Source organism: Panthera leo, chromosome D2 (genome assembly GCF_018350215.1).
Source record: "Panthera leo isolate Ple1 chromosome D2, P.leo_Ple1_pat1.1, whole genome shotgun sequence".
NCBI classification, from domain to species: Eukaryota; Metazoa; Chordata; class Mammalia; order Carnivora; family Felidae; genus Panthera; species Panthera leo.
This window is the reverse complement of record NC_056689.1, coordinates 71,232,762-71,304,850: the sequence shown is the minus strand read 5'-3', so window position 1 is coordinate 71,304,850 and position 72,089 is coordinate 71,232,762. Positions and strand designations below refer to the sequence as shown.

Here is a 72,089-nt window from a genome sequence, read left to right as displayed (position 1 = left end):
TCTCTCTTCCCCCTCTCTCTTCCCCCTCTCTCTTCCCCCTCTCTCTTCCCCCTCTCTCTTCCCCCTCTCTCTCTTCCCCCTCTCTCTTCCCCCTCTCTCTTCCCCCTCTCTCTTCCCCCTCTCTCTTCCCCTCTCTCTTCCCCCTCTCTCTTCCCCCTCTCTCTTCCCCCTCTCTCTTCCCCCTCTCTCTTCCCCCTCTCTCTTCCCCCTCTCTCTTCCCCCTCTCTCTTCCCCCTCTCTCTTCCCCCTCTCTCTTCCCCCTCTCTCTTCCCCCTCTCTCTTCCCCCTCTCTCTTCCCCCTCTCTCTTCCCCCTCTCTCTTCCCCCTCTCTCTTCCCCCTCTCTCTTCCCCCTCTCTCTTCCCCCTCTCTCTTCCCCCTCTCTCTTCCCCCTCTCTCTCTCCTTCCCCCCTCTCTCTCTTCCCCCTCTCTCTTCCCCCTCTCTCTTCCCCCTCTCTCTTCCCCCTCTCTCTTCCCCCTCTCTCTTCCCCCTCTCTCTTCCCCCTCTCTCTTCCCCCTCTCTCTTCCCCCTCTCTCTTCCCCCTCTCTCTTCCCCCTCTCTCTTCCCCCTCTCTCTTCCCCCTCTCTCTTCCCCCTCTCTCTTCCCCCTCTCTCTTCCCCTCTCTCTTCCCCCTCTCTCTTCCCCCTCTCTCTTCCCCCTCTCTCTTCCCCCTCTCTCTTCCCCCTCTCTCTTCCCCCTCTCTCTTCCCCCTCTCTCTTCCCCCTCTCTCTTCCCCCTCTCTCTTCCCCCTCTCTCTTCCCCCTCTCTCTTCCCCCTCTCTCTTCCCCCTCTCTCTTCCCCCTCTCTCTTCCCCCTCTCTCTTCCCCCTCTCTCTTCCCCCTCTCTCTTCCCCCTCTCTCTTCCCCCTCTCTCTTCCCCTCTCTCTTCCCCTCTCTCTTCCCCTCTCTCTTCCCCTCTTCCCCTGCCACTGCACTGGAAGTTTGTTCTCTGTATTTCAGAGTCTCCTATGGTTTGCCTCCCTCCCTCTCTGTAACTTTTCTCCTTCCCCTCCCCCATGGTCTTCGGTTAAGTTTCTCAAGTTCCACATATGAGTGAAGACATGAGATCTGTCTTTCTCTGACAAGAGAACCAATTTCTGCATGTCCTCACCCACACTTATTTTCTGCTTTTGCTTTTTCTTATAGTATACATCCTAATTTGTACGTGATTAGTATCTCATTGCAGTTATGATTCGCTTTTCCCAAATGGAGTCCTGGTGAGCATCACGTCATATGCATACTGACCATTTGTATGCCTTCTTTGGAGAAATGTCTGGTCCTTCCTTTACTCATTTTTGAATTGGGTTACTTGGTTTTTTGTTGACTTTTAGGAGTTCTCTATATATTCTAGATGTTAATCCCTTATTAAACACCTGATTTGCAAACATTTTCTCTCATTCTGTGGGTTGACTTCTTAATCTGTTGATAGTCTTTTGAGGCACAAAACTTTTAAATTCTCATGAAGTCCAGTTTTTCTTTTGTTGCCTGTGCCTGTGTTGTCATGTCTAAGAAATCATTATCAAATTACTAGTAGTAATTTTTTTGAGATTTTATTTTTAAGTAATCTCTACACCCAACATGGGGCTCAAACTCACAACCCTGAGGTCCAGAGTTGTACATGTCACCGACTGAGCCAGCCAGGTGCCTCTAAATAGCAATATTTGAAACACAAAAGTACAAATGTTACATATATGACTGGTGTTAGGATATAGTCTTGTGCCTTGACATTTAGGGCTGAATTCTAATATAACTTGAAAATGTGTATGTACGTATTTTTTTTCTAAGAAACTAAAATCAGTCTGTTGAATAAAATAGTTGACTTCAATCAAAATTCCCAGTATAAACCACATCTGTTGGTTCAATAAATAAATTTAATCACAAAAGTCTCCAAGAAGGTGTACTTCTACTAACTTTGTGCTCATGGATGCCAGAATTGGCTCAACTTTAACTGTGACTGCTATGCAAAGAACTACCAATCTCTTGATGCTTTAGGTGTAAGGTTTAGTTTTCATGGACCAAAAGGACAGGTCCACTTACTTTTTTTTTTTAAATCTGAAGGGCTCCTACATTGAATGGAAGGGTTGAGTTAATCATTTGATAAGCCAAGTCCCAAAGTAATGCTTTAGGGAGTCAATGCAGAATTCATTAAAAATAAAATTACTTAAAAAATATGCTGTGGAAAAGTGGGTCTGTTTGACAGTTCTGCATCTTATTTTTTAAGTTTGTTTTGAGAGAAAGAGCGTGCATGCAAGGGAGAGGGGAAGGGGGGGGTGTGGAGAGAGAATCCCAAGCAGGCTTCATGTTGTCAGTGCAGAGCCCGAGTCGGGATTCAAACCCATGAACCGTGAGACCATAACCTGAGCCAAAATTAAGAGTCAAATGCTTAACCAACTGAACCACCCAAGCATCTTGACAGTTCTGCATCTTTATTTGGTTAGTGGCATGGTTGATTCCAGCAAATATTCTAAAAAATTGTTTTCAATATATTTAGTAAAATCAGAAATCTTTTATCCATCTCTATTTAGTATAAGAACTGAGGCAGGGAATAAGCTTATTTCCCAGTGACCAGCCGATTCTCTCAATACCAATTAGTGCATGATCAATTTTCCCCCACTGGGTTTGCCATGTTACCGTTATTTTACATTAAATTACTTTATGCATATGAGTCTGTTCCTGGACTTGATGTCTGCCTCACGGTCTGTTGGCATACTTCACCAGTTCTGATTTAATTACTGTTGCTTCATAATATGCTTTAATATTTTGTAGTTTCCATTACAGAAATTTGATTTAATGTTTCTTAGGATTTGGGTCCTTTGGTGTATAACACTGGGACGGATTTAGAAGGGTGGAGAAGGTTCAGGAATACATTTTAAACTTATTATTTTTTTTAATTTTTAATGTTTATCTTTGAGAGACCCAGGATGTGAGGGGGAGGGGCAGAGAGAGAGGGAGACACAGGATCTGAAGCAGGCTCCAGGCTCTGAGTTGTCAGCCCAGAGCCCGACGCGGGGCTCGAACTCACAAACCAAGAGATCATGACCTGAGTTGGTCAGACGCTTAACCAAATGAGCCCCCCAGATGCCCCCATTTTAAACTTCTTCTAGCACAAAGCAGCTCTTTAATAGAGTGGTTTTATTCTTTTTTTTTTTTAATAAGACAGTGTGATTTTGGAGAATAAGTGGTAAGAAATCCTGAGTGTTCTACCAGTGAACTGCCCGCTTGCTCTTTTTCTATTTCTGTCTTCATAGTGTCTTGATAATATTAAAGTTGAACCTAAAACTCTTAATACTTTGGAGGAGATGGGCAGCCACTCCAGGTGGGTTCAGCACCTGCCCTGGTTTTATATATCTTTGAATCTCCCCTTAACTGTATTCACAGCTCTGATTAGTCAGAAAGGATCAGAGAAGATCTCTCTGTAAATTTTATTCCATATAAATATACATGAATACAAACAATACCTATTTTCTCTGATGTTGCTTTTCAAAAAATGTCATCTACATATTGTTTCCCTCTTTCCTCTTTTCCCCCCTTTTTTCTCCCTGTCCGTTTTTAATTAAGAACTAGGTATCTTGGGGCACCTGGGTGGCTCAGTCGGTTAAGCATCCAACTCTTGCCTTCAGCTCAGGTCATGATCTCATGGTTTGTGAGATCGAACCCTGTGTTGGGCTCTGTGCTTACCACGTACAGCCTGCTTGAGATTCTCTCACCCCCCTCCCCTCTTTCTCTGTCCTTCCCCACTCATGCTTGTGTGCTCTCTCTCTCTCAAAATAAACTTAAAGAACCTAGGTATCTTTTCATTGCTGTTAGTATCTACCTAATTTCATTAATTTTTATGATCAATTTTTAGCTTTTACTTCATACAGTAAAAGGTAAGTGGTTTCCATGACTTTCCATTTCTGACAGAGAAGAGAGAGAGGCAGAAATCCTAGCATAATCAAGATAGGCTCTGAAGGTACAGACCCCAAAAAGAGGGGAGGGAGGGAGGGAAGGAAGGAATGAAAGAAGGAAAGTATGTACTTATGCCTTTCCTGTTAAGCTGGTTGCCAGGAGAGGTGTCAAATCGTTTCAGGTGTCAGAGTCTATCTGCTGCAGAAAGAAGACGAATTTTCCATCTGCTGTCTCCCTTTTGCTAGGAAAGATCTTTGTCTTAAGGATGACTTTCCAGTATACTTTGTGCTCCAAACTGTGATTGTAAGAAAGAGAAGGAGAAAAGTAGGCTGGAAAAGATGGAAATATCCATGGGCCCCTGGAGTCAGAAGGCCTTCTCAAGAAAACTGTCCTGTTGTAGCCCATGGGTCCTTCCAATGATCCAGTCTCTGAGTAGGTGATGGTGACAGTCCTTTCCTAGGAGCCCAGTTCCATGTTGGTATAACTGCTCTGCAGAGAAGATCTGACAACTGTAGGTCACTAAAGGGGGTGAGGGCTGCAATGTCAATGAGCAGATGGGGAAGAGCTGCTTAGAGAACCAGAGGATCTCACCTAGGGTTTTTCCATCAGCTGGTAGCTCAAAGACCGCTTTCTACAGGAAGGTTCCTCCATCCCCATGTGCATCAAGCTTCAGCAGGCATGTCTTCTCCATCTGTCCTGTGTTTCATGGGCACGGCTATGTCTGTTTCACCTCAGGACCTTTTGGAACCTGGATCTAGTGACTCTCTCATCCATTTCTCAGGTCCACTGGGGCCCCTTTCCCATCCAAGTACTAACCACACCCGACCCTGCTTAGCTTCCAAGATCAGACGAAGTCTGGCATGCTCAGGGTGGTGTGGCCAGAGACCGAGGCCTCTCTACTAATTTTTGCTGGTTGGGTACATGCTATCTTACTGCACTGTATACAGTGCATTGCCTTCAGCAAGAGAGGAGTAGTCAGCCTGCAGTGTAAAGTATTATAAAAGATCAAAACGGTGAACAGTTCGTTACTGGCATGCAGTCAAAAGAGAAGACCTATTAGAAAAAGAATCTGTTAGAAGCGCTTTATTAGACCAGCCAATTAGACCTACAAGGTAAGAAGAGACCAGAAGCTTGATGACAAGAAGTGAAGACTAGTCGATACGAATTAGACACTCTAAATCCTGAGTTAGAAAAATGAATAATTTGAAAGAAACACAATATCGGCTGTACTGAACATTTTTTGCAGAAATAAAAAAGGAACCAGAGAATGTTCCAAAGATAGGCCATTGTTGAAAATCTTACTTAACTGTACTACTTGGAAAATGAATAAATAGAAATGGAGGCTTGAGACACAAAATTAGAAGATCTGAGAAAACCTAATCCAATGCTTCTCTAAAGGAAATGTCAACACCGAAGCAAAACAAAAACAAACAACTCTCCTTGTAATGGGTCTTGGAACGTGTTCATGGAGTATGATTTAGGAGTTTCACTGGCTACAGTACTATGAGTGCAACTGTTGACAAAAAAAAGTTCTAAAAGGAACAAGAGCAGATTTACTCTACCAGATTCCTGCAGGCATAGAGACACAAAGGCCAGCCTGTATCCACACAGGATAGAAAAGGAATCAACGTTTGCATATTTGTGACCCATTGAGCTCCCAGCCTCTTTGGTTTGGTTAGGCAGTGCTCCCTGACACAGCCCAGCATCTCTCCATCCCCCCTGGGCCGCTGAAGATGTGGCTTCTGCCCTGAAACTCAGTTTCTCTAAATTCCTGTTGGAACCAGGAAGCTGGGGCCTGGGCAGAGCACACAATGTTCAAGAGGCACCAAAGCCACACTTGGTCTTCCAGAAAATTTTGCTTCCAAGAGAAGGGACCTAGATGCCCACTGCCGTGGAACTCCCTGGTCTTTGGGTACTAGCTGATTGCAAAGAATCATTTGCTCTTTGACCCAAAGGAGCATGACTGAATAAAGACAAAGATCTATAACCACACTATTATGTAGATAATACAAGTTTACACAATTCCTAAGACTACGTGGAAATAAATAAATACACAAGTGTTGGACCAGTTACCTGGCGGGGGACAAGGTGGCAAGGGGAACAGACAGTGGGAGGACAGGAATGAGGAATAAACGCGTGAAACCAGACCAGGGACTGGAAAACCTAACGATGTAAAATGTGCCATGAACTGAGGAGTGCAATTAACTCAACTTCCTGCATCTGAGGTTAAAAATGAAAAGATAATAATAGTTATTAATACTCCTAGATCTTCCACATCCTTTCAACTGTGAAATATTGGAATACCCTTCAGATGGCACCCTTCTTAAACTTGCTCAGGCAGGGGAGCATTTCCCTCTGGCTTTCTGGGTGATTTAACACATCAGGGAACGAGTAGATCAAAAGGTACGGTGCTCTCCTGTGTAGCCATTCTGGACTTCAGAGCTAAATTGCGAAGTCGGTTCTGCACATGTGATTTCATCTATGAAATTAGGGCAAGGTGGGAAACTGACACAGAAAAATGATTTATTATATTACTATCCCTCATGAGTAGAGGGTCACGTGCCTCTTTTTTTGCCCATTAGTTTAAGGCACAATTAACGTGGCTATTATCACATCCCTTCAAAAGCCCCCCCACCACCACCTCTGGTCCAGGGTCTGTGGGAGCCGCGCACCTCGCCCACCTGCAGGGACAGCGTGAGTGACCGTGGCATTTTGACGCTGCAAACTTTTGCAGTTAGCTAGCCCCGTGCTGACACAGCAGAAGGCCATGGATGGAGAAACGTTTGGATTTCAAAGGTAACGGAAAGAGGCTGGAAAACAACTACTGGCCAAGCCTGAGAGGTTTGGTGGAGGCGGGTGCTGAGCTCCACTTTTCTGCTGCCAGCTGAAAATGAGCCTGCCTTCAGGGCAGCGTTCTCTCTTCCTTCCTCAAGGTTACCTGTATGTCTAACGATGGGCTCTCTCGGGAAAGCAAGAAAATGGATACGGGGGTTTAGGTGCGTTGTCGTTCCATCACGCTTGTGGGACTGAAAATGTATCCCGCCGCCACCACCACCACCACCAAGTTTTCTGCTTGTAAGTTTTCCTGGTACTGCACCAGACCCTCTGGTACTGGTACTGAGCTGAACAGGCACTTGGCAGCTCCCGGAGGGATCCTGCTCTGCTGCATCCGACACGAGGGCCGCGCTCTCCTTGGACCAGACCTCTCCCCTCCAGCGCTTTGCCTACAAAGTCCTGTCCCCATTCATCTCTCTCCGTCTCTGCCAGCCGCTGCCTTTAACAGCTCATTCTGCTCAACTTTCTCCTCCTATCGGCCGCATCACAGATACTCGTGTGTGTGTGTGTGTGTGTGTGTGTGTGTGTGTGTGTGTGTGGTCAGTCTGTGTATACAGATATGTCAGGATCTGAGAGGGCATACAATTTGAAACCAAAGAGCACTTTGTCCCATGGCCTTGATTTCAGTCACAATATTTAATGACTTAGATTAGAAAGAACATTCAAGGGAGGATATAAAGTCTTGTGCTCATCAAAGGGGATGAAAATTTTTAGAAAGTCTAAGAAACCTGTGTCTAATCTGTATATAATAATTGTAAGGGTTTAGCCCCCCACCAGGGATAAGCTTCCCGCCTCTGCTATTGGTGTTTCTCCGTGTCTCCTGCACTCTTCCTTTCTGATTTCACCTGCTCGGACTGCTTTCATTTTTACTTCCATGTGAACACATCCTAATTCTCTGGTCCAGAGGTGTGCACACGCTCTCTGCTGGCGGATGCCATGGTCTTCTGTGAGCATCGGTCTCCTAATTAAGAGCACGGGCTCTGGAGTCAGGCGGTGTGGGGTTTGAATCGTAGCTCTGCACTAGTCAGCTGGTGGAACCTTAGGCAAACGGCTCCATTTCTGGGCCTCCGTGTCCTCATCTGTAAGATGGGGCGATGGTACTGAACTTACAGGGTTTCTCTGAAACTTAAATGGGAGTAACACTGTGCCAGACACGTAGGAACTGCCCACTAAGGATTTGTTGGTTTTCTTTTTTTTTTTTTTAACTTAATGTTTTATTTGAGAGAGAGCGTGTGCGTGCGCACAAGTGGGGGAGGGGGCCGAGAAAGAGAATCTCAAGCAGCCTCCATACTTACCATGGAGCTGGACGCAGGGCTCGATCCCACAACTCTAGGATCACGACCTGAGCCCAAAATCAAGAGTTGGATGCTCAACTGACTGAGCCACCCAGGTGCCCCAGATTTATTGGTTTTCTGGTCTCTTTTGTGCACACCCAACAAATATTGCAAATAACTTTGGGGGTTTTCAAGATTACTAACAAACTCCAGCTCTCCAGGAGCAATGACTGCCTCTCTGCTGGTCTTACTCATTCCCTCAGCAGCACTGACCGGTCCCTCCTTGAAGTACTTTACCCCTCGATCCTCGAGATCCCATGGTCGCTGGGCTTTCCTCCTACTACATTGGACTGATGTGGAATGACTAAGGACTCCAAAGCTGTCTAGCTTCTCCATCTATGCATGGAGACGACCTGGATGCTGACCTGATCCCATCCCTTGGTTGTAAACACCTGTCATACACAAGTATCTCAGCGCTTCCACCCCCATATCTCTCTTGACAGGAGTCAGAGGAGTCTGACTATCAAGTCGTGAATATCTAACGCTTCACTTCTCAAGCAAGCATATGCACAACAGCGTCTCACTCTCCTCTGCACTTTCACGCCTGTTTCTCCCCCAGTCCCTCCTCTGCCAGTTGTGCAGAGAACAGACTTGTGCAAGAGAGAGAAGGGAACCCACGGCAGGCGTGCAGTCAAGACAGGTGTGGAGCTTGGACTGAGTTGTGCCATGGAAAGATGACCAACAGGAATGTCCCCAGATTGTCCCAGCAGGTGACGGAGCCAGCAGGAAGGTCACCCTGGAGCCAGGTGCCAAAACTCAATGCCCGTGACACAGGCAAGGTTAAGAGAGAAAGGCAGAGCACGTGAAAGACTGTTAAGACAAAACAACAGGGAAGGTCCTGGGCATCCAAAAGAACATGTGTTTGGCTGCCTACCATTGAATAGGTGTGTGAGAAAGCAGTCTCTTTTCATAAGGAGATTTTAGAGAAGCCACGTTACAGTGAAAGTGAATAGAATATAGCAGGAAGTCGTCCTCACAGATCCTTACAGCCAGATGTGATTTCCCACGTCTCTAAACTCCATGGTACCACATACATACAGATCCCTCTTAAGATGTTTCTTTTTTTTCTTTCATTTCTTTCCTTGTAGTAATCTCTATACCCAACATGGGGCTTGAACTCAAGAGATTGACTCACGTGCTCTTCCAAATGAGTCAAGCAGGTGTCCGCAAAATGTTTTGAAATCATAAGATAGTTCAAACATGCAGAAAATTATTATAGACTAATGTTATAAATGTTTATTCCTACACCCACCTTTAATTTATGTCCTTTGTTAATGGTACGTTCTACGTCCTAATCGTGTTTTTATTTATTCACCTTATTTCCTTGTAGTATAGAAAAAAATGCCGTGAGGGAAGGGGTCACTCTCCCCTTTGTATCTTAGAAGCATCTTACATCGTGACTTACAGTAGGTCCCCTTAATATTTGCTGAGCTGAAAGGTTCCATGTGTTCCGGCAAGGTCTCAGAAACCTTCAGGAAAAAGGAACGTGTGGCAAGCAGCATATCCCGTTCTTACGGATTTGAGGAGCTTCAGCTATTTTAAGGTATGTTAATTCAGAAGGAATCACTGTAAGTGAAAACGGGACAGGAGCTGCGTCTCGTGGCGAAGAACAGTGAAAACCTACTTCACTTGCGGACATCCTTGGCTAATGTTTCTGACTCTGGAATCAAAGCCATAGGCAACCCAAACCCCAGCCCTCCCAGTGGGCAGTCAATTTCCGTGCCCTTGTACAGACTAAGTGCATTTTATTTCTTAAGAAAGATGTTTAGCCAATAACCATAATCGACCATCAGCCGGAGCAGGTTTATCAGACAATGTTTACACCCTCTGTTAAGTCCCAGTTGCTTTGTCTTCTGTCCTAACATGCCTCTTACCTGCCACAAATCCAGAAAGCATAGCATTGCCTGATATATTAGAATTCCCACCAGATCAGAGGCTCCTGGGTGGTTCAGTCCGTTAAGCATCTGACTTTGGCTCAGGTCATGATCTCACAGCTTGTGAGTTCAAGCCCCACGTCAGGCTCTGTGCTGACGGCTCAGAGCCTTTAGCCTGCTTGGGATTCTGTGTCTCCGTCTCTCTCTCTGTGCCCCTCTCTCTCTCTCTCTCTCAAAAATAAACGTGAAGAAATTTTTAACTAAAAAATATATAAAAATAATTCCTACCATATCAGTCTTTGAAACAGAGCTACATCAAGGACTTACCAGAACTTAGGATTCCCAAAAGAATTTGCTATAGATTATGGTAAATGAGACTTTTAATGGTAGTGGTGAACTTCCCAGTTAGGGTGACAATGACATCCAGTTTGTCCTGGATGGTCCCAGTTTGTGCCTGTTGTAGATCAAGTAACATCTCCTAATTATCTAGCATTCCCCTCTCAATCTCTGGGTTTAGATGATAAGGTATACAGTCACCCTATTAATCTCCCCACCTAAATTTTTCACATCACCTGACTGCCCCATGTGGATGGACTTCTTTTTTTTTTTTTTTTATTTATTCAGTGTCCTGACAAATGGATTAAATAAAATCCTTTGCTTTGTTATAGAGAGCCACACTAGACCTCACAAAAACAAGTCTCTGTTTTTGACAAGCTTTCTGAACATAACACGAACTAAAATAAATCCATTCACCCAGCTGTTACCATCCCAAATTGTGCTGATAACACAGCTGCCTTTCCATGGGGAGAGAGTAAACCGTCAAAAACAATAGGAACTAAAACTTAAATTACATAGTAAAAATGTTCAACATTTAAAGTCAAGGACTCTGCTTACTGAATTTAAGTCAAAACCAGCTTAAATTTTAAAAACAACAAAAATCCAGGATGGCTTTTTATTAGACACAAGCTCTCTCCCTCTTATTTCATTGGCATCAGTTCCAAAAAAGGAAAAAGGATGATACAACATTAGAATAATATGTAGTTATAACTATATCTTCAGCCCAGCAATTTCAGTCCAATTTCCAGCAGTAATGTTCATTAGAATCAAACATTTCCTAGATGGTTTAAAAACACAATGAATATCTGGCACTTTGGGAGCTTATGTGAATACAGCTTTAACTTATTTTCAAAGAAAAATGAGATTTAACATTAAGAAAAAAAAATAAAGCAATGTCCCCAAAGCTTCTTTAAAAAAAAAAAATAAAAGGAAACTCAACTTGCTGTACACATTAAATAATTCAAATCAATGATCCTTTTAAGCCCTTAGCAATGCATGAACCAATGGGGGCAAGCAATCTAATACTTCACGCATTTAGGGGATTGCATTAGAAAGACTTTTAGTGTGTCTCTGCTTTTATAAATGCAAATGTATGCAGAGCAGACAGACGGGGATCTGTACAATTTAGCAATGATCAAAACTTGTAATTTTTGAAAATGGGACAGATGTCCAGACTAGTTTTATTAAGATGCTTCTTATTGAAGAAAAAACCAAACAAACAATCCAATTCCGCCGCCTCCTTAAAAAGGAAACAAACAAACGATGCTGCCACAAATTAGAATAAGTTACATATCGTCTTGTTTCTTTCATACTACAGACAGGAAAGCAGCCTGCATAAGAAGTAAATAGTCAGTATATATGTGCTGAATAAATAAATGCCTCTTTATTCACTCAAACTTGTTGAGTGCCCACCATCTTCTCCTATGTGGAACATACTAGCTCCCAAGGTTTATCTGATGATAATGAGCACCTAGACTGTATCAGGCACTGGAGAAATAGAGATGAAAACATAGCATGTACTCTCAAAAGGCCCATTTGGGGCTGGGGGGACAGGAAAATGTATGATTAAAATGGGGTGCTAAGTATAGTAATGAATGTATATAGGAGGTGCCATGGGAACCGAGATGGGGATCGGTTAATTCGGACTGGATGGTCAAAAAAGACTTCATTACAATAAACTCTAACTTGAGTCTTAAAAAATTGCTGGGTGGACAAGGGAAATAGCCATGTTCTGGGCAGAAATTAAGTACAAAGACACGGAGAGGCGACTGGGAGAGGGGGAGGTGTTGAGGCTGCAGGCATTTAATCAGCCCTTCATCGAAGAATGTCTACAGGCCAGGCAAGGTATGCGGTACCTGGGAAATAGTAAAAAAAAAAAAATAAGATACAGTCCTTGTCCTGCTTTATTCTGTGAGTGCTAAGAGTTTAAACAGAGGAATGACCCAATCAGCTGTGTTTCAGAACCACCACTCTGGGGGGAAGGTGGAGGATAAAGGCATAAGAGACTGGAGCTGAGGAAACCCAATGATAGCTACTTCAATAGCTCCAGGAAGAAATGATAAGGGCCCCGGCCAAGATAATGACCCTGGGATGCAGAAAGGATGTCTGATCATGGGATAGACTCTACCAAATACGTCTGCCATTCAGCCTCTGCTTCATTTTCAGACAGCCCCAGTGGTTACAGGGTCCATGTTTACACCGAGCTGGAATCAGCCTCACTCCAACTGCCATTTGTTGGCCTACTTGTGCACTGTGGAAAAATTCAGACATGACAGGTCCTCAAATACTGGGTCTGTGTTCATGCTTGATTGCCACCAGTGAAATTCAGATAAAATATTTATATTCCTCTACAAACAAAAGAGCAGAGTGAGGGCACACATTCCAAAAGCATCCTAAATCTCTGGCCCTAAACATTCATATCTGCCTAGAGAAGCCACAGGAGAGAAGATGGTTTTTTTAAATTAAATTTCCATTTCATAGATGATTGCTAGGTTTTGAAAACTTTCACTTTACCTTATGAATTACCCCTCTTTTTGTTTTTCAAATTCAACAAACGAAAGGCAAAGTGTTTCTTTATTCAAGAGGATAAGATTCCGGTCATCCCAAGGCATGTAGACCGCTACTCAAGAGCCACTATTTTCTGTGAACAAGAGACAGAAGAGGTCGGTTGCTAATGGTTCAACAATCCAGCTCTCTGTTCTTGCATCTTAGAAATTCTACCTCCTGAAGCTACAACCAGAGGCCTACAATTCTAACAATTTTCTTGGATTTACTACCTACCGTTTCAGAGTCCTTCAGTCCACTCAGTCCGCAATGCCAGAGCAAGATGGTGGACACACTTACCCCTATGTTGCAGGCCTTGGTCAACCAGAAGTCTGCCTGCCTGTGTGGCAGGAAGGCTTTTCTATTAAAGGACGCCAGGGGTTCATACACTACACGTTTTCTTATATTACTACTATTGCTGTGGTTATACGATAGTACTACACCTGACTAAATGAACAACGATCCTCTGACGTCATGTAATAGCTAGAAGTCGTCCTAAGACTTGCGATTTCTATTGCTTCTCTATGGAAAGGCTATGCCACAGATAGCCTTCATCGATTATCAAACAATTTGCCTTTATACTTTGCTTAAATTTTCATCCTATTGCGTATCATACTCATGTATCACGCTAAATAATCTTCCTTTTTAATGTTTACACACTTCAGATATTTGTATACATTTAGCTTGTTTTGCCTTCGTCTTTGCTTGGCTGAGCTGTACATATCTAATGCTTTTAGTCTTTCCTTATTAATCAATGCCATCAGCCTCTTAATCATTTCGGAGCTTGGCTTTGAACTTCGTCCAGCTGGTTTCCATAAGCCTAGTAATGAGTAGCCCAGAACCAGATGCAGCGTTCCAAGAGCAGTGTCGCCCAAATCAAACCACTCCCCATTTCTTCTCTGAATGCTCAGTCCCAAACCACAAGGGCCTTATTTTCTGTCATATTAGAACAGAAACAAATGTCTTATTTTCTGCTTTTGTGCCCAGTTATTTTTTGGCATTACTGCATGTGTTTCATTCCTCCCACTAAACATCTGTGCTTCAGATCACTTTTCTCCAGATGTAATAGAAACAGTATTTTGGAACCAGAAGAGTACAGAGACCCAGCTCTGCCACGCTGGCGATGTGACCCTTGGCAAGTCACCTAGTATTCAACGCGACTCCAAGTTCTTTACCTAAATGACAAGTAAAGACTGAGCCTTCCTACTTCACAGGACTGTTGGAGGGTCAAATACGAAGACAGAAATGCAAAACATTTATTGACTTTAATGGCATGTATGTTTGTGTGTGTGTGTGTATGTGTGTGTAGATATATCTACACATATTTAGTATGCTTTAGTACACTTAATATACAAGAGGTAAACATCTACATTCTCTAACAACTTTTTCTGCTTGCACCAATGGCCTATTGCACCATTTAATAATCTGTGTTGCCAGGAGTTCTTTGTTTCAACTCCGTTCTTCCTATCAAAACAATATCTTATAAAGCATGGTTGAAATGTATACTTTGAACCATATGCCATGAGAATTTCAGGTTTATCCTTCCCTTACGTATCAATCAGGTATATGGCATTTGCTTCTGTTTTCTATTTACTAAGTTCTAAGAGTCATACTAAACACTTAACCTGAATGACCCAATTGAGACTTCACAAGTCTACGAAGCAGACACTATTAATATCCCCACTTTACAAATGAGGCAACGGGAGCTCAGAGAAGTTAACTTGCCTAAGGTTAATAGTTGGCGAAAAGCAGTAGAGCTTGGAAGAGCTACGACATCAGAGCCCATGTTCCCTACCCTGAGCATGACTTAATATTTCAAATAATAATTGGGAATCTTTAACCATAGATTAAATTCAACAAACCTATGTGCCAAACACTGGAGAGAAATGAGGAGGTGTGGTTCTTTCTAGGAGGCTCTTTGGTTAGGGGAGAACTATTAGTGGTTTCAAAAGGAACAAAGCACAATAGCTGTTGTTAGCATAGATGCCTCTACCGATTACCCGGCACCCAAGAAAATGCTACTCTTCTACACAAATTCAGATTCGTTCCCTTTAGATACAGTATTTGATGGCTATTGCTAATCATCTTGTCCTCCAATTCCCTAGCCCTCAACTACCTAATAAGTCACTGAATAAGGTCAATTTTCCTTTAAACTGTCCCTTTGAACATAGATTAGCTGATGATACTTTAATTTGGAGTTTTTTTTATTGTCTCAGTCCTGAATCCGTGCACCCAATTCCATTCAAACTGGGCTGTCTGCTTCCTGTTTCAACCTCTTCAGCTCTTGCCACACATCACTACCAGAGTAATCCCCTTAAAATAAAGCACCCATGTAAACCAGTCCCTCCTCTGGAGCTTTACTCATTTCTGGCTTCCAAGGTTCCAAATGACCTAATGCCAGTCTGCCTTTCCGACCACATCTTAATGCGACTGCTCTTCTCCACCTGGACCTTCTCTTTCCTGACTGAATAGGCCTGGTACACTGCCTTCTTGGCTGGAACTACTCCCCCCTCCTTTCTTAATGCCTTGAATATTATCTACTGTTCAAGGCCCTCCTCCTCGATGCACCTATTGTCATCGCTAGATAGGTGATTTCCCTCCTCTGTTCTCATTTGGAGATCAACAGACGTTTGCAAAACTAATCATTGCTCCACAAAACATCATTAGCACTTTTTGGCAAATACCAATACTCATGGGTATCAGTATTGGACCATACTCCTCTTTTTATATGTAGGAAGTAAGTGAACTAAGTGAGTGAAAACCTCTTAAAGGCTTGGACTATATCTTCAAGACTTCTTTTGTATGCTATATATGGTTTTCCCATGCAAAAGTAGTCATGAATATTTGACAATTGACATATTTAAATTGTATAAAATAAAATCACCTATTCGTCACCTTTAGGTTCATATGGTCAATTCTGTGAACCAAAAGATTATTAATGACTTAAGATACCTGGTCTCTAAGTTCTGTTCTGACTAATGCATTAATTTGGAGTTGAGAAAAGTTACTTTCTACGCTCTAATTTTCTCACCTATACTGGAAGAATCAAAAGTCATATGATTTCAAAGCACCTTAAACACACGAATGCTAATTTATGAAATGCTCTGCCATGAGTCAATGGATCAACATATTTTCTAAGGATATAAAATTAACTACAACATTAGAGTTTTGCAACTCAGGTAAGCTCATCAAAGCAGGTAAGAGGAAAACAGCTGAAATTGTAATAAATTCTTGAAGGCCAAGAATGACAATTTAGGAATTTGGAGAGTTCCAGACAGAAAGGAAGTCTCTTTCTAGTTCTTTTCCATGGGTCTCCACTTGGTGCATGTAAGAAAGATTGAGGGCAGGGCAGGAGTCCTGAGAGAGACCCTGTGGGGTAGCACACAGGCACAAAACCCACCCACTACATGAACCCTTCCCTTATAAGAAGAAAAACCATAAACTTTGAGGGGAGAAAAAAGAGGCCCAAGCAAAGATCCATTGCCTTTGGTAGAAGGGCAGAAGCAAAAGCTGCCTGCCACTGCAGGAAGGGTAAAAAATGAGCTTGGCTCAGGATCCTGCACTGATACAAAGTGGAGATCTGTTACTACTGGGAAAGGGCAGAATTGCTAAACAACAACAACACACACACAAAAACAAAAACCAAGAAACAAAACCCCCAAAAAACCCACTCCTGAAGTCCAAGAGCACAAGACTGAGGCTGGATGAGAGAACCAAGAAATCCCTCCTTGAAGCCCACCGAGTAACCAGCAACAGCAGTTCACCCCTGGGAGAGGTGAAAAAGCATAGGTCACACTCCTTCTGTGGCATAGGTATGAAGGACTTGTTGAAATGTGAGCATGCAGGGAAAAACTGAGAAAAATCATCCCACAGTTCACGACTCCACTAAACACAGTGGCAGCAGCTTACTCACTTCTATAGCAATTAGAAGTCTGGTACATTAATGGTAAGAATAACAACAAACCCAAACCTATTTCAACCATTGATTAGACTGCCCTAATGTCACACACTAATGGCTGGATAGAAGATGTGTGCCCATTTCCAGATGTAAATACTATTTACCTCAGTCCACTTTATGCACAGTATTTGGCATTGAATCAAGAACTATGAAACACACACACAAGAAAAGAAAAAGACTTTGACGAAACAATGAGCAGAACTAGACTAAGGTATGACCCAGATGGTGGCACTAACAGGCAAAGACTTTAAAATAACTGTAATATGTTAATGGACTCAGTGGAAAAGGTAGACAACGTGTATGAACAGAAAGGGAATTTCGGTAGAGAGATAAAAACCAGAAAAAAAGGAACTGAATCAAAATGTTAGAATTAAAAACACGCTATCAGAGATGAATTTAATAGGTGTATCTATACACTGGACTGAGGAAAGAATCAGTGAACTTCAAGACAGGTCACTAGAAGTTACCCAAACTGAAATCTAAATGAAAAAAAAAAAAAAAAACAACAACAGAGCATCCAATAGCGACATGCCAATCTTACTTAAATGGTTGAATATAATAATAGTTTGAGTCCCAGGAGAAAAAAGAGAGCATGGAGTAGAATAAATATCTGAAAAGAAAATGGCTGAGAATTTTCCAAAACTGATGAAAGAAAACAAACTAAAATGCAAGAAATTCAGAAGCCCCCAAAAGGGTAAATACAAAGAAAAATACACCTAGATACGTCAGGGTCAAACTGCTAAAAATAAAAAATAAAACCTTGTAGACAACAGAGAAACTATACAGTTCAGAAGATCATTAAATGACACAACTTAAGTGCTGAATGAAAAAAATGTTAACCAACCTAGATTTATATACCCAGCAAAAATATCTTCCAAAAATGAAGATGAAATAAACATTTTTCAGACAAAAGCTGAGAGAATTCATTGCTCTTAGACCTGTGCTAAAAATATATTAAAGGAATTTACTCAAGAGGAAGGAGTATGATAGCAGAAAGAAATTTGGTTCTGCATAAGAAAAATGAAGAACACCAGGACATAGATAAATATACTTTTTTTTTTTTTTTTTTTACAATTTTTAATCTTAAAGATAACTGTCAGACTAAAGCAGTGGTCAGCAAGCTACAGTATGAGGGTAAATATATTTTATTGGAACATAATTCATTTATGTGTATTGTCTGTGGCTGCTTTCGTGCTAGTGGCAAAGGTGAATAGCTGCAAGAGAGAGAAACCATACGCCTGCAAACTCTAAAATATTTACAATTGACTTTTACAGAAAAGGTTTGCTGAACCATGGTCTAAAGAGATAAAGTAAAAACAAAGAACAACAAAATTCCAACATATTATAGGGTTTATATGTTAAAGTAAGATATATGAAAACAGCACAAAAGACTGGAGATAAGAAATGGAAATATACTATTATAAGGTGTCTACATGATAGATGAGGTGGTACAATGAAGGGAATTTGTGATAAGTTGAAGACGTGTATCATAAATCCTACATCAAACACTAAGGCATCTTTTAAAAGAGGCAGAAGTAGCAAGCCAAAATTGAGATAGAATAAGATACAATGGAATACTAAAAAAAAAAAATACCCAAAGCTGAAAGCTAATAAAGTGCCCGTCATTCAGTACAATGAATAAAGGGCGGTATATTCACACAATGGAATACTAAACAATAAGGAGAATAAATAGCCTACAACCATAGGCAACCAGATGGCAGAATCTCACAAATGTAATTTTGAGCAAAAGAAGCCAGACATCGGTGAGAATGCAAACTGGTGCAGCCACTCTGGAAAATAGTGTGGAGGGTCCTCAAAAAATTAAAAATAGAACTACCCTACAACCCACCAATTGCACTACTAGGTATTTATCCAAAGGATACAGGTGTACTGTTTTGAAGGGGGCACATGCACCCCAATGTTTATAGCAGTGCTATCAACAATAGCCAAAGTATGGAAAGAGCCCAAATGTCCATCAATGGATGAATGAATAAAGATGTGGTATCTATATACAATGGAGTATTACTTGGCAAGCAAAAAGAATGAAATCTTGCCATTTGCAACAACATGGATGGAACTAGAGTGTATTATGCTAAGCAAAATAAGTCAGAGAAAGACAAATACATGACTTCACTCATGAGGAATTTAAGATACAAAACAGATGAAGGTAAGGGAAGGGAAGCAAAAATAATACAAAAACGGAGGGGGACAAAACAGAAGAGACTCTTAAATATAGAGAACAAACAGAGGGTTGCTGGAGGGGTTGTGGGAGGGGGGATGGGCTAAAATGGGTAAGGGGCATTATGGAATCTACTCCTGAAATCATTGTTGCACAATATGCTAACTTGGAAGTAAATTAAAAAATCCATATAAAAAGCCAGACATCAGAGTATATATTGCATGCTTCTGTATATATAAAGCACAAAAGAAAATTAATAATTTATAATGTTAGAAGTGATTACCCTTGGTGGTAGTTTGGGGGTCAGTGGCTAGTGACTGGAAGAGAACTTCAGGCGGCTTCTGGTGGGCTAGTAATGTTCAGTTTCTTGATTTGGTTGCCGGTTACACGTGTGTTTGCCTTGTGAAAATTCATCAGGCTATACATTTATGATATGTGCAATTTTCTGTATAGATATTTTCAGCGAAAGTAAAAAAAAATACTATTTAAGCTGTATTTAAATATATATATTTAAACTAAAATCTGATGAAAGAACAAGACGGCACACAAGAGGGATTTTGAAAAAAATATTCTAGAAATTTTCTAAAAATACAATAATCATTAAAATGAATATATTGTTAAGCAGTAAACTGAAATAGCAGAAGGGATTCATTACGTGCAAAAGATTCAAGGAAATTCCCCATGCTACAGCACGGAGGGCAGAGAGAGAAAATATGAAAGAGTAATTAGACACATAAAACAAAATGAGAAGATGGGACGTAAATCTAATACAACTGGATGGAAGAAATGCACTATTCAAAGTGACAAAGGAAGAGAATTTAATGAACAACACAAATTCAGGTTATGAGTTTCTGAAGAAATGCACATTTATTTTGTACTCAGAAGCCTACTATTTTAGAGATGGAAAAGTTCTTAGAGATGGACTGGTCCGCCCCCTTTGTTTCAAAGATAAGAAAACTGGGGCCCTGAAAGATTGACTTGCCTGGATCAAAAAGCTGATTAATAGTGGAGACAGAAACTATCTTAATGTTATATTTTAAGAGTCATGGGTAAGGGGCGCCTGGGTGGCTCAGTCGGTTGGGTGTCCGACTTCGGCTCAGGTCACGATCTCGCGGTCCGTGAGTTCGAGCCCCGCGTCCGGCTCTGGGCTGATGGCTCAGAGCCTGGAGCCTGTTTCCGATTCTGTGTCTCCCTCTCTCTCTGCCCCTCCCCCGTTCATGCTCTGTCTCTCTCTGTCTCAAAAATAAATAAACGTTAAAAAAAAAAATTTAAAAAAAAAGAGTCATGGGTAAGAAGAACAAAATAGTAAATTCTGACTTCAACTTTCCTGCTGGTATCACCATTTATAACAGCAATCTGAAATATTCCTGTTCATCAAGAGAATTGAACTCAAGCTGAAAATATGAGGCATTATTGATTCAAATGCCATGTAGTAAGTGTTTAACAAATGATACTTAATGATTAGGCCAGGCTAGGGCTGCCCACACATACTGTAAGGAAATAGTGTCGGGACAAGTCTTCTCAAGATTTGACTACAAGGCCATCATAACGATTTCAATACATAAGCTATCTATTATATTCCTCTCTTTAAATTCTTTCCAACATTTTAGAGTGCCTTTTCAATGACATTTTCTCTATTATATACATAATGACAGAAGGTAAATTACTTTCTTCCTTTGAAATAGAACTCACAATCTAAATGAACCTCTAAGTGCCCATTTTAAGTCTGACACAAATTTCAAACTGGTCAGAGAAGTATAAAATGCACTGAAGACCTGATATATAAAGCACTATTTTTTTTTTTTTTTTTTTTTTACAAAATTAATCATTTCTGATGATGGATCAGTAGCTTGTATTCAAGTATTTAAGAGGAAAAGATCTAGTCAGCATAAGAAAATGTGAGCTTAGCCCTTATTCAAATTTTATGATTTTGAATTAGAAAATCTGTATTACTTTTAATGCTCATAAATTTCAAAATCATACATAAAATAATCCTATGACCACCTGTGATGACTTTTAAGATGAAAATATTTTTCAGAAATACAAAAAAATCTAAAGTGGAGAAAGTAATTTGGTATGTTCCAGGTTGAAACATTTTCAGGAAGAAGTTCTTACAAGTAAAACAACTTTACCATGTCATTAAATTTAGGCCTAGAATTACATAATGAAAAAAACAAAACAATCAGTACTTAAATTCATTTTCTCCTGAGAGTCTAGTATTTATCGATGAGTTTGGAACTTTTCAGAGCATTTTGATCAGTTTCAGCTGTGTATGAGTTAAGAATACTTTAAAGTTAAAATAATTTTAACTATTCATATATTCATAAATCTGACCACTATAAGAGGGGAACAGTTATTAACATTCGTAAATCTAGTTAGCAAAAATGAAAAATGAAAATAATTAAAAAGACAACAGACCACGAAAATACTGGCTACCAAGTATTTACTGCAGAAATAATTCATACAAATGTATAAAGAAACCATTAAGACATTTACTTATATAAATGAACAAAGTATACGAAAAAGTCACACAAAAGCAAATTAAGAGCAGTTTTGAACTCTTATACTTACTACCTTAGCAACAACATATAAAACATCCACCCAAAGCTGTAAACTTTTAATGAACGGAGATACTTAAATGGTGCCAGTGTAAAATGTTATAACTCTTTGGGAAGCAATAAGGCAAACATACGAAGAGCCATAAAAGTGTTCTTATTCTGCCAATAATCCCACTCCCAGGAATTGATCCTAGTAAAACTGAAAATAACTTCAGAGTTCAAGAATTACGATAATGGTTTAAATAAACTGAATATGAAGTAATATGATTAAAATAATAATTATCAAAAGTAAATACAAAGAATCTCAGAACATGAAATGAAAAAACAGTCGATTAGAAAATTTAGGTGTCTTAAGACTGTAATTATGTAAACCAAAAAGGGAAAATGGTAATACAAAATTAAAGTTCTGAAGTCCCTGCATCAGGATGGTGAGGATTGTGGGTAATTTTTCTATTTGGCAAAATTTTCTTCAATGTTTTCAATATTAAGAAAAAGATATATAATCTCTACTCTTCTCCACCAGTAAATTTATACATGGCAATTTTTAAGTTGAGAAATAGAGCAGAAATGCCCCAACTGTTTCCTAAAACCTAAATTTTCCTCTATTTGGACCTTAACTGGCAATGCCTGATGACCTATCACCTGGGCCACCCCAGCAGACAGAGGCAGACTCCACTTCTGAGTGGGACAAACTGCGGGGCACAAGATAAGTAAAGTTGTAAACTTACAAATTTGTGTGTTTGGTATTTTATGTTAATGCATTGAGATAGCAAACTCTTTTCCTTACAGTTTTGTGTGTCAGAATTACTTTTAATATTTTCATTTAAGATACCTTGCCAATGTGATAAAACGCTCCATATATAAAAAGCTATATATGCTTTATAAATTTTCGTACTGAATTTATATTCAGTTAACTACAAATAAAATCCCATGACTTTACAGATTTAAAATTTTTGGAGATTGCAAACAGGCAACTACTTTTAAAAGAGAGGCAATCCATAAAAATCTAGAAACATCTGATTTATGAAATTTTAAACTATTCTTCCTTTAGAAACTATATTTATCTGAATAAACGAAGCAGAATTTGGACATTTCTAAAGACTGGCCACATAATATATTGCTTTCCCATAATAAAAATATGAAGGACTCGTTATATGTGAAACGTACCATTTTGTGACTACATTTCCAAAATTATGTTAAAAAGGGTTAGGGAACTTTCAGTAAGCTATTTGAATGAAAATGTTGGAGAATAACTTTTAAAATATTTAGAGAAGAAGGGATTAGCTAGACATGTACGGTAGCTATCTCGACGTCTATAAATATAATTTAAAGTTGTAAACTTACAAATTTGTGTGTTTGGTATTTTATGTTAATGCATTGAGATAGCAAACTCTTTTCCTTACAGTTTTGTGTGTCAGAATTACTTTTAATATTTTCATTTAAGATACCTTGCCAATGTGATAAAACGCTCCATATATAAAAAGCTATATATGCTTTATAAATTTTCGTACTGAATTTATATTCAGTTAACTACAAATAAAATCCCATGACTTTACAGATTTAAAATTTTTGGAGATTGCAAACAGGCAACTACTTTTAAAAGAGAGGCAATCCATAAAAATCTAGAAACATCTGATTTATGAAATTTTAAACTATTCTTCCTTTAGAAACTATATTTATCTGAATAAACGAAGCAGAATTTGGACATTTCTAAAGACTGGCCACATAATATATTGCTTTCCCATAATAAAAATATGAAGGACTCGTTATATGTGAAACGTACCATTTTGTGACTACATTTCCAAAATTATGTTAAAAAGGGTTAGGGAACTTTCAGTAAGCTATTTGAATGAAAATGTTGGCGAATAACTTTTAAAATATTTAGAGCAGAAGGGATTAGCTAGACATGTACGGCAGCTATCTCGACGTCTATAAATATAATTTGAAAGAGCAAACTAAAGAAAAAAAAAACCGTATCACAGGGATTAATGCCCTGTAGAGGTATAAATAAATACTAAAAAATAGACAAAAGAAATTTTAAACTGAAGACACATTCCTTGGCTTACTTTTTAAAAAATTATGCTATTTAGTAACTTGGTACAGGGCGGTTGATTGTATGGATGAAATCACCAGGAAAAGATCACGTAGCTGCCAAGTATAAGCCACGGGGCTGTCCTTTGCGCTCATGGTAGACGTGAATCTAACTAAATATTTAGTCTTCTTACATTCTGTTAGTGGTAGCAGCAACAATTTGGTTTATTTACAAATATTTATTATAAAAGTTTATCCGTTTCCAAGAGCTAAACAAACATAGCTATTACCAGGTTAAGTACAAGTCTTGTCAAGTAAATGTTAATAACTGTAAACTCCAAAATGTAAGTTAAATAATGGTCTTTTCAAACATAAGAACTTCAGTATAATAGAGCCACTAGGAAGCCAAAATAAAGTCAAAGTCAAAGTTGCATTCAGTCTTGTGACACCAAAGAAACATATAGCTTGTATTTCTTTTTTCTTTGATTAGAAAAAGACTCTGAAGAAAGATCCAAATCAGAAGGTTGATTTTCCTGAATCCAACTGAACAACATAACATCCTAAAACAACATTTCACAGTGAGGCAAAGAACTGAATAAGTCACTGCAAAGCTATTTATAATGTAGAGCAGATAAATTGTACACCAGAGAAACTGTCAATGATGGACATTTTTCTTCATGCGAAAAAAAAATCATGCGGGAAGAAAAAAAGAACAGTTGTTCATCTCTTGCATGTAGCTTGCCATTCTGTACACAGGACTCAAATGTCAACCAAGAAATGACGACAACCCCAAGCCAATCTTAAGAGGCCTTAATTATATCCTCTTCTCCCTTTGTCTCATTTAGGGTTATATATTCACAGCTCAAAACTTGTTCATTAGACTCCTCAGGTTTTGACTTTTTAAGTGCCAGCTCTGCCGGGAGAAGAGACGAGCAATGTTCCAGAGACTGGGCGATGTCATCAATTGTCCACTTGTCTTCAGGAAGGGCATGCTCTTCTAGTGTAAATGGGCCCTGCTTGGTTCGGGTCAGCTCTAGGACGTTGGCACAGGAAGACAGTTCTACGGAAACAAAAGGCGAAAAGAAAACCCACAGGGTCAACGATTCAGTAGTCCACAGTCATCATGATTTTTCAAATGACAGAACACCTCGGATTCAAACCTCTCAAAACCACCCCAAATGTAAAACTGTAATAAGCTAATCTAAGAACCAAGAGCCTTGACAAATGACGAAGTAGCAAAATGGTATTTAGTAACTCACCTTATAAACTGCTTCAAAGGCCACAAGGAACTTACACAGACTGTTCTTACTTAACCGTGAAGCAAACCCAGGAGGGAACTATTAATCTCATCTGCAGATGAGGTAACCTGACCTGTCCGGTGCCACAACCGCCAGGAAATGGCAGGGCCAGGACTGCAACTTTCTAGCTGTTTGTAGGACTATGCCTTCCAGTTTCTAAAAAAAATGTTACTTGCATCAATGAAAGTAACTTTGAGACGGATCCATCTTTTTATCTTATCCCATTTGAGTTAAAATCTTTCATACTTGCAATTATGTTGGCTCTTGCCTTCATTATTCCCATCTTCATTTTCTGCTCCTCTCTCTCTCTTTGTCTCCTGTTGTTACAAGCATCTCACTGCAGCTGCTGATGCTGATAATTGTATGCCATAAACCTACAATGCTTTTGAAGCTGAAGGCAGCAAGGGTACAGTTCCCTAAGGCCGGCACTCAGAGATATGAAAAATAGAAAATTCCCTCTTCCCATCAAAAGCGAGTATTACTCTCTAAATGATAATTCATAATTCATCTTTATGCTTACCTTTGCCAATGTCACTGACCAAGCTTCTGATATAAAAACCTCCTCCACATTCAACATCTGGAATGTTAACAGTGACATGGTAAATTGCTAACCTCCCATGAAATCCACTTTACATAGAAATGATGCCCCTAAACAAATGTAAAAATGCACTATGCAAACAATCGAGTGATAAAATATTTATGTGCTAAAACATAAATTATTCATCCAATAGCATATGTGTTTGTGAGATTGAAAAGTCAGAGTGTGGAGAGAGCAAACAGCAGAAACTCATGAACACATTTTTAAAAAACTGGCAAGTCACACCACGTAATTCCTTTAGCCTTGTTCCTTTAATAGGTTTTAAATAGTGAGGAGTCTCAGCTTTGATATTATGAGCTGGACGTTTAAAAAAACATTTTCAGATTTTTACACCTTTTCCAGTTAGTCGGTTTTAAATAGGTGGGACATCTCAGCTTCGTTATCAGAAACTGTAGATTTTTAAGATATTGTCAGATGGGTACACTCAAAAAATACAACAAAAACCCCGTATCAGGGATAGTAATTATGTTTGGGAAAATATACTACGTGGAGAGCTCAGTCTATGTAAATGTTCTCTTGGAAATATTCCTGAAGAAGTCATAAAATAACTAAAATTACACAATGTTCCAGAGTGACTGCATATGTAAACATCTTCACAGTAGATTATGTGCTTATTGGTTAAGAGCAGGGCTCTGGATTATTTTCATTCGTCCACAAGACATCCTGAATTTCCACACAAAGGACTACATTCCTGGTGCTTATAGTCTTATCCTACAAAGAAAGCCACTTGAGGGAATTAATCAAAACTCACTACCTGGGGATTTTCTTTTTTCTTCCCCATCGGCTCAAGGTTGGGAACCACAGCTGAGATTAAAAAACGAGCACGAGGATCAAAGTAGGTATATAATCACTCTTGCACTATATTTGACGTTGGTGAAAAGACACTCTTTTGGCCTATTACAAAATAAGTGAACGTAATAACTATTTACAACTAAAATGCAATCAGAAAAATTCAAGCTTCTCCTCCTTTCATAGATAATATCTACCGTGCCGACCCAGCTGCTTTGTTTTCATGGAATGAGGTATTTTTTAGTATATTTTTCTCATTATTTGTCAAATATTTTAAAATCAGGAAACTAAAGAAGTGACTTCATTTTTTTAACTGTACAAAAACCACATTCTATAGGAACTTAATACACCTTAAATAGTATGTCAAAGCAATAGAATATAGGGGAAAAAAAAGTTTTGGGAAATTATTTCTCAAGGGAATCCTAGTTAGTAGTCACTGTGAAATTAAGAAAGAGCAGGATCAGTTTAAGGAAGCCTGAGAATTCAGAAGAACCACAGCTTTCAATTCTTCACAGCTCATAGATGTTCATGGCTTCAGCTACTACTTTCTGCAACTAAGAGATCATCAAATTCCCAAACAATAGAGACAAACGTTTTGGTTTTTAAATTTATTTCAAATATAAATTGTAGATACATTCAAATTGATAACCTGAATTAAAATGTACCCCATGTGTAAGCAAATACTTGTGCCTTACCCATTGTCTCCACATTGTCAAGATCTTTAGCAGTAACTTGCAGGTAACAAAGAAGGGGGAGAAATAATGACTCTACCCTTAGAATTTCTTGTCCAAAAACTAAAAATGCTTTGTTTTAAAAGGACAAATTAAATTTTAAAGCTGAATGTACACTACCAGGTACTAGCCAAAATGGCGGAACACCCATCCATAAGAGAGTAAAAACACAAGATATAAAATTTTGAAAGTGTATATCCCTTACCTACTCTTTGCCATTAGAGATCGAAGGTATGTTATTTCCAACTTTATAATATAATAGGTATATTACAATATAGAGATATTTATATTATTATATATAAGATAATAAGAAAAGCATTTAGGAGAGCATTTCTGAACTTCCATGTAGCTATCAGTATGTTCATCAAATGTGTTTTCGAAAAGGTATTAACAAATGCTAACCTTGCCTAAATTCAAGTTTAAAAAAATCTCCAATATCCTAGGCATCCATTAAACTACACGAAAGCAGCTGAATGCGAGATAAAAGTACACGTAACTACACGTGATCTCAAGTCTTTCCACCTTACCTAGTGTGAAAAATGGTGGCTGGAATTTCTCAAGGGAGAGACTGTACACCGTAACTGGCCTGGCAGGTTTCGCTTCTACTATTTCACCTCTCTTCATCAAGGTTGAAAGTCTCTGTCCGTCTTTCTTTAATGCAGAATAGCTTGCAAGATGAGGGAGAGAGACAGGGCGTGAAGGAGAGAGAAAAGGTTAAGAAAGAATGAGAGAGCATAACTCCAGATCACCGCATGGAAAGAAAGGATGCCGAGCGGCACTTAAATGGAAAATCTCTCTGACAGGCGGACTCCTTTTTTCCTTCCAATCTGTTCCATGATGGTGCCAGCGATGGAATTCCTAAATCTCTTTGAAGCGAAAGCTTAATCTGGCACCCAATGAGCAATATTGTCAATTTTACCCTTCCACCTTCTCTGTGGAGGTGGTCTATACAAATGTTCGTTCACTGGTCCGGGTTCTGGGTCAAGGACACCGTGACAAGGCCTCTGGTCACAATGGTCTCAACTATGTTTCCTTGAAACAATTTCCATTACAATAATATTCATTTTCACATACGAGTTGTCAAAACATTTCAAAATGCAAAGAAGCAGATAATCTACTTAACAGATCTTAGCTTTGTGTGATAAAATTTTATTAGACTACGAAATCCTTGGAACAGTCCCGGGAAGAAATTTCTAAAACTGCTCTTAAAATAAATTAAACATACTTATATTTTATTTATAACAATAATGATCAAAAATAACCTTTATCCATATCCTACAAAATTTTTAAAACTTCCATTTGAAGCAAAATTATGAAGACCCATTTCCCTGTTAGATATTTCAGCGTTCTTGAAAAAAATCAAGATTTTAAAATAAAAAGTACTAAATGCTAAAAGAACTGTCAGTAACTTTGCCTGACACATAACGATACAGCCATTTTTTTAAAATAAAAAGCAATTTGCTTGAAATGGTAATGTGCACAAAAGATATGGTTAAGTGGTAAATCAATATTCTTATACTTTTAATAAATTATAACTTTCATCTGTCTCATTTGTTGCTGAGAATTGTGAAGCATACGATTCTGGGCCCACAGGAAATGGTCCCGATGCCTGAAAAAAAGTACCCACTGGACTACGAATCACAGCTCTGACAGCGGCACTGGACAGGACCGGGCCCCTCACAGCAGTTCGGGGAAAACTGACCTCTCTGCTCTCCAGACCTGCCCTGAGGCGTGTGGGTGCAAATCACAGAAGCCCATCAGCACTGGCACGGCACGGATGTCAGGCCGTGGCAGCGTCCAGGGCCAGAGGAGACGGCATCGCGCCGCCCCAGAGAGTGCCGGAAGCTCTGCAAGCTGCCTAAGTCAGGCCCACCTCTACTGGAGCAGACGCTGTGTCGGATCAAAACATGCTTCACCATACACAGAAGGAAGCCGTTTTGTTTGTTTGTTTTCTCATTAAAGTGATGTTAAACACTGAAAAATAAAAATTAAACATTTCTTCAAATTCAGTAAGTGAACTTACAGGGGAGGTACCTGCATTATATTCCCAGTAAATTTCTGCAGAATGCCTTCAATATCTTCTTGTGTTATTTTATCTGCCAAAAAATGAAAAAGGTAACAAACAACTACAGAATATGTGCTATTTTCATAGCATTGAACGCTCTGAAATTTCAATTAAATTTTTAAAAAATTTTTTTAATGTTTATTTATTTTTGAGAGAGAGACAGAGCACGAGCAGGGAAGGGGCAGAGAGAGGGGCAGACACAGAATCCGAAGCCGGCTCCAGGCTCTGAGCTGTCAGCACAGAGCCCGACGCAGCTCAAACCCACAAGCTGTGAGCTTATAAGCTGAGCCGAAGTCAGGTGCTTAACTGAGCCACTCAGGAGCCCCTCAATTAAAAATTTTCTATCAACACATATTTGTAGGCCAAATTCTACCGTGTTGAGATGAATAACATACACATTAATGAGATAAGAGGGGGAGAAAGTCTTATACTGTCTAATATTAAGACTAAATTTCCTTTGCTTCAGTTTTTTCTCCAATAAATGACTCCATCATCTTATATGCATTTAGCTGGTGCTTACTACAGCCTTTAGAAAAGCTGAGAAAAATGGGGGATTAGCTATAGAAAAGGTACCACAGCATTAAAAAATGAGGGGATCGGAAAACAAGTAGAAAAATTCATATAAGTTTTTTTTTTTAAATAACTGAAGTATAATTGGCATACAATGCTAATATTAGCTTCAGGTGTGCAATGCAGCGATCTGACATATACATTACGCAGTGCTCGCCACGACAAGTGGTAATGAGCAAAATAGGTGAAGGGTATTAAGAAATACAAGCTTCCAGTTATGAAATAAGTAAATTATGGGAATGAAATGTACAGCATAGAGAATATAGTCAATAATACTGTGGTAACTTCGTATCATGACAGATGGTAAGCATTGTTGTGCACCTGAAACTAATGTAACGCTGAATGTCAAATAAAATATCAATTTAAAAGTTTAATTTAAAAAAAAATATGCTTAAGTTATCTAAGTTTCTCCAGGCATCAAATACCGTAAATAATGTACACAGTATTAAAGATTATTTTTTTCAAGATTAAAAAAAAATTTTTTTTTTATGTTTATTTTTGAGAGAGAGAGAGAGAGAGAGACAGAGACAGAGACAGCATGAGTGGGGGAGGGGCAGAGAGAGAGAGGAAGAACACAGAATCGGAAACAGGCTTCAGGCTCTGCGCTGTCAGCACAGAGCCTGAAGCGGGGCTCGAACCCAAGAACTGCAAGATCATGACCTGAGCTGAAGTCAGATGCTTAACGGACTGAGTCACCCAGGTGCCCCCAGCATTGAAGATTATTAAGTAGCAACCACATCAAAAAGTTTACCTGCTAGTTCTACGGTGGCATAAAACTGACACACATTCAGTTCTGACCCCAAGAAAACTTGTATTTATTTGTCTCCTTCCCTCCTTTCACTGTTTTTGGAATTTCTCTGTTCTTTTTCATCAAACACTCTTAGGAGTCTGACTTTTGCCTCAAAATAAGCCAATGCGAAAAGACAATATACACAGCAAGGATACCATGATTATTAAGCATTTTTTAACAATGATTTTAGAAAATTTGAAGGAAGACATACAAGTTTTCGGTATGTTACTTAATCATGTTTCCAGCCTTTAATACTCTTTCACACAAAATATCAACTGTATTAACTATAAAATATTATTACTATAATAAAGTATAGTTCTATAATTTTAACAAATGAAAACTATAACACATTGAAACTCAGTATTTGGGATTTTCATATTTATAGATGACTATGTATATTTCATATTCAATAATTATAGAAATAGTCTATAACTTGTTGTATAACTAGTCACAGTGAATGGAAAGAAATAACAGCGCTTCTTTTTCACTTTGTAGGACATTTATTTCAACTTCTTATTCTAATACATAGTTACATTTGATTTTACAAAATAACATTAAGCAAAACCTAATTAATGTGCCTTGAATTATCACTGTATCACCAGAAAAAAATTAAAGAACAGCACGGAATACTGTGCCCAGGTTTCAATATCAACACAGCGAGACAGTCTTAACCTCGTGTGACCTTGAGTCTCAAGTCAAACAAAAGACCAGAATCTACTAGACTCAAACAGAGAAGAGCCACAGAACTCAAAAGAATTTCTCCAACACCTGACAGTCCAAAAAGACAGTTCTCAGATGGGTATTCTGTTCATACTGGTTTTCAAACAGATGTAGCTCATGATAGGATAAGGATTTTCCCATGAGAAATTTTTGCTCTACCGCAACATTAAAACAATCACTGGTGCCACCTTAGTGATGCAACGCTTTCAAGTCTAGGCGGCCAATGCTACCACCAAGCACGGCTGCTGAAGAAGTGTCACTGCTGATACCACTGCAGAGCAAATCCCAACGTACTGTTAAGTCCATGGCTTAGCCACACATTTTCAAAATAAGACTAAATGAAACTGAAACGGCTCTCTACTTCTGCTAGGCTGGCCTCTTTCCTAACATTCCTGTGAATGTATACTCCTTTTCCTGCTTCAGTTGTTGTCTTTTACTCACACTCCCCAACATAAGATGACAAGACGTGTTCTTTGTCATTACTTCTGCCAGGGTCTCTTTCTCTGACTTAACATCTCAGGCATTTTAGGTTTGTGCTGTTCATTCTGCAGTTAACCATACACAATTTGTAAATGTTACCTACTATACATAGGCGGGTATTATCTCACCAATTAAATTCCAAGGCCCTTAAAGGCAAAGGCAGCTTTTCTTCTTATATAAGGTACACAATTACAGTGGCACTCAAGACATTCTTGCTGAATCAGCTGAGGAATAATAGAATCTCAAGGTCAAAAGGACATTTAAAAGTCACCCCCCCAAAAAAAAAAAAAAAAAGGGGCGCCTGGGTGGCTCAGTCAGTTGAGCGTCCAACTTCGGCTCAGGTCACGATCTCGCGGTCCGCGAGTTCGAGCCCCGCGTCAGGCTCTGGGCTGATGGCTCAGAGCCTGGAGCCTGCTTCCGATTCTGTGTCTCCCTCTCTCTCTGCCCCTCCCCCATTCATGCTCTGTCTCTCTCTGTCTCAAAAATAAATAAATGTTAAAAAATAAAAATAAAAAAAATAAAATAAAAGTCACCCAGGCCAATGATTCTTCTGAAGTTTGAATCACCAGACAGAAGGTCTATGCAGCAAGTTGTTTTACAATAAAGGTGAATATACTATTTTAGAATAAAATAAGTATTTTTTTATCATATGATTATTATGTTCACTACGTGAGTATGTAGTGAAGCATGCTGGCTATCTCTAAATCTTGCCATTAGTCCAATCCAAATAATAATTATTAACAATAAAGACTCTACCTCCAAAGGATTTAAAAAGAAATGGAGGGGCGCCTGGGTGGCGCAGTCGGTTAAGCGTCGGACTTCAGCCAGGTCGCGATCTCGCGGTCCGTGAGTTCGAGCCCCGCGTCGGGCTCTGGGCTGATGGCTCAGAGCCTGGAGCCTGCTTCTGATTCTGTGCCTCCCTCTCTCTCTGACCCTCCCCCGTTCATGCTCTGTCTCTCTCTGTCCCAAAAATAAATAAAAAACGTTGAAAAAAAATTAAAAAAAAAAAAAAAAAAAGAAATGGAGAATAAAATCTCTAAAGCAATTATATCCAATAACTATCCAAGAAATACATTTGGTAAAAGAAGATGGGTATGATAAAAGTGTCATAGGACTTGGGTAATTATTCTTTGTTTATAATCTTCAATGTGCCAGCAGTATTCATTTGAAAATGATATATTATTTTTAATGTTTATTTTTGAGAGAGATACAGAGCATGAGCAGGAGAGGGGCAGAGAGAGAGAGGGAGACACTGAATCCGAAGCAGGCACCAGGCTCTGAGCTGTCAGCACAGAGCCTGAAGCAGGGCTCAAACTCACAAACTGAGATCATGACCTGAGCTGATGTCCGACACTTAATCAACTGAGCCACTTACATACCCCTGAAATTAATTTTTTTTTTTTTTTGAGAGAGAGAGACAGTGAGCAAGTGGGGGAGGGGCAGAGAGAGAATCCCAAGCAGGCTCCACGCTGGGCATGAAGCCCGATGTCGGGCTTGATCCCACCATTGTGAGATCATGATCATGAGCCAATATCAAGAGTCAGACACTTAAACAACCTAGCCACCCAGGTGCCCGTGAAATTAATTTTAAAAAGTCATTCTCATAAAATTAACATATGTAAGATCATATCACATTATTTGCTTAAAATCTGTTGACTCTACCAGTGAACTTACAACATAATAGTCAATACTTAACTGAACTATGGATTTAAAAACAATATGCAACCATGACAGAGTAACTGTTACTGGATGAGTCCTACCACTATAAACTGTTTAATTGGGAAAATACATAATACACAATTGTTTTCAAACCTTAGACAACAGACAGCTAGGACTATCATCCCTGAGAGAAGAGAAAGAAACAGGCAGGGTCTTTCTGAGGATCACTTGTTTTGCTTGGAGGTACTTTCTGAACTGTGATGTAAGGAAGGGAATCCCAAAAGAGCACTGTAATCTTGCTACTGGAGGCAGCTAGACAGACCTGAGCAGGAGGGGAGAAAGGAGGACGGCAGGTAGGAAACTGCCAGGGACCACCCAGTCTCCACCCAGACATCGCATCATCTTGCATAGACCAAGCTCTTTTGCTACCCTTCTGGAGTGTACTCTCCCTTTGCTAAATAAAACCTTTGTTTAATTCTCTACGGAGTCTCTCGACTGAATTCTTTCCTTCAAGAAGACAAGAACCAAGGAATTTTACAATCCACCAGCCAGTAACAATCTCACTGAATAAAAATCAGAATTTGGGGAAGCAGCAGCAGCTGGAACTTGGGAGAACCAAACAGAGAAGGAGATGTCTACAGGGGTCCACTTGAGCCCAGCTCAATTCCAAGCTGCACATAAGACAGACGCCAGAAAATTAACCAAAGAACTGCCACCAAAGCTCTTGCAAGCTCTTATAAGGTTGGATGAATTCCAACCATCCAGAAGGAAGAAACTTGGCTGAACACACAGGGAATGTGACAGGGACCCCAGAGAAGCCGTGTCTGAGCAGTAGAACTAATGGAGACCTGGAAAAATGCCTACTTCAGATCCACACTGACAAGGAATCTACACAAAAGTGACTCAAATTAGTGAGGTTAGCAAGGGCAAATGACATAAGACCAATATTTAAAAATTAACTCCATTTCTCTATACTAAGAATGAACTATCAGAAACTGAAATTTTTAAAACTCAACTTATAATAGCATTAAAAAATATGGAGTATTTAGGGATTTCATATACAAAAGAAGTGAAAGATCTACATACTGAAAACTACAAAAATATGTCTGATATCATTTCAAAATTAAAAGGTCATAAAGGAATGTTATAAACAACTCTATACCAATAAGTTTGAAAATTTAGGTGAAATGGACAAATTCCTAGGGAAAACATTATCTAGAATGACACAAGAAATAAAAAAAATACTAAATTTTATATTTAGAAAAGAAATCCAATCCATGATTAAAACCTTCCTAACAAAGAAAACCCCAGATGTCTACCAATAAATTCTACCAAACATTTGAAAAAGAAATGATGCCAACCTTACACAAATTCTAGAGAATAAGAGAGAGAATACCACCCCCCCCAACCTATTTTATGAAGTCAGCATAACTCTGATATTAAAACCAGTCAAGGATATTAACAGGAAGGAAAAACAGAAGGTAATCTCATTCATAGACAAAAATGCAAAAATCCTAAACTAAATATTAGCAAACTAAATCCAACAATTTATATAAAGGATAACAGATCATGATCAATTTGGGCTTACTCTAGAAATGTAAAGTTAGTTTAATATTTGAGTAAGGAGAAAAATCAACAGCTAAAGACATAGTATTTGATAAAATTCAATGTGTGCTCATGATATAAAAAATAAATAAATAAAACAGTTGGGGTGCCTAACTGACTCAGTCAGCAGAGCATGTGACTCTTGATCACAGGATTGTTGCGTTCAGGCCTCACACTGGACATAGAGCTTATTTAAAACAAACAGAAGCACCTGGGTGGCTCAGTCGGATAAGCATCCAACTTCGGCTCAGGTCATAATCTCATGATTGGTGGGTTCGATCCCCTCGTCCAACTCTGTGCTGACAGCTCGGAGCCTAGAGCCTGCTTCAGATTCTGTGTCTCCCTCTCTCTCTCTGCCCTTCCCCCTCTGGAGCTCTAGCTCTCTCTCTCTCTCTCTCAAAAATAAATAAAACCTTAAAAAAACTGTTTAAATAAAAAAATAAAAAACAGTAAGTTAGGTACAGAAAGTAACTTTCTTACTTTGAGAAGAAAGCTATAAAAAACCTATAGGGAAAATCTATAAAAAATCAGATACACTTGCTCTTTCAGATATCAAGATCTAGTCTAAAACCATAGTAATTAAGATAGTTCAGTGTTAGCACAAGAATAGACAGACCCGTGTGACAAAATGGAATCCAAACAAACCCATTATCTATAAAGTGTGTGATGGTGACCAAAGAGGCAATGCAGTAGGGAAAAGTGCTGGGCCATACAGGAATATGCATACAAGGCGGGGGGGGGGGGGGGGGGGGGGGGGGGGAGGTGGATTATAGATGTAATGTGAAAGGCAAAACAATAAAGCTTCTGGAATACAGGAAAATATCTTCATGCTTTTGGGGGAGGAATTTTTTTTTTTTAAGTGGGTACCAAAAGGACTGGACTAATCACAAAGGGAAAGACTTAATAAAGTAAACTAAACTTAAGCTAAAAACTTCTGTTTTCCATGACACAATCAAGAGAGGTAGAAAATATGCCACAGGGTAGGAAAAACACACGTAACAAAAGAAGAACACATACCCAGAGTATACAAAGATCTCATACAAATTACAATTTTTAAAAAGGCAACTCAATACAGAAAGAAAAAAAAAAAAAAAAAAAAAACCCAAAAAGCAAATGGGCAAGAGACCTGAACAATACACAAAAGAATATGGCTAAGAAGCCAAAACACATGATAAAATGCTGAATCCCATTAGTAATCAAATTAATACCACAATGAAATAAAACTACACACTCATCAGAATGGCCAACATTAAAAACACTGCTAATGCCATGTGTTGCCCAGGATGTAGAGCAAGTGAAACTCCATTTATTGGTGGTAAAAATCCAAAGTTACACAATTACTTTGAAAATTGTCGATAATTTCCAGTACAGGAGGATTGCCCTATGACCCAGCAATTCCACTTGGGTGTATTTCCAAGAGAAATGAGTACGAGTCCACCAACAAACAGGTACAAAATACACATAGCAGCTTTATTCATAAAGTCCAAACGTCAACAGAAGAATGTTATATATGGAATGCGGCTCGAAAGGAGTTTCTAGGAATCTTCTATTTCTTGCCTGGTAGCTGCATTGAGGTTTGCTTCGTGATACTTCACTGAGCTGTAAATTTAAGTGTCGCTCACTTTTCTTTATTTGTGTAATATTTTATAATAAAAAGGTTTAAATACAAACAAAAGGCACCGCAAGATGACTGATACCTATCTACACAGCAGCCGTACTAGAGCGTGTGCCCTAGTTGTTTAAATTGCAATCTGAGATCCAATTCAACTCCTCGGCTTCCTCCAGGAAGTGTGGGCAGCAAACCACGGTCCGAGAGGAGCCACTCCCATGAGACACATTAGCTACACACACTGGAAAAGACCTTGTAACATCCTATCTTGGGACCTAGGGGTTGCAGTGTTTAGAACAGAGGATTAGCATGAGATACCACTTTCCTTTCACCTTTCTTGCCTCCCAATAAAAAAGCCACAAGAGAGAGAAACCTATTCTCACAGGAGCAGTCAGGCCTTCCCAGAAGCTTGGCTCACATCTAAGATAGCCTGGGAAGCCATGGTCCTCACGCCCTGAGCTCATTGAAGAGCAGATCAACACAATGAAGCCAAGTGTCCGCAGGCCAGCAATTGTGCCCCAGACTTAATACCTGGATGGGGATAAGAAAAGAGCAGCACAAGGTAGGAGGATGCTCTGCCTTTTGTGCGACTCGGCTGCCGTCTTGCCGTCCTCTATTGCCTGCCTTATTTATCCGTACACTGTGCTTTATTCTATATGCCACACGTTGTCCTAGACACCAAGAATATAGTGAGGACCAAAAGAGATAGGTCTCAGCCCCACAGTTTCGGGATTAACACGCAAATGTGTATTTACAAACAGTCAAAAGCTATTTAGGGATAAAGGAAGGTGCGTGAAAGAACAGAAGGGCCCTATTATTAATATGGTTTGAGCTTTGAGTCTACTGAGCCACACTTGTTTTCTTATTCTTCTGAGCGAACTTTCAGGTATCTGAAACAACAGCTAAAAACAGCATTTGTCTAGATAGAACAAAAATGACTTAAGAGCATTCATTTGCCATTTACTGCATACTGCCTTAGTTACCTGACCTATATGTCAGCTGTTCTCAAAAGTCAATTAAAAACTGCATTTTTATTGTTACAGTGATGTGGGAGGGTGGCAACATCAGCGGCATTTAATATTCGAGGACCAGGGATGCTGGATGTCTCACAACATGCAGGACAGGTAGCACGATGAATTGTTCTGTGTATTACATAACTTCTGGACGTCGGCCAGATAGTCACGTGGGTGAAAACCTGTTTAGAATCGCCTGAGGCTAGAATCTAAGACCATTTTCCATTTAAACACAAAAGTTCTCCATAGGACACAAGTTCCTAAAGGACACAGGCGAGGTCTCATTTACCTTCCCCTTGGTACCTGTTTAAGTAGATGACAAACATTTGCTAATTTATTTAAATCACAAAGAAAACTCATGTCAATAAGCAAACCCGATGAGCTGTCATTTTTTCTGGGACTACAAATACTATTCAATAAACTACAGGGAGGTATCCCTTTCAGGGCCTGAAGAAAGTTACTTAGTTTTTCCATGACTTAGTTCAACATATAATCAGATGATTTTAACAAACTAAGTTTTCTTTAAAGTAAGTAAGGTTACACACTGCACAATACAAAGAAGAGTTTTTTTTAACTCCAAAATGCTTAAGGGCAGGAAGAAAGGGTATGTTTAAGTACAGCTAACTCTTGAACAACACAGGGGTTAGGGTTATGGAACCTGCATGAAGTAAAAAACCTATGTATAACTTCTGACTCCCCCAAAACTTAGCTACTAATAGCCTGTTGACTGAAAGCCTTGCCAATAATATAAACAAATGATTAACATATATTTTGTAAATTATATATTATATTATATATAGCTTATAGTAAGCTAGAATGTTTCTAAGGAAATCATAATGAAAACATGTACAGTACTGTATTGTATTTATTTTAAAAAATCATTTATAGGGGTGCCTGGGTGCCTCAGCTGTTTGAGCATCCAACTCTTGATTTCAGCTCAGGTCATGATCCCGAAGGATTGTGGGATTGAGCCCCACATCAGACTCTGTGCTGAGTGTGGAGCTTGCTTAAGATTCTCTCTCTCTCCCTCTATCCCGCTCTTACACTTTCTCTCTCTCTCTCTCTCTAATACATAAATATATATCTATGTATGAATGGATCCACACAAGACAAACCTGTGCTATTCAAGGGTCAACTGTATTTTCATCACCTTGGTCCTATTCTAGTATCCCCTACTCAATGAACTGTCCATCACATGACCAGCTTTAAAACCTAGAAACCTAGGTCATGGTTGACAACGTCATCCCCTTCACTACCCCATCCCATTAAGAAGTCTTATCAATTTCACCTTCTCACCATTTTTATGATTATATAGGTATTTTATATACTCTGGAAATCTCTGACATCATCCTATTGCCCTGTGCTTTTTTAAAAGCTTTCTGGTTGAAAATTATGGTTGGGTTTCCAGTAAGTGAGGGTCTGCTATTTCCTAATAATTTCAAGGAGAATTCAACATCTGTTTCTTTAAAAAATCAACATAAATCAGTGATTTGTCTTTTGATTATGTTGCTTGATTTATCAAGGAGGATCCTAAGTTATATATCAATCTTATCAGGACAAGTGAAGCTACTATGACCAAGGAGAAGGTTGGCCTAAGCACTGGGGCAATACATAATATACAGTAAGTGCATTCGACACAAAACACAGGACAGCCAGATGGCTAAATTAAGAAGGGGTAACATTAAACACAAGCAGAAAACAAAACAAAAAAAACAAACAAACCCCACACAGCAGAAAGCCTACAAATAATTCACGACTGATGACATTGTAATGTAGGTGAACGGACTGTACAAAACGTCAAGGGCTGCATTACGAATAGCGCTGCACTCTGAGAGTTGCTAGGAAACCATCTCACTTATCTATCCTTACTTAAAGGAGGAAAAGAAGGAATGGTAGAAAAATTAAGGTGGGCCCCAGTGAGTTGTGTTTTACTTCCAGAGAAATAGCTTTCCCTCTGTCATATTGTCTTATATGCTGCAAAAGCACAGGAACATAATTAGTTGTAAAGCACTGAACTTGGTGCATTTCAAAAGCTAAGAAATAACTGCAAAATAAGTAAATAAGCCATGGGAGGGCACAGGTAAAATCTAACAAGATAGTGTCTCCGCTTTTTCATTTACTAGGGAAAATGTCCTAATTCCTAGCCATAAATCGTTTTTTGGCAAGAGAATTATTTGGCAGAATTCTGAACACTAAAGGAAACTGATTATAGGAAAAGAGGCAATTATGACAAATGATAAATCTTTATAAACAAACCCATACCAAATAAGCAACGATGTGATCAAAACTGTCAATTTTATTAACCCAAAGAAATGTACTAAAAGCTATCATAATCACTGGTAATATCAGGTAAGAGATTTATTTTTAAAACTCTGAATTCACAGGGGCACCTGGGTGGCTCAGTCGGTTAAGTGTCTGACTTCGGCTCAGGTCATGATCTCATGCTTTGTGAGTTCAAGCCCCACATCAGGCTCTGTGCTGACAGCTCAGAGCCTGGAGCCTGCTTTGGATTCTGTGTGTGTCTCTCTCTCTCTCTGCCCCTCCCCTGCTCACACACTGTATCTCTCTCTCTTAAAAATAAACATTTAAAAAAAAAATTCTGGATTCACAGAAACTTTGTCTAAACGTGAACGAACAAAGAGGACTACGTTAGACGAACATCATACCGTAAGGCTTTTCTTCTGTTACTTTGCCAGTGGAATCTAGCGTGTCAGTAGCTTTCCCCAGCTCCCCAATGGCAGTGTACCTCTAGAGGAAAAGAAGCAAGGGAGAAAAATAGGTCATCAGGTAGAGAAAAACTTACGCATGTCTTAAAGCTTTATACAGAATTTTACTAATCCTACCAACTTGAGACAAAATAAAGGCAAAAATAAGCGACTGCAGCTGTGTTGTTAATTTGTGACATGTGGGAAGCACTTATGTAAACTGAGGAGTGCTCACGAACTTCCCACACCAGCCCACACGACACAGAAGAGCCGGATTTTACTGACAATTATGGCTCATAAACATACGCTTGTTGCAAACCAATTTCTAAGACCAGTTCTGGGAACTGGGAAGTTTTGATTCTGGGAGAAAAATTTCAGATATACCTATGAGTAGAGAGAATGGGACAATGGCGTGGCCAATGGTATGTGGCCATCAGAAGACTCAACAATTCTACCACACATACAATTAAAATTAATTTTAAAATACATACATTTACTACTTCTTACAGGAAATACGAAGACTAATCTTAGTAACTTGGTTAGATGTTTAAACAAAAGCTAAATATGCAGAAAGTGAGCCAAACTACTACAGCAGAGCTGGTGTCCTTAATATTACATGCGTTTTCTTAATAAAGAGAAATAGCTGCTTCTCAAGCTCTCTGAAAGGAAAAAAGTCACATCTAAGAACTGATCGTTCACAGTTAACTGAGGACTATTTTCCTTCTCACCTCAGGGCACATTTGTATTACATACTGTTTATACTACTTTCTTTTGGTCAAATTCAAGTTTTATTTGGAACATCTCATGAAGCAGTGAGAAAAATGCCAGGAATATAATTCCCACTGAAATGATTCTGTAGTTATGTGGACAACTGTTTAAAGAGGAAGCTCAAAGTACTTTGTAGAAATATAAGTTTATTAATGACACGTTTATTATGTTAGCAAAGGAACCAGAGACAAAAATGAGAAAAATATTAGAACTTCAAATTCCCATGAACACGCATTTTCTACCAGTCTAAGTTGCCCGTGGATGAAATCGCCTTCTATTACATAGCTCAAAATAATTTTTTCAAACAATGTAATATAGGAGGGAATGTTCTAATGCATTTGAATTAACTTTTTAAAAATTTCAGAGAAAGACAAATACCCTGTGATTTCACTCATATGTGAAAACAAAACAAACACGGGAAAAAAAAAAGAGACAAAGTGAAAAACAGACTCTTAAATATAGAGAACAAACTGGTGGTTACCAGAGGGAAGGTGGGGGCGGGTATGGGAGAAACAGATAAAGGGCATCAAGAGTACATTTATCATGATGAGCAGAGAGATGTACACAATTGTTGAATCACTGTGTCGTATACCTGAAACTAATATAACACTGGATGCTAACCACACTAGAATTAAAATAAAATTTTAACAGTTCAAAAAAAACGTTTCATTAGTATCGACAAAAATTAGTTTCTTGTAACTAAACAAACAGTCTCATCACCCGAGATGCTCCACTCCTGCTTCCATATTTTGCAACAGTCAACCTGGATTAAGCAAACCATGGAGAGAAGTATATACAGCAGGGTGAATGGGAAGAGTGTGGACTCAAAGGGTTGAATCCTGATGCCATCACAAAAAGTAGATTAAGTGAGCCTTTCATGCTGGAGCCTTGTTTTCCTGATCTTAGAATGGCGATGGTAATAGTACCTCAGGAGGGCAGAGTTTAGAACAGCACCTGGCCACGGGTAAGCAACGGAAAACAATACTATTACCATCATTATTATTTAACAAAGAAAAAGAGCGAGAGATACAAAATGATTCACAGTAACAGTGGTTCGAGTGACTCATCTGGTTATAGTGAGTTCCCATAAGAAACAGGAAAGCAAGAAAATGCTCTGATTTTTGCCTTAATCATCTGTCTGGTTGCATAAGAAAAACATTGCAATCTATATACATCACTAGAAATCATCGCTGTTTTCTGGTTTTCCTTGAACCTTGAAACTTTTTGCATTATTCTATGTAACAAGTTTTAACCCGGCACCTTTTAATTCTGGAACATGCCTTCCAAGTATGCAATGCTCATTCTAGTCTCTGAGCTCCAGGGGTTCTTGGCACATGCAATTTCCCTAGCCTTGAGCTTCCTCTCTTCTCCAGCAATCAAACCCTAAACCCTGTTATCTTTCAAAGCCACTCTATTAATTTATCTCAACTTCCAATCGCTCACCTGGCAGCAGAGCTAAGAGTAGGTGTTCAATACATAAGAATGGAGGCCTATATCAAGCCCACATTGTGTATTCATTCATTCACTAGTGTATTCATTCATTGAATCATGTTTAAGGATTGTGAATGTACCAAATATTCTCCTAAGTGCCTGTGAGAGATACAAAGATATACATTGAGCCTTATCTTCCCCAATTACAAACTGTTAGCTTGGATTTTGCAATGCTGTTCTATTGTGTTTCTCACTAGATGGAAACATGGTAGCAGCTTAATAAAAAAGTTGTTGATAGAATTATATACATGCTGGAGAAGGTCTTATCTGTGCAATTCACATTTCACCACAGTTTTGGACATCCACATGGTACCTGCCAAGTTTCAAACCCTTTCAGGTTCTGCAGTTACACTGAATCTGGCTACATGTTGGATTCTTCTAAAGGGAAATATGACTTAAACCAGTAATTCTCCAACACTGTGGTTTTAGAACCCTTATAAACATTTGGAAGTTACTGAGAAACCATGGTGCAAGTGTTGTTTTCATATGAGTTCTATCTGTTGATACTGACTGTATTAGAAATTAAAGCTCAACAACGTTTAAAACACTAAAATACATGCACACATTCCATTAACTATCAGACCCATGCTACCATCAGGTAACCTCTGAAAAACCACAATACACCTGTGTGATGGCAAAGCTATGAGAACGGTTTTGACTTCAACAGACCACCCCCCTCAGAAGTCCCCGGAACACAGTTGGTGAACTGCTCATCTAAATCATAGGTGTTTTCTAGTTTTCCCTTGTCTTGGCATCTAGTGATAGATTTTAATTCTAGTCAATGGTCCACAAGCTACTTAGTAAAATCCACCCGGACAGTTAAGCCTCCTAGTGAAACAAAACCTTACCACCAAGAAGATATGGGTTAGAAGAAAAAAACAAAAAAAAAACAAAAAAACATGGCAAGGTAGATATATAATGCTACCATTTTATCCTGTGGGATCTAAAGTATTTCTATTCACTGGCCTAAATTCGACACAGACACAGGATGCATACCTGGGAATTCTGAAATCTATTAATGGATACGTTACAACATAATTTGACTACACGAAAGTGGAGGTCCTGTGGAATTTTTAAAGAGGTTTCCACTGAACTGTGTGCTCTTTGAGATTCATGGTTTCTCACTGATACTAGCACTACTCTCCTCTCTCCTTCACCCCTCTTCAAGCTCCCTGAACCCCCCAGCAAGACACTAGCTAGACAGCTTAAGAGCTAACCGGCTTCTGTACTCTTCAGAAGAAAGGAAACTGTTTTTGTATTACAGAAAGATAATCATTTCCATCTCAACTAGGCAACTGCTTTTTTTGAGGCTTATTTTGAAAGCTTGTGATTCGAAGTTTCATGAACAAACAAAGGAATATTATTTACGATGAGGAAGAACATTTTTTTTTTAAATCTACCAAACCAACAACATGTGACTTTGAATGTCTTCATTAAAAAGGAGTAGCTCTTCATAGATCCTAAGTGGAAGCCCTTCAAATTTTCAATATAGTACTTACGGAATATATGAATATTAATAGAGTGTAAAGACAAGGTACAAATTGGGACCATGCTCTGGAGAAAATGAGGGAAATGCACGAGTCCTGGAAAGTTGGCTTATGTTTCATAGGAGCAATAGTGACATCACAGTTCAGAGTTGACATTGATTGGTTAACCTAAAAATGCCACTGTATACTTGGGGAAAGTTACTCTCCTTTGAACACATCCAGGGTGGAAAAGTTTGGATACCCCAATAATAATACTTGTTTAATTGTTGGAGGGATACAAAGCTGCTTTCTGAGACAACACTGGCTTTGCCTACAGGTACCACTTCAGTTTATCTCCACAGTGATAGGAAAATAGTCTTACCTCTGGATAATGCCAGTTAGTCTTTAAATGGCACCAGTGATTTCAAAATAGGACAGCAACCCTTCCACCTGCTCATGTGGTTTCTAAAGCACATATATGAGTAACTGACTTTAATTAGCAATACAGGATGCTAATAAAGGTAATACTGCAAAACCTCATCAAAGTCCGTTACTTCAAAGTACATCTGCTACCCAGCTTCTGCTCAATGATTGGCTCAAAGAAAGTATAATTTAGGGAAGCTAGCAGAGGGACCATGCACGCGGCCTTCTAGGCCTTCTACGCACTTAGATCAAGTGAGGCCAAAAGGACACATGAGTCTAACCTCTCTCAGAATCATTTTACCTAAGTTACATTTTATATAGATCCACTTCTACATCTGTTGTAAAACTATATTTGAGAACCACGGTCTGTCATGCGATATCCCTCACAGTAAGAAATTTCTTTCTCACTTTAATGCCCAGAGCTGGAAGCTGATGCTGCTTCTTTCTGATGAGTGCCACGTTTTGCCTAGGCTACCAGAAATCAAAGATAAGGAAAAGGAATGCAATTAACTGTACTCAAGGTCTCCAACAGAACTTGCTCAGATAAAATAAATGTCAGTGTCTATGGGACATATAGTTAGAAATCCAACAGGCCTGGAACTCAGGAGAGAGATTTGGGGATTCGTGAAATACTTGGGAATAGTAATATTAATGACCCTTGAATAACAAGGGTTTGAACTGCATGGGTCCACTTACATGCAATTTTTCACAATACAGTTCTATAAATGTATTTTCTCTCCCTTATGGTTTTATCAATACCATTTTCTTTTCTCTAGCTTACTCTGTATATGTATTTTATACTGTATTATTAAAGTATGTATTAATCAACTGTTTATGACATCACTAACGCTTATTAATAAGTTAAAATTTTAGGGAGTCAAAGTTATATGGTGATTTCTGACTGTGTACGGGATCAGTGCCCCTAACCCCCACATTTTTCAAGGGCCAACTATAATAGGATTTATCGATCAACTTCTGTATGCAATGCATTATTTGGAAAACCTACAGGCTCTGGATACACACTAGACATGTAATCCAAAAGAACATGCAGTGAAAACAAAAAAGGACTCAAGAGAAACATGATCATTGGCAAAGCAAAGAGCACCATAAGATAGGAGAGGAAGCAATGAAGAACACAGAGAGGGACCCTTAAATCTGACACTGATCTGAACTGGAAGGAATCCAAGAAAGAAACTGGGTGGTCTGAATGGTCTCTGGCCTTCAAAGAATGGGAGCAAAATAATCTGATGGCATAGAGGTTTTATTTAAAAGGTCAGCACTCCACCCATTAAATGAGAGTAGCTGTATGAAGTGGCACTATGTTGAAATGGATTCGAAGGACGTGCCTCGGTTCAGCAGGGAAGAGTGTTAGGCCACGTTCACTTAACAGTATCTCTGATCGTGACTGGATGGCGAGGGGAGGATGTACTGTGATCGGCTGTCATGTGAACATCGAGTATCTGCCATCCAAGAACCAAGTAATTCTACTCTTGAGGTAACTCCACCCTACCCCTACCGGAAGTCTAATTTTTCTAGTAGCGTTGTGATGTGAATAAAATTCATCGTAAAAGTAGGAAGTGGAGAAAGAGAAAGCATTGGGTCAAACTGTAGGTCCGTGCCTAGCTAGGCACAATCTGCGGGCACCAATTATTTTTAATGAAGTAGAAGGACAAATATCAAGAGGACATCATACATAGAGGTACGGCTGTTGGATGAAACTCTTGTTTTTTATACATGTATGTGTATAGAGGGCCACGATGTAGAATGAATTTCTTACTATGGGTCTTGGAAAAAAAAAAAGTTTAAAAGCCATCTCTGGAATTGCTTCCAGTGATACAGACAAAATCTATTTTTAAAAAATGTATTCATGGAGCACCTGGGTGGCTCAGCCGGTTGGGCTTCCGACTTCGGCTCAGGTCATGATCTTACAGCTTGTGAGTCCAAGCCCCGCGTCAGGCTCTGTGCTGACAGCTCAGAGTCTGGAGCCTGCTTTGGATTCTATGTCTCCCTCTCTCTTTGCCCCTACCCCGCTTGTGCACTCTCTATCTCTCTCTCTCTCTCTCTCTCTCTCTCTCTCGAAAATAAACATTAAAAAAATTTTTAATTTATTAACAATTTTTAACTACTTTTGATAAAAAAATGTAATATTCCATGTAATTAAATTTAAATGACTTATTTTTTAACAGATACATAACCTAAAATTAAAAGTATAAAAAAACAAATAGCTAATAAGATAATAATGCCTATTTTTGAAATGTGAAGCACCCAAGAGCTAGGTTTCTGTAATAAGATGCACCTGGGATTTTCTATTTGGGATACAGTCATCTGAGGATCAGCGATTTCACTGTATGACATTCTGCTTTCTAAGCTGAATACCAAAATGGTTTGTGATAAATAAAGCTTAAACCAGAGCCAACGATGTATTTATATTTCCGGTCATATTTCTAGAAATATGCCTGGAATTTATATGTAAAACCTTTCAATACTGTGTTGTATTTGTAGTTTCCAGAGGAGGGGAGAGGTGAATAATGAATATTTGAAAAAGAACAAATCCTTAATGCAAACCTATCTTTTTTGTTATTATTATAAAAGTGACTTCTTCATTGTAAAGGTTTGGGAAAATACTAAATAAAGTGAAAAAAGAAAAGAAAAATCATCCATAATCCTGTATCAAAGTAACCACTTAGATATTGAAGAAACAAATATTAAGCAAACGGCAAAACCCTGTATCAGAAACAAATTCTAGACTTCATGTGGAGGTATTTAAGCACAAAGGTACAAATTTAGCAGAACAGTCAAACTCTGCCATTGCAACACAATTTTGGTATTCTGTGATTTTTCAACACCAACATTTTAAAGGTTACACAGCAAACCACACTGTAATGTTTATACTTATCTAGGGTATTAAGATCCTTTCCAACTGAAAGATACAGGTTTCTATTCCAGTTGATAACTAAAAAGGGGCTATCAAAGACCGTGTGTTTTCCAGGGCTTTTATTTTAAGAAAAGCTTACTTAGGCTGCTGCCACTCAAAGTGTGTCTACGATGAGGTAAGTTCAGAAAACGAGGCTGCTGAGAAACGTACTTAGCAATCTGACATTGCTATAACATTTAAATTATATTTTACAAAAGTCATCAATTAGTCTGCAACAAACTGGAAGCTTTTTTTTAAAACAGTCTTTGACCATTATAGATATTTTAAGAAGCAATTGTGACAAATTCACCTTACCAACTATTAAATAAAAAGTTAGTCTAGGGACTTGCCGAAATTCTTCTCCATCTAGCAGCTTATTAATCTTCCCTCCAAAGGCATTTTCACTGGTCCTTAGCCCCAATTATTATAACCAGCACCTCACTGCTAATTAGGACACAGATACTATTGTCTCTTTTAGAGCTGGAAGAGACAGGTAGAGGGGATCAAATCATTCTTCCTAATGAAAAACTGAGAGGCTCTGAGAGGTTAATCCCTTTGACATGTTGACTCCTGTTTCAATGCTCCTTCTGCCCTGAGGTTTTGGGTTTTGCGTGAGGATTCTCACTGAATGCCTGAAGCAACACACAGATTTACAGCTTTTCCTGCCCCTGCATAATGCTTCCTCTCTCTCCCATCAAATGCCTCAAAATGTGCTTTTGGATTTAGTCAAGGTAACTCTCACAGATGAATGATGTAACTTATCATCCTAAAGAAGCCTCACTTTTCTTTAGTAAACATTTTCTAACCATTAAACAAAGCAAGTCTTTTGTTGAAAAGTGCATGGGCGGGGCGCCTGGGTGGCTCAGTCGGTTAAGCATCCGACTTCGGCTCAAGTCATGATCTCACAGTCCGTGAGTTCGAGCCCCGCATCGGGCTCTGTGCTGATGGCTCAGAGCCTGGAGCCCGCTTCGGATTCTGTGTCTCCCTTTCTCTCTGCCCCTCCCCTGCTCATGCTCTGTCTCTCTCTGTCTCAAAAATAAATAAAAACATTAAAAAAAAATTAAAAAAAAAAAAGAAAAGTGCATGGGTTACAAAGTGGTATTGTTTCTATAAAAATTCCAAGGTTAAAAAAAAACCCTGCCAATAGAAGTTAGGATCCGTAAGTTCTCTTGCATCTAAGAAACAGATTTATATAAAAAGTATAATTTTTAAAATTTATAGGCACTGCAGAATTTTTGCTTCTATAAATCAATTTGCTTTTCAATTAAGAACTTCCAATTTATAGGGGTGCCTGGGTGGCTCGGTTGGTTAGGCATCCAACTTCAGCTCAAGTCATGATCTCATAGTTTGTGAGTTCGAGGCCCACATTGGGCTCTGTGCTGACAGCTCGGAGCCTAGAGCTGCTTTGGATTCTGTGTCTCCCTCTCTCTCTGCCGCCTCTGCCCCCACCCCACCCCTGCCTTGCTCACACTCTGTCTCTCTCTCAAAAAATATACAAACATTGAAAAAAAAAAAGAATTTCCAATTTATAGTCTCAACATTTCGAATCTCAGATATCACGACATGTAATTAATGTTCAGGAATGACACCTATAAATGCACACAGTTTATTTTTTAATTGATCAAATTCCAAAACATAGGTCATTAAAAACATTCAAGAAAAAAGAAAAAAGTTTTCCAGTATTCTTACCTTGGACCCTGACAACATACTGGTCAACATTTTTGTTCCCCTTCCGATTCCAACCACTATAAACCAAAGAAAGAAATATTATGACACTCTATTCTGAAAACTAGGTTTTTAAAATATCTATATATTTTGGTCATAATTTCTTGGCACGTATAATAAAAAGTTGGAGGGAACATCTATTTAGCATAATTAGAGGACTCCTCTTACTCCAATCAGTTTAACCTGTCATGCAACTTAGAAATTCTGAAGACACTATGGGAGACACACGTTTTTCCTCTCAAAGTGTTAAACGTGAGAGAAGACTCAACCTAGACAATTAGATAATGAAGTTTTAGAAGAATCTCCAAAGACTCACTGGAATTTTATATGGGCATCAGTGAAAAATACATGGCACAATTTAACCACGGTATATAAAAGCCTTTTGACAGAGTTCATTACCAAGCAAACCAAAAGCCATCATCCTAGCTAATGAACCATTTAGAGATGATTCGTGTCCAGTAGTATACAATCAAGAAAACAGAAACATAACAGATCAACCAAACACAAAAAAGAATATAGGGTAAAATGAGAGCTTGCAGAACGTATATTCATATAGACCATCTATTAAGTACAACAATGGCCCACCTATCTCTTCAATTTCAAACATTATTTGCCCTTATGACAACACATTTCACCAGGTGAGAATGGGAGTTTACGATGATTTCTGCACTTAAGAGCAAGAAGCTTTTGTAAGAATTGAAGTATTTCTCATTAATGGATGTGATTTTGTAAAAGAACACAATATAAACACCACAATTCAGAATTACAAGAAAAAAACAAGGAGAAATGCCTGGCAAGCTGAAAGAATTATTATGAATATTTACAGTGGATATCATTCATTGAGTTTACCATGTATCAAATTCCACTCTAAATGCTTCCATTTGTTAGCTCATTTAATCCTTATAACAATGCTAAAAAATAATACAATTATCCCTATTTTATAGATGAGGAAACTCAGAGAGAAACTCTAAGAACGTTGCCTAGAATCTCACAACTAGTAAATAGTAGAGTTAAAATTCGGATCAGACTCTCTAACAGCGGACCCCCTTCCTTTTCATCCTTCTGCTACCTGACTCATCTAGACTTTCTTCCCACTGTCATGAGCCTGAATTAGCCTAAACCAATACCAGTCTGTTCTACATTCTAACCCTTTCTCTCCCAAGTCATACCATTTCATAACCACTTCCAATAACCTGTACTGCACACTACAAAGCCCCCCCAAAAATACTCAATTGGGTCCCAACGTCTACGGTACCAACACTTTTTTATTCAAAATTCATCCTTCGAAACCTAGCTCAAATCTCAACCCCTCTACAAAATCATCCCAAACCCTCTCTAAGCTTCTTCGGTAGAATCGTACTAGTTCAAAGACTAAGATAAAAAAACTGTATGCCTTTAGTATCTGCTGTTGAGCACAGTGCTCTCCAGATGACAGCTGCTGCCGTCCAGGCACAAACTTTGTAAAATAACAACAAAGATCCAGCGCACCGGGGTGGCTCAGTTGGTTAAGCATCCAACTTCAGCTCAGGTCATGATCTCAGGGCTCTTGAGTACGAGCCCCACATCGGGCTTTCTGCTGTCGACACAGAGCCCACTTCCGATCCTCAGTCCCCCTCTCTCTGCCCCTCCCCCACTCATTCTCTCTCTCAAAAATAAATAAACATTAATAATAGTAACAACAAAGATCCAATCCAATTTTGTTCCATTCAAGAATCCCCAGTCAATATTTCTGGGGCAGCTACTATGTACTATGTGCACAGTCCCAAGAACAACACTTTGATGAAACAGAACATTTCCTGACTTTGAGAGAGTTTATACTACCTTATGGGGAAAATAGAATACAGGTAGGAGAAATTGCAAGTGCTCAAAAAAATGGTGTATAATGAGTGAATAACACTAAACAGCAGTATGATAATACATGATTAAGAGTCAAAATGAACGCAGCATAACTGCTGTAGAAGGTCAAGGAAGGGAATACTCTGAACTGCTAAAGAGGCCAGATAATGCTTCTTTCAAGCATTTCAAACAGTTTGAGTTGCCTTGAAGGATGTTTAGAATTTGAACATACAGAGAAGAGAGAAGTACATTCTAAAAAAGGAACAAACTGCACGCATTCTCAGACACAAGGATGAGCACAGTGGCTTTATCAACCACAGTGCAGGTGTCTTAGCGTAGGCTGACATGTTTGACTTTACCATGGTTGAAACGCTGATGTCTGCTAGTTCAGTGATCCAGAATGATGGAATTTGAAACAAGAAGGCATCTTAGAGTTATCCAGCTTAACCTTCTTCTCATTTTATACCCAAGAAAACCAAGGTCCACAAGACCTTTGTGATTACACTGGGTCCACCTGGATATTCCAAGATAATCTCTTTACCTTAAAGTTAGCTCATTAGCAACATTAATTCCATCTGCAATTTTCATGCCCCCTTGTGATAGAACCTAACATATTCATAGATTCTGAAGATTATGACATGGGCATATTTAGGGAGTCATTATTCTATTTACCACAGGATTTTTGAGAATCTTGCAAGCCTTCTTTACAGAATTATGTGTCATATATACTATATATAACATAGGTTAACAGAATTATAAACCTAAATTTCAGGTTATATCTCAAATTGTCAGCTAAATTCTTAAATCTGTACCATTAATATTACAAAGGAAAAAAAAACAGCAAAAAACAGTCTATATGTTGAAAGTAAAAGTACATTTTTTCACACAGGTTCAGTTTTAAAAAACCTTTTATAAAGCACTTTACAGAGTACAGCATATATCATTATGTTATGAATATTTTGTATGATATTTCCATAAATCTGCTGAGAGTTATGGTAGATGTTACCCCTTTCAAGAGATAAACAAATGGAGATTCAGAGAGATTATAGGTTTTCCCGGGGTATGTGTACTTAGTAAATAAAGCAGCTAGTTCACAGACTCATGATTAGAACCCAGTGTTTATTCTACCATATAACAAAAATCAACTTCTAACAGTCTCCAGAACTACTAGTTTAGACAATGAATATCCTTTATTCTGTGACTAAATACCTACATTTTTTAAACTTTATTCCTCATTGGGAACTACAGGCATTAGAAGAAAAATTAATAAATTTGACACATGTACAGATTATATCATCATATAAATCCCTGGATGATCAAATATAAATTAAGCCTCCAGACAGGAAATTAATTCCAATGCAACTTCTTCCACTCACACAAATCTCAGCCAAATACCTGTCCTTCGTAATTCTAAAATGGAAATTTCAACAAGATCCCTTAGCTTAGGGTAAAAACTAAACTTATTTATTCACTGCCTTGAATGTCATCATCTTCTGCATACCAATGAGTAAAACCACCAGAAACTAATACAATTGGTCCATTCATAAATACACAGCAGACCTTATCCTGTCTCTTCTTATATTTTGGTGCTGTGCCTTGGAAAACAATAGAACAGAATGGTTACAGCAAATAGGCTTCAACTCATGGAGTGCTGAACTCATTAAGAACTGAGAAGCCAGTTGTAGGACCAATCGCTAAGAATGCGGTGACTGATCAGTAATCCTGCAGCAGGATGGGAGAAGGAGGGCCAGCCAGGTATCTGCCATGCCGGGTTAGGGCAGAAGCTTTGGAGCTGAGCACATCTGAGTCGAAATCCTGACTCTGCCAAAAACCGTGAGCATGCATGACTTCTCTGTGTTTTCATTTCTTCTTCTGTAAAATGACAAATAGTAACATCTACCTTATAGGACTACAATAGGATTAAAGTATATAATTTATGAATGTCCTAAGCTGAAGACTTTACACATAGTAAGTTGTTCAATAAATGATTATCATTAGCTATGGCAAGAAACAGTAACTGTCAGAAATTGCCTATTCAAGTTCTCTAATTCAGGAAAATGGATTTCCTAGTGTTTTAAAAATCTATTTAAACCTTCAGTAAAGATATTTTTTGCCAATGTGAATGAAATAAAAACTGTAAGTTTTGAAAGTGCAAACTCCTACATTGTTTCTAACTTTCTTGAAAAATAGAATTTTCTTCACCAATTTTATTCTTTTCTCCTAAATAAGCATTCATTTCCTTTGGATAGCTTAGATTGGGTTTATTGTTTGTGTCTAATCTTTTAGCTCTAATAAAATGGATTGGACACTGTAGCACAGTATTTTATAAACCAGCAGGCACAACCCATTAGTGTATTGTGAAATCAATGTAGTGGATTACCAACATTTTAAAAAATGAAACAATATGGCACAAAAACAGATACTCAGATCAATGAAACAGAGTAGAGAACCCAGAAATGGACCCACAAACGTATGGCCAACTAATCTGTGACAAAGCAGGAAAGAATATCCAGTGGAATAAAGACAGTCTCTTCAGCAAGAGGTGCTGGGAAAACTGGACAGCGACATGCAGAAGAATGAACCTGGACCACTTTCTTACACCGCACACAAAAATAAACTCAAAATGGATGACAGACCTAAATGTAAGACAGGAAGCCATCAAATCCTCGAGGAGAAAGCAGGCAAAAACCTCTTTGATCTTGGCTGCAGCAACTTCTTACTCAACACGTCTCCGGAGGCAAGGGAAACAAAAGCAAAAATGAACTATCTGGACCTCATCAAAATAAAAAGCTCTGCACAGCAAAGGAAACAATCAGCAAAACTAAAAGGCAACCGACAGAATGGGAGAAGATATTTGCAAACGACACATCAGATAAAGGGTTAGTATCCAAAATCTATAAAGAACTTATCAAACTCAACACCCAAAAAACAAATAATCCAGGGAAGAAATGGGCAAAAGACATGGATAGGCACTTTTCCAAAGAAGACATCCAGATGGCCAACCAACACATGAAAAAAATGTTCAACATTACTCATCATCAGGGAAATACAAATCAAAAACCACAATGAGATACCACCTTACCCCTGTCAGAATGGCTAACATCAACAACTCAGGCAACAACAGATGTCGGCAAGAATGTGGAGAAAGGGGAACTCTTTTGCATTGCTGGTGGAATGCAAGCTGGCGCAGCCACTCTGGAAAACAGTATGGAGGTTCCTCAAAAAATTAAAACTAGAACTACCCTACGACCCAGCAATTACACTGCTAGGTATTTACCCAAGGGATACAGGTATGCTGTTTCGAAGGGACACACGCATCCCAATGTTTATAGCAGCACTATCAACAATAGCCAAAGTATGGAAAGGGCCCAAATGTCCATTGATAGATGAATGGATAAAGAAGATGTGGTATGTGCGTGTGTGTATACACACACACACACACACACACACACACACACACACACACAATGGAGTATCACTCGGCAAGCAAAAAGAATGAAATCTTGCCATTTGCAACTATGTGGATGAAACTAGAAGGTATTATGCTAAGTGCAATTAGTCAGAGAAAGACAAATATCATATGACTTCACTCACATGAGGACTTTAAGACACAGAACAGATGAACATAAGGGAAGGGAAGCAAAAATAATATAAAAACAGGGAGTGGGACAAAACATAAGGGACTCTTAAATATGGAGAACAGAGGGTTACTGGAGGGGTTGTGGGAGGGGGAATGGGCTAAATGGGTAAGGGGCATTAAGGAATCTACTCCTGAAATCATTATTGCACTATATGCTAATTTTGATGTAAATTTAAAAAATAAAATTAAAATAGAGATTCAACAACCTCAAAAAAAAAAAAAGAAAAGAAACAATAAAATACAAAACATGAGACCACGTAAAAAGTAAGTACTGTCCTATTGAAGTTTTTTTGTAGGATGTAGGGATAGGAATCCTAACTTATATATTTTTGTGACTATGGACATAGTTATACAAAAAGTTTGTACCACATAAACTATGTGGATACACACTTTAGGAGTCCGTGAAGGTAAACTTTAGAACCTCTACCAGAGGCATAATAAATAAATAAATAGGGATAAATTATTTTTCTCCCGTCAATCAATTCTACCAATCTGCCTCAACAAACAATAAAATGCTCACTGTATCTCCAAAAGAAAGTGTGACTTCCTCTCAGGAACCATAAGGCTCACTTTCTCAAGAGAGCTGTACTCTGAGATTAAATGTGATATAGGCAGAAAAAAGAGCCAAATGTCTTATCAGGAATCCCCATGACCACACCCCATGTTGGAAGATCCATACATGGCTAAGACTTACAATGTAACATAGTAACGTTACACGGCAGGATCAAATGGGAGAAGGACACCAGAGAAATTCATGCATCGGTTTCCTTATTCTCTCTTCCTCCTATGAGCGGGACACTTGAGCATGCTCCTTCCTCCAAAATGTAAACAGCAGTAACATGTGTGCGATGTTCCCACTCAGGGAAGCCTGCTGGAAACTCAGCACCCAAAGTTCTTATTGGAGGGGATGAGAGGGATGGTTACTCAGGCACATCTGCCTGAGCGGAAGGACAAAATTCCAGACTCCTGAAAGGAAAGCAGGTGTTCAACATAAACCGCACTGTTCACACCAACAACCGAGGGACAGCAAGCACCCTTATCAGATAGAGAAGGGAGGGAACACTCTCAAAATCCAAGTTCCCAGATGCCTTCCAAGGGCAAGCCTTGTGAGCAGGCCTTTCTAAACACAGCGATTTCAGACCTGCTATGTTACATGTTAGCTCTTCTTCACAGATGCAACACCCTTTTTCAAAGTCCCATCCACACACAAAAGTGGCTATTTCTAAAAGTTTCTAACAGTTTGTACCAGTTCAGAGCTTCTTTAGAAGACGGCATTATAAATCCAGTAGGTCTAAAATACTCCAAAGCAGACTGGAAATGGCACAGCTTTAGTCAATCTTATCTGTTCTTAACCAATATTTCCTTCTTCCTTTTTTCTTTAAGTTTATTTATTTTGAGAGAGAGAGAGAAAGCACATGTGCACACGAGAAGGGGCAGAGAGGGAGAGAAAGAATGACAAGGAGGTCCCCTACTGTCAGCGCAGAGCCCACACGGAGGCTTGGTCTCATGAACCATGAGATTATAACCTGAGCTGAAAATCGAGAGTTGGATGCTTAACTGACGGAGCCATCCAGGCACTCCAATATTTCTTTCTATAATAAGTGATAGTTACATCAAACTTCCATTCACATCTCTTACCCAGAACTCCTCGGGCAGCACTGTCTAGTGTCCCTCCGTGTCCAATTTTCAAAGTCTGCTTTTTCCTTTTGGCCCATTCTGGAGAAGGCATTCCGGCTTCTATGAAAGTAATTGAGATGAGAAAGAGCAATTAGCAAGAAAAATGAAATAGAATCTCTATAATAAGGGGTGAGGGTAGATGGAATCCTCAAAACAAAAGTACTACAGAAACTTAACAGATTAAGATGGTAACATTACTAGCAAAGAACATACTTAAAAATGTACAGACACTCCCTAAATTACAAAGAAACAGTATCCCAAAATTAGTTGTTTAGAATCTAGAATTCATTTTCGAAGGGAAAAAACTTTTTTTAAACATGAGCAAAGATCCAGGCTAACGCTGAAACACCTAGTAAATTCCTAGTAATAGTGAGCTGTTGGAGAATGATGAAAAGAAGTTAGTTTTTACATAGGCAGCTAGTTTTACAAGTCCTCAATTTCATTTCTAATTCTCTCTTGTTTCCTGGTATTCTTTGCTGGTGCCCCCAGTTACCTAATGTCGGGAGTACCTCTCACACGGCTACTTCTAAGAATGCTAAGTTCCCAAAGTATCTTCATTGCCCTTTGCTCCAAATCAAAATCCTCACTATTCCTTCAAGAAGCTAATCTCAACAAAAGGTTATGTGGGAAGTGGGTAACAGTTAGGTTGCCTCTCAACCTCTGAAGCATTGAGACTTAAGAAAATGCCAACCCGGCCCCTCTCATCTTCCTAGTGTAAAGATACATTGAAATCATGTTATCTGACAGTGCTTTGGAAACCACAAGACACTCTGACAATAAATTATTATTATTAGCAGCAGTATTATTGTTATATATATCAACATATTGATAGAATATTGGCTACTAAAGTTCAAATGAGAAAGGGCAGGAGCAGAACAGCTCGATTGATCTCCATCTCCCAAACTCATCAACTTCCCTTATAACCACTGACACCAAGAAGATAAAAAAGAGAGCCAAAGAAAATGGAAAGAGGGAACAGAGAAAGGAAAAGGAGGGAAGCTGAACAATAATGGAGAAGCCAGATTAGATGGCCAAAAGATGTGCTGGGCTGCTCAGCCTGACCACGTAATTACAGACCACAGTGTGTCAGAACACAGTCCTAGGTCCCTCTCTGATTATATCACCATGTTTGGAAAGGCATGGCTGCTGCTGTAACACAAACCCATAAGCCTAGGTCCAGGTTTCGAACCCTTCACCTTTCACTCGTAATGCATTATGGATTTCTCATCTGTAAGTTTATAGAAAACTTTTGGAAAACTCTTTGGATTTTTCAACTTGACACTCCTTCGAGTAAGAAGGCCCCCAAGTTTGCTTCTTCCCTTTGTGTCCAAATTTGCCTCTTTCAAGTTCAGAGACACACCACCTCTATTGGAATTTTGTTCACCTTATTGGTAACATTTATGGAAGAATATTTGTTAAGGTCTTTCCCAATGTTTTGGGCCTTGAAGGATTCAGATAGACAAAGAAGAGGAAGGACTTTAGTATAATATGAATCACTATAGGGAAAGGCCAGAAATGTTAATAGAGGCTATTTCCATTAACGGTGGTCTAAATGAGCGGGTGTCAAACCTGGCTAGCATCAGAATGTGGTGCCTTGGAATCTGTGTCTTTTAGAATCTTACCAGGTAATTCTGACAGCCAGTTACAATGGCATTTGGGAAAGCCTGGTCTAGCTAACATAAATACAGAATAGACCAATCAAAGCAATATAGAAATGGAGTAATGAGAATGTCTGCACCCGAGTGACAGGCTTCTGGAAGATAGCCCCCGCAGTCTTGAAACAATGTTTTAACCAAGTTTCAACAAGAAACTTCAGTGGCTTGGAGGCAGATTCACCAGAAGGCAGGTGTATGGCTTTGATCATATGAAAATCTGTCTGAGTCACAGTGTAGCTAACAAATCAGGCCAAATGAAAGCAATTCTGTGAGGGAAACAACCCTATGATGACACCACAAAGCTTGCTCTTGATGCATTTCCTTCCTTCAACATTCCCTGTTGTAAGACCCATTCTTACAGGTAACAAAGTGCAAGGAAAGTGGAACAAAAGAACAAGTAGATAGAACACGGCAATTAAACATCCGCAAGAGTGTACCTACTGCCATTAAACATCTGAATCTGGATTGTGTCCATTTTAATTAACAAATTCCTATAAGAATAATGTTTTTGCATCAAAAAAAAAAAAAGTATAATAAACTTTGCCAAGGGACTCTAAACAACGTTAAGAAGAAAGTTTCCCGTGTGGAGAGACAGGCCAGAGCCAAATTCAGGACAGCCTTGAATTTGCCAAATAGTTTTATCACCAAAGGCTGCAGGAATGTCTATGCTTTGAGCACAGCTAAGAGAAAAGACAGTATCTTTCACCTTCACTTCTCTATAGGCTAGCATAGATCTGGCTTAATGTAGGTGTCCAATAAATCTAAGGTTCCTGGATGCCACTGTCTGAAATAATCTACTGGGCTGATGAACTGAGAGATCCTGCAGGCTTTTCTGATATTCCCTCAGTGCGCGTGAACAAAAAGAATGCTCTTAAGTTATGGTGTTCCTCAAAACGCGGTCCGCAGACTACCTACAACAGAATCACCTGGAACAACACTTTAAAAACGGTTTCCTGAAAATACCCCAGAACCTCAAAATCACAACCTCTGGGTTTCAGGAATCTGCATTTGTACAAGGGACTCCAAATAATTCCTATGCCCACTATGTGAAAACCACTGCATTAAAGCCTTGGTTAATTAAGTGATATATGCATCTCCAAACCATTTTTAAGAATGCAACTTTGGCAACTTTGGGGGTAGAGAGCCAGTTCTGCCTTCAGGAGAGGTTCATCAACGTGAACCAAAGAAAAGGCTCCTGGGCGATCAGATTACAGAATATTGGCCGGCCTGCCCAAGGGAAGAGATGTGTTTGTGTAAGTGTGGGGTTTTTGTGTTTTCTTTTTTGTTCTTCCCTTGAGAACGACAACTGCCAACTAGGCTACAGGAGTTCACGTCAGGGCAAGTCCAAGCTCGAGATGCCCCAGATGTCTGTCCAGGGCTAATTCAGTGGTCATCCTACCCTTTACCCTCCTTTTATTTCTTGAGGCACAAACGCGCAAAAAAAAAGCCCATTGGCTCTCTACGGCTTCCGCTCTCGCGACGATCGCCTCAGCCTGGTCCCCACCCGGGCTGCGGTACCTGCTAGCAGCTTCTCCTTCAGCCGATTCAGCAGCTCGGCTGAAGTGGGCCCTTTGGGCTTGTGCACGGCGAACACGCCGCTCAGGGACAGCAGCTTAGTAGCCAAAGCGGCCTTGGAGGCCGTGGCTTCGGATCCGGTCCTGGCGGCGGTCGCAACCGCCGCGGCTGCAGCCGTCGCTGATGAGGTGGCGGCCGTTGCTGCGGCTGTTCCTGCAGTTTCAGGGACCCGGGCCGTGTCTGTTTCCAAAGATGACGATACCACCGCCGCCTCAGCAGCTGCCATACTTTGTCAACCCAGACCAGTTTTGTAGCTGGAGTCGCACGCTAATGACGCAACAGGAGTGCGCCCGACGTCCCTCCATCTTTCCCATACTTCGAAGCTGTGCTGACGGGAGGGGCAGTCGCAAGGGCATGTGGGAATTGTAGTCCATGGCCTTTTGCTGCAGGCTGGGGGTAGCTGCGCCTTCCCGGGGCTCTCATGGAGTATTTTTTCTCCTGTACTCCTATGTGTCTCTTAGGTCGGGTTAGTTCAGAGCTGCAGGTGTGCTTTGGAGTTCCAGTCCCAAACTGCTGAGCCCAAACACAAAGTCTGTGTATATATTCGGCGGGCAATCTCTTTGCATCCCACCTGCCCAGAACTAGTAAGAGGACCCAGCTTCCAAGAATAGAAATCTTAAAATACTGTTTTTGCTGCAGTTTGTGAAGAACCATGGCTCCTTGGGATCACTGCTTCATTCGATGTATGGTGCTCTAGGATTCACGATTCAGAATTAAAATACACCTAAATGTAAGCTGTATTAAAGAAAGGAAACTATTCACCTGTTCACTGTTGTATCCCCAGTGCCTCACACAGAGTAGGCACTTAACTGAATATTCGTGAATGAATAAATGGATACGAGTTCTTCAAATTCCCAAAAGAAACTTCTAGGCCAAGCCAGTGCTAAATCACTTGGGCTTATTTTGGTGCCCTCCTGTCCACCTTGCCCCTTATCACCCCCACTGTAATTCGTAATAATTTTAAGATTTTTAATACTAACTCTTCTGTGGATTGCATCCCTTACTAATACACTGCTTAGATATCAAAAGGTATTATGGCAATTCATAAAATTAAACTTTACTTTTGATTTGAGACTTTCTCTCTGAAAGTTATTTACATATCCATCAAAATGCAGGAACGTTGTTCTGATCCTGGCACAAGGCAGAGTGGAGAAAAATTCTTCATTCTTCTTCTGCTTCAGATACATTAAATGGTATTATGAGTATTGTGAAACAGATAAAATTTGGCTCTGTTGTTTCCCCAAGTTTCACGTTAATTTCCTTTAGTTTCTCCAAGTTTCTTTACAGCCATCCTTTCTCCTCATCATCCTCTTATACCATAAAACCTAGTATACTGGGTCACATGGGTGACTCAGTGGGTTAAGCATCTGATTTTGGCTCAGGTCATGATCTCACGGTTTGAGAGTTTGAGCCCCGTGTCAGGCTCTGTGCTGACAGCTCAGAGCCTGGAGCCTGCTTCAAATTCTGTGTCTCCCTCTCTCTCTGCCCCTCCCCCACTCATGTTCTCTCTCCCCAACTCCCCCCCTCCCCGCCCCCGACCTGTCTTAAAAATAAATAAGAACCTAGTATACTAATAATACCTCGTTGCTACTGAAAATTAGCAATTATGGAACTTGCCCCATTTACTCAACAAGTAATGAAAGAACAATGTTTCAAATAAAGTATTTATTTCTATTGTCATCCTTCCCCATTTCAATCACCAGAATCTCTTAAATCTTTGGGGTACACAACAATGCAAATGTACTTAATGCCGCGGAAATGTACACTTACAAATGGTTAAAGTGGGAAAGTTTCTGTTATGTATGTTATGCCACAAATAGAAAGGCCAAAAAGATCTTTGGGGAGTTTTTGCAAGGTGGAAAGCTGAATTGGAAGTGGGAGTCACTCTTATGGTCTATTCAAAAGCCGAAACTGGGGGCGCCTGGGTGGCGCAGTCGGTTAAGCGTCCGACTTCAGCCAGGTCACCATCTCGCGGTCCGTGAGTTCGAGCCCCGCGTCAGGCTCTGGGCTGATGGCTCGGAGCCTGGAGCCTGTTTCCGATTCTGTGTCTCCCTCTCTCTCTGCCCCTCCCCCGTTCATGCTCTGTCTCTCTCTGTCCCAAAAATATTTGAAAAAAAAATTAAGAAAAAAAAAAAAACAACAAAAAAACAAAAGCCGAAACTGCATGAAAACATGCCTGGGGGTGCCTGGGGGTGCCTTGGAGGCCTGAAGAGAATAGAGAGAAACTGAATGCTTTACAGGTCCCATGATTACCCGACTGGATACTTGAGCCTGCTTCAAGAGCTTTCCTTTTCCAGAAAGATACCACAACTTCAGAAGGGTTAACTACACCCAGGGAGCAAAGCTTCCTTTAACCTCAGCACAGATTTCTGTACTCTCCTCTTGGCAAGAAGCAGAGAGTCAGGGACTTTAAGAGAAAGTATAAAGCAGAATTGAACAATAACAACTTGGAGATTACAGAGCCTTTCCCCAGTGGTCTAGACATGAGTAAGCTTCCCTAATTCTTTTGTGCCTCCAGGGTGGAGAGAGTGGAGGGAGGACAGAAATAGAGGTGAAAAATAATGCTTCCATTGGAATTTTCCACAATGCCAGTGCAGAATCAGAGTTAATTTGATTAAAGGAAAACAGAAAAGTGGACATTTCTTGCACATTTTATTTCTGGAATGCTAGGGAACAGCACAATTAATTCTATTCTGCTATCAAATCTGTGTCCTTGTCATCAGAAGCATCGAGCTCTAATCTTCTGAGGTAACCAACATCTCCCACATTGGGGAAGCCTTGAATTTACAAGTTATGTTACTTAATATGGGAGTGAGTTAGGATCCTTTAGGTGGGAGAGACAGAAACTGATCCAGTTTAAAATTTATCAAAAGGCTTTTAGAAAAAGGATTTATAGTATACAGGGACATTATGCAGAACCTGAAAAGTTCTCTCTCAGGTTCTCTCTCTCCACCCACATTCCCTTTTTCTGCCACTCTCTTGTGTCTTCATGCTCCTTTTTGCTTCTACGAGGCTTTGGGTTTTTTCTACTCCTCATTCCACAGTCTTAGTTTAAACCATCCTGTTTTTATCTAATTCCAGAAACTTCCTGGATGAAGTCCCTCTTGGCCACCTACAGAACATAGTGCTTCTCTCACTCTGTGCCTCACTCTTCCCTTGTTCACGTTCCTGCTTAATTTTTCTCATAGCACGTTTCATGCGACATACCAAATATTTACTTATTGTGTTTAATGTCTTATTTCCTCCAACAGAACGTAAGCTCCATGAGGAATTTTCTGTATGTTTTTTTCATTGCTGTGTCTCCAGAGCCTGGAATAGTGTCGCACATGGCACTCAATAAATCATTGTTGAATAACTGAATGAATACACGTGGTAGCTCCAGCAGAAACCAGGGGAGTGAGCGCCAGTTTCCAGAAAAGTAGAGTGTTGGACACATAAAATAGCTTACCTCGAGTGTAAAACGAGCGTAGCTTACCTCGATGCTTTTATCTCCATTTTTGCCTGTGTATGGAACTGATGCAAAGAGAGAATACAATCACTCCATGCTATTTCATAAGACCCTAACTTTCTAAACCAGCTTCTATGCTGCCCTCAACCCAGTCACCTCTTCAAGGATTGTTAAATAATGGGACTTAAAAATTGGTAACACTTTCAGGTTCGATTCTAAATCTCCCACGGGCTCCACCACGGTTGCCCTTCTTGGGACACTTCTTGGATCCTTACCATAGGCATGTATGCCTGGGAAGGCTGTTCTTTGCAAAGACTTCTCCAGTTGTTCACCTGTACAAGTTCCTGTAGATAGCAGAATCATAGAAAAATAGTGCTTGATGAGAACTTCTAGACCATATAGTGCAAGACCCTCATTAAAAAACTGAAACACAGGGGCGCCTGGGTGGCTCAGTCAGTTGAGTGTCCGACTTCTGCTCAGGTCATGATCTCACAGTTCGTGGGTTTGAGCCCCACATCAGGCTCTGTGCTGCCGCTTGCTCAGAGCCTGGAGCGTGTTTCAGATTCTGTGTCTCCCTCTCTCTCTGCCCCTCCCCCACTCACACTTTGTCTCACTCTGTTTCTCAAAAATAAGTAAATGTAAAAAAATAAAAATAAAAACTGAAACACAAAAGGGTGTTCCTGGTAACCAAAAAGAGAAAGCCAGAGATGCTCCAATCCATATCATGGCCTTGAGAAAGGCATATTTTTTTTAAAAGTTCAGGAAACAGATGGGCATGTCTCATAGCATGAGATTTGAGAGACCTGGAAAACTCACCAAACACACACACACACACACACACACACACACACACACAACTTCTGCCATTTCAAATTATCCTACTAGAGAAGAAAATTATCCTAATAAGGAAGGTAATTAAAGAAACCAGTGGTTGACTGGACTCTGCTGTGAACTGAGGTATCTAAAGGAAATATATTTGTGGTTTCTTTGGAGGTAGAATTCTAAAACACAGTTTTATTTTCTAAAATATTTTCATAAATATTTTAATGTTTTAATTTTGATCATAAGTTTCTTTAATAATTAAGGAAAAATAGTAGTAATAATTTGAAATTTTTAATTAAGCAAAGAATTTTTTTAAAGAAGGAGCAGATAATAAAAGACTAATACTCGACAGTATCAAAAACGTGCAGGAAGGAGTAAGGCCAGAAAAGTCCAAATGATTTGGGAAGAGAAGGAAGGAAGGAAGGAAGGAAGGAAGGAAGGAAGGTTGAAAGAAAACAAGAAGCTTTTAGAGAAGATCAAGAAAGTTGCATGAAAATGGGAGAAGTCAGCAACTGATAAGAGGAGAATGATGTTCCCGAGAGCTGAAGAGTTTGGAAGAAGACATTTCCACACTAGTTGAGGTTAGATCTCCTAGTCCAGAAATTATATCTTGGGGTCAGTTTGCGAAAGAGATTGCTTAAGAGAACTAACTTTTGTTGACTATACTTTTGCTATGGGCTGGCACTTTACATTTTCCTGGAATTTCTATAGTAATTCTTAAGGGATGCTTATGGAGAAAATAGAGTACTGATGAGGAAAATAGAACTAAATGAGGTTAAATCATTTGACCAAGGGTATATAGCTAGTATAGCATAAATGAATGTGTGTGTGTGTTGGGGGGGTGGGTCCCTAAGACCAACCTCAGAATGGATTCTCTGGAAGGACTCACAGAATTCAGGAAAACTGTAATACTCATGGTCATGGTATATTACAGTGAAAGGATATAGATCAAAATCAGCAAAAGTAAAAGACACTTGAGATGAAGTCACCAGGAGAAACCAGGCACAAGCTTCTAGTTACCATCTCCTAGTAGGGGGCACAAGGACAACACTTAATTCTCCCAGTAATAAAATGTGACAACGTGTGTGAAGTGTTGCCCCTCAGGGAAGTTCCTCTGAGCCTTTGTATCCAGGGTTTCAATTGGGGATCTGTCATATAGACATATAGTACCTGCATGACAGACCTCAGCTACACAGTCTCCAAGCCCCCAGAAATCCTACTGATACCATGTGGCCCAGGGCCTCAGGCATACAAGAACAGGCGATCACCCTAAGTTGTCTTGTTAGCATAAACAATCTTGTCCAACTGGTATAGTGTAGTCCAAGACCTCAGGCATACTAAAATATTCTTATCAGGCTGGATATGCCAAGGGTGAGGGGTTATCTCCCTGGAACCAGTCAAGGACTAGTTTTTTCTTTGGAATGTGCAGAATTGGCATAATAATTCACGTAACCCAGATGGAACTCATGTAATGACTCTGAGACGATGAGGTGATTGAGGCTCAAAAAGAGTAAGCAGTTTGCCAAAGTTCCAATAACCAATAAGTGTCAGTTAGAGTTAGTAGAATCCAGGTTTGCCTGACTCCAAAGTTCATAATCTTAACCAGTATTCAGTAACCACTAACCAGTCTATAGAGGCTGGAGAACTAAGCTGAATTTTTAAATGATTTTTATAGAGGTGAACATTAAATTCTAGATGTTAAAAACTAATTTTCAGGGACGGGCCAGAGAACACGTGGCTTTGAATCAACCTGAATGAACAAATTTGGGAAATTTCTGTCCACACTGAGTCTTACATGAGTGCAATATAAACTTTACATGGATATAAAATAGCCGTGTAAGACACACAATCTTGGAAGCAATAACAGAATTATTATGTCTAGAATGACGGAGGTGTCATGGGTCCTGATAACATGGCCAACTCTGGGCAACACTTCATACTCCAGATCTTTCCCTGTCTCAGAGGTTTCTTGTCCTCTCTCTTCTCAGTTCCATAACAAGGTAATCTGATGAACTATCCCTAGGAAGGTCTGATGTTGAATCAAATAAAAGTACCACTTATGTAGGTGAAAACATTTAACTATCAGAAATTTTAATCTAATATTCACACCTGATAATTGTTAATTATTTGCATTTCAGCAAAGGAATCCAAGAGACAACAGTCTAGATTAGGAAAGGGAGAAACTCACAAACATGAAACATTCTTGATGTTTGCCAATCACACCATACCCAACCTACATTTTCCTGACAGCTCGTTCCATTAAGCTATACCAATACCTCTTTGTAGCATTGTCAACTCATGTCCATTCAAATAAACTAACGTTCCCATCTCAGCTGACTCACTTGGCAGTAAAAGCTAGTTCACCTGCCAGTGCATTAGCTGGCTCATAGGACCTCTCCATCAAGAAAGTATATTTTCACAGGAATAAGCAAAGGAAAACGGCAGGCCCCCTCTCCCCCAGTGTAGCAGTTCAAGTTAAACAATTGTGAAAAAATTTAAGTGCAAAGAGATGAAAAAGAGGGGACATGATACAGAAAGACTCAAGATGATGGGAATATTTTACAATGTTTAAAATAAAAGTACTTGACTTTTGTGTGTGTGTGTGTGTGTGTGCTTTTTAGGTCCATAAAGAGATCCCTATAATTACTCCTGAACTCTCAGAACATTCACTCAAGGGACATAATTGATTCCTACAATGTACACAGTCATCAAGGTACATTAAGGATATTTAATAAATTCTAAATTAAACCAATATACACAATTATAAATATTGAATTTGTATTAAATGGCATTAAAATATAAATATAGTCTAATGTAAACAAAATATATGTGATTATACATGTTAGGTAAATTACAAACACAATAGAATAGACTACTCTAGGATTGGCCAAATGCTACCTTTAATGCTGCCAAAGTAACACAGTGGATTTGATCATTTTTATGTTTCTTCACCTTCATGTGTTCATCCATTTGTAAAACAAATGTTTGTTATGCATTTGCTCTGTGACAGGCACGTGAAATAACGTTCATATTGACCACGGGTGCAAATAAAGTCATTTATAAACACATGGAGAAAGTATTATCAGTATCAGCTTTTAAGTAGGCTCTGAGGGTTTGGAATATTTAAAACCATTCTATATTCACATTCCAAAGATAATGTACAAATTGTCTTCATTGATTAATCTGTGCTATCATAAGCTGGGGAAATGTCATTCTGTAATTTCAGTTTTCTTTAAACATTTAATAATGGTCTCCACTTGAGGACGATTTTAAGGCTGGACTCAGAGGTGATGAATGTTTCCCATTAACAGGTTGAATGAAGAACCGCTTATTTAGCCTGGGCTATGCTTAGAAGCTATCAGAGGAAGAAGGATTTATGCCCCCCGCCCCCCGTCATTTGTTATCTGAAAACTCCCGAAGGCTTCAACCTTTCCTATTACTACTTAATTGAATTTAGAAAATCATAATCTTCCTTTTAAATACTTTACAGGTTTTTAAATGTATGATTGATTTTTTTTTTTTCTTTTTTGCCTGAAGAATGTTTGGATATATTCCTCCTAATCTGTGATTAACATCTATTCCACAATTTAAAAAACATCTGAATGTTTTGGCTAAGTTAGAAAATAAAAATATGTTCTCCTTTTGGAGCCAAGGCATATCTGTCTAAGTTTCTTGGTTATGCAGATATGCTTTGGCTCCAGAAATTTCTTGATTCTTGTGGTTAGTCTTAGGTAGGGACAAACATTTCAGAAAAAGTAAAACTTCAGTAGGAAATTCTAAAAGTACTTTTACTATTTGACATTGAATTACATATAATATACTAGGCATTCATTACTCCATAAACTTTACCATAGGAATCTCAAGGGGCGCCTGGGTGGCTCAGTCCGTTAAGTGGCCGACGTTGGCTCAGGTCATGATCTCATGGTCCATGAGTTCGAGCCCCGCGTCGGGCTCTGTGCTGACAGCTCAGAGCCTGGAGCCTGTTTCAGATTCTGTGTCTCCCTCTCTCTGACCCTCCCCCGTTCATGCTCTGTCTCTCTCTGTCTCAAAAATAAATAAACGCTAAAAAAAATTTTTTTAAATAAAAAATAAAAAAATTTAAAAAAAGGAACCTCAAGAATAAGTTCTGACCTTCATCTACATCTTATACCAACAATAAATGTTATTTTTTTTCTTATTTTTTTTTTCTATTCTACCTCCCTACTTTGAACAAGTACTAATTAACCATGAACACCCTGGTCATTCTCTCCAAAAATAAAATTTACTTCTACTTTTAAACATTTCTGAAAGGAAAGAGGACAATTCTTTCTCAGTTCAGTTAAGGTCATACTCAATGTTGCTGGGCTTTGATCTGTTTCTTAAGCTGTAACGTGGGAACCTAGTTAATACCTGCTTTGTGAATTGACCATGACACCTTGTCAGTGGTTGAATTGACTCAGTTTAGCTTATCCTGCTAAAGGTTATTTCCCACCTGTAGGGGAGGAAAAAGTTTTCCTTGATCCTATAGGGTTCCTGGCTGGATCTGAAAATTAAACTGACAGAGTAACAGGAAAAAAGCTTACAAATGGTACTGAATTTTTACATGTACACAGGGATCTTCACCAGAGAAGGAATACCTGAAGAAGTGGTCATAGCAGGAAGCTTTTATACCTTTTAGACAAAGAAACAATAACTTTGTGAAAAATTGACAAGACAAAGGGATTTGGTAGTGGTAGTAAATAATGAAGAAATAACTAGAAAGATAAGGCTTAGTTTAAGAGGGTTTGTTTGTACAGATTTCTCAGCCCCAAATTCTCTGTCTCTAGTGATAAGAATGTCTTCCTTCCTCTTGGTTCAGTGAGGGTACTTTTCACATGGGAGATTTATCTCTGGCTTTCAGGGAAAGAGAATGAGCAGGGGAAGGTCAGAGTGACCTTTCTGCAGCTGCCATTTTCTCAAATTTCTTCAGCTTAAGATATTCAATATGCCAAGGTGCCATATTTTGGGGTAGCATATCCTGAACCCCATCGTAGCCAACAAATTTATCTTTGATAATAAATAACTATTCCAGGGGGAACATCTCCCCCTCCCCCTCCTCCTCCCTATATCTGTGTGTGTGTGTGTGTGTGTGTGTGTGTGTGTGTGTGTGTGTGTATAATTTGAAAAAATGAATTGAAATAATGAAATCCTCCTATCTATAGTATACAATACATATTCCATGTTTCATCAGGAAGCTGGGGTACTTACAGTGTTCGTAAAGTTGCCAGTCTGCGTGATTCATCAAACAGATGACCAAACTCATATATGAAATTGTAGCCTTGCTTCATTTCAGAGTCTAAAACAAGCCAGTGTGTTTTATTAAACGTATGTATCTAATATTTACATATATCCTAAACGTAAATTCTATTTTCTGAAATTACTATGAAGGCATACTCAGTAGACACTGTAGCATATGACAGATGGGGGTGCCAGGTAACAATTTTTAGATATGGTGTCATTTTATTAAGAGATACTTTCTCTTCTGATAAACGGCACTGAAAGCTGCTATGAGACTTTTCCTTTCCTCATCTCCCCCACCGCACAGAGCTTGTCAGTGCACCTTTGTAACCTGCCTGAAGAGAATTCTAATCTGCACTGTGACTTTGCCCGCCATTACTCTTCCTCCCATTTTAGGGGTCTGAAAGGAGAAATCCCTAGAGCCTGTTTTCCCCTGGCCCCTGAGTCATCCCGTTAGCTTCCTTAGTCATGGTAAAAGAGCAGTCCTGTGCGCTCACTGCTGGTCTCTGGGGGCAGGGAAGCCACGCAACAACTCCATAGCTCAGATTTTTCCATAAAAGATTCACGCTTGTCGCCGGCCAGCGGAAAATCAACCCTATCAACTTCGGTGAAGGTGTCACTAGACGCAGAAGATGTTTTCATGGCCAGGACACTGCTCTGAAAATAAGGAAGTGACACATGCAATTGAAGTCCTCAATATATTATCATCTGGGGTGTGGGGAGAGATTTCTTTTAAAAGCTTTCATAAAATACCATTTTCTGCCAGCAGCAGCATTTTATCACCAGTTGCAATAACCAAATCCTTAAATGCATGGCTTCCCTTCAAAGTCATGAATAAGCCAATTCTGGTTCCTGGGTACATAAATTGTCCAGGATGTCCCTTCCAAGTACCAAATTATATGTCTATATTCTGCCCACGGAAGAGCCCTGAGATCATCTTACAGCCTTGTATTATTCCCTGAAATACTCCACCGACGTGGGATGAAGAACACAACTGCGAATCCACCTCGTATGTCAATGGTACCACTTCAATGCGTCTTCCACGTCTGTCACTAAGTCCCCTGATCCAAATTGCTGGAAGGTTCACCGATATGCCCACACTTAATTCTTTTTTCCCCAAGAAATGGGAGTTAAAACTCCGAAGAGACTTTTTACCTCATGGGTCACTGGTCACTAATTGTTCCAGTCAACATTCATCAAGCAGCTCCTGAAAACCCCCTTTGTTCCAGGCACCTGCGAGAGGAGTTTGGGGACAGACATGCTCCTGAGGGGCCTGATCCCGCCAGATGCCACAACGGCAGGTGCAGTAGTCAGCTAGCGGTTTACAGTGCAGGAAGGAGAAAAGATCTATTCTGGGCTTCCTAGTGGTATGTCTGGAAAATCACACTGATAGGTTATTAATGGCATTTAAATTTTACATACTTATATTCACAGTGACCTAACCCAGTGCTTCTCAAACTATGTGTGGTGAAGGACCAGTGTTTTTTTTAATGGCCAATTTATGCAGAATAAGACTTTGTTAAAATACAATAAAAATGCAGTACTAGGAAAGATAAATGTTTTTTTAAAAGCCCAAAATAGGGGCGCCTGGGTGGCTTGGTCAGTTAAGCGTCCGACTTCGGCTCAGGTCATGATCTCACGGTCCGTGAGTTCAAGCCCCGCATCGGGCTCTGTGCTGACAGCTCAGAGCCTGGAGCCTGTTTCCGATTCTGTGTCTCCCTCTCTCTCTGACCCTCCCCCATTCATGCCCTGTCTCTCTCTGTCTCAAAAATAAATAAATGTTAAAAAAAAATTTAAAAATCCCAAAATAGAATGCTACATTGTATTATTATCATCCTCATTACTGTATATTACTATGTATTATTATATGATTATTAGTAGTACTCTCTCAAGTTGCTATAAAAGTTCCTAAACGCTTACTCCCAATTTCTGTATTTATCTCATCACAGACTGATAATACATAGTTCACCTGCCGGTGCTGGTCTGTAAGTCAGGCTTTTAAGTAGCACTGATCTAAATCATAGCCTTTGTGCTTTAAATACCCTTACACGCTTTCGGTGTATGCCTTTACGAATTGTAATCAAACTGTGATGCAAACATTTTCAGAGAAATCTTTCTGCAGAAGAGGGAAGATCACATACTTGTTAGTGCAGTGGTAAATATCCCCCAACCCCCTCCCTAGGAAGAGAATATTATTGTACAATAAACATTGGCCTTGGATCTGAACAGACCCGGTTTGAATCCCAGATCAGTCATGTATTAGCTGTGTGAACTTGGTGAGCTAATTAACCATGCTGAGCTTTTGTTCCTATCTGTAAAATGGGCTTGTCAAATGACTCCCTCTCAAGATGGTGGTGAAGATTACATGCAGTGATATATAAAACACACCTGGAATGAAGTAAATGTGCCATAGAGGGAGTTATCATTATTACGAATGGTAGCCCATGAAACCGGGAGCTCCTCTAAGCAGGTTGTGGGGGGAAAAGAAAAACACATCTCTTCTTTGTATATGCCTCAGTAGCTATCTCAATACCCGACAATAAATGCTTATGGGCGTAAATAAAAAGGAAGAAGAGGAGGTGAGTATAAAGGAAGGAAGGAAAAGAAGAAAACAGAAAGCAAAGGAGTAAGACACCATCAGCAGTAGCAGATCAAGATTTCTCTCCCTTTAATGAGTTTCAGAAGGTGCTTTATTATAACTTGCAGAAATTGGAATGGATGAGACATAAATTCCTTGGTTTGCAGCCAGTGAGGGTTCAAAGGAGGGTCACTATCTTTCATTTGGCATCAGATACCCACTCTGGCTAATCCACAGTGCAATCATTGAGCAATCTATCAGTCAGTGGGTACTTACTGAGCAACGTACCCAGCATTACGCTAGGCATGCAGAACAGGAAGGGGAGTGACTTTGGAACACATCTACTTAATTGGGGAGAAAAAGACGATATGACTTGGTATCATCTTGAAAACTGGAAATTAACCATAGCTTCAAAAAGAGACCTACTTCGCCCCTTTTTGTGTGTGAACAAATACAAAGAAGGTGTATCAGTGGTTTCTAATGTGTAACTGGAGTTGCGTGTCGTTATTCAGAAGGTTGATGTAGAGGCAGGGAGCCTGCTTCACAGACAGAAATGGCAGTGTGGGCTAAGTGAAGTTATTTATAACTGCCACGGTTCAGGATTGCTGATGGAGACTGCAGAGCACTTTCTTTTTGCAGATGACGTCA

At 39.4% G+C, this 72,089-nt stretch overlaps 1 protein-coding gene across 1 annotated transcript; it reads right to left on the bottom strand.

Annotated features, from left to right (window-relative positions):
* Positions 1-21,418: 21,418 nt before the first annotated feature.
* Positions 21,419-59,599, bottom strand: TRUB1 (TruB pseudouridine synthase family member 1). The gene is made up of 8 exons (XM_042908541.1): positions 59,281-59,599; positions 56,069-56,167; positions 48,919-48,974; positions 40,129-40,210; positions 28,975-29,047; positions 27,479-27,618; positions 25,354-25,410; positions 21,419-24,595 (listed from the first exon to the last, which is right to left on the bottom strand). Exons 1-8 carry the CDS (start codon positions 59,561-59,563, stop codon positions 24,336-24,338), a joined length of 1,050 nt encoding a protein of 349 aa, XP_042764475.1. The 5' UTR covers positions 59,564-59,599; the 3' UTR covers positions 21,419-24,335.
* Between the last annotated feature and the right edge of the window lie 12,490 nt (positions 59,600-72,089).

Bases quoted from the DNA above. Each gene is read 5' to 3' on its own strand.
- TRUB1 (XM_042908541.1), bottom strand. From the start codon at position 59,563: ATGGCAGCTGCTGAGGCGGCGGTGGTATCGTCATCTTTGGAAACAGAC. The intron at 48,975-56,068 runs GTAAGAGATGTG...TTTGGTTTATAG, and splicing joins TGCTGCCCGAGGAGTTCTGG to TGGTTGGAATCGGAAGGGGA. The intron at 25,411-27,478 runs GTAAGGTGGAAA...TTAACATTCCAG, and splicing joins GCCACCATTTTTCACACTAG to ATGTTGAATGTGGAGGAGGT.